This window comes from Nyctibius grandis, chromosome 6 (genome assembly GCF_013368605.1).
Source record: "Nyctibius grandis isolate bNycGra1 chromosome 6, bNycGra1.pri, whole genome shotgun sequence".
Classification (NCBI taxonomy): domain Eukaryota; kingdom Metazoa; phylum Chordata; class Aves; order Nyctibiiformes; family Nyctibiidae; genus Nyctibius; species Nyctibius grandis.
Window position 1 is genome coordinate 42,460,430 of NC_090663.1, and position 72,089 is coordinate 42,532,518.

General features: G+C 37.2%; 1 protein-coding gene across 1 annotated transcript; it reads left to right on the forward strand.

Moving 5' to 3' along the window:
- Positions 1–14,692: 14,692 nt before the first annotated feature.
- On the forward strand, positions 14,693–44,085 carry GPM6A (glycoprotein M6A). Its single transcript, XM_068403262.1, has 5 exons — positions 14,693–14,782; positions 33,155–33,308; positions 35,456–35,532; positions 36,798–36,863; positions 43,933–44,085. Exons 1-5 carry the CDS (start codon positions 14,693–14,695, stop codon positions 44,083–44,085), a joined length of 540 nt encoding a protein of 179 aa, XP_068259363.1.
- Positions 44,086–72,089: the final 28,004 nt, after the last annotated feature.

Below are 72,089 nucleotides of genomic sequence, written 5' to 3' on the forward strand. Positions count from 1 at the left end.
TTATAGAACAGAGGCTATATGGTTAAAAATTGAATCTAGTAGGACTCTTCAATCTAGGAAGAGGGTGATTAAGAGCTGTTGGGCTAGAGGTCTGTAAATTCGCAGTTACGAATAAGGTGCACAAGGTTAGATTGTCTTTCTCTTCCAGTATAAGAAGCTTGAGGTATCAGAGGAAACTAGTAAGCATCAAGTTCAGAAGGAACAAGTAATGGTTCTTCAATTGTTGTATAGCACACCTGTGAAGCTAGTTGCATATCGTGGATGCTTGTATGGGTTCAAGGATAATACTAGATGGTTTTGGAAAGCAAATCCATTGACCGTTTCTAATGACATACAGACTTATCCATCTCAGGAAGTCCCAGAGGCTAGAACAGCGTTCTGGGTTATCCTGTTGACTTGCCTGCTCTTACTGTTTTATGTTCATTCCTTGAGATAAGAAAATGGACAAGGTATATATTTTATCTGTCTTGGTACCAGTGTTTTCATGATAGCTAGAAACAGAATCTTAAATCTCTTAGCTTGTGTAGTGCTATATTATCAACATCCTTTCCAAAGCTTCTCTGTGAACATTAGCTGGATTGTTTGTGGAATTAGTAGCTGGAAGCAAGAATGTACCAAATATGTATGTCACTGTTATGCCATATCCAAGTTTCTTCTTAAGACTGAGGAATTTAGATGTTCTTGTATAATAATATATTGGATTGATGGGAAGTATGTGACTTCTGCTTTGCCTTTTTGGCTTGTCTTTTAGAATAATGGGTCTGACTTGACTTGGTGGCTAAGGTTCATTGTTATCCTGAATGAAAGATCAGTCATTTTATTAAGCTCTAACTTATTTTATTAGTCCCTAGAAAGCCATTAGTGCAGGACAGCCACAAATTGATGCTTTCTCTTCATAGCAAGTTTTCCAGCTTCCCTCTGTCAAGTACTTAAGTGAAAGTATCAGTCAGAGAGATGTAGTTCAAATGCATAAAATTCACTGGAAAGGATTAAGGAACTGTAAAGGTGATTTTTTTTTTCTTGACATTTAATTGTTGGGCTTAGCTAGTAACTTTTTGCTTTGTTTGTTTTTTTGTTTACTTAAAGACATACTAAACCCAGTTCTTTCCTTGGCAGACCTACTGGAATTGAAATTTCAGTTTATTCAGTTGTGAAAAATGTCTCTACAGTTATGTCTTAAAGGGAGGAGGAACAAATATTTCGACTAAAAGGAGATGACCATTACTTTTAACTGAATAAACTGTGTGATTTTCAAAGTAATTTGCACACATTAATTTTGTACCTGCTTAAGTAGATATTACTCGGCTTTTTAAAATAATTTTGTAGGGAGAAGAAATGCTTGAAATGTTTTCATAAGTATTCATTAACAGTTGGCAGTACAAAAGCCCTATGGTAATTGTATTGTTTTGAAAGGCCAAAAAAGCAGAAAGAAAAAATGTGTAAGTAGAAACAAACAGTGCAGTGTCTACATCCTTGAAACTATATGTATTGAAATGGAAATAAAACCTGGTTGTTTATTGTTCTGATTAGAAATAATACGAATTAAAAAAAATAAATCTAGCAGTGTGTTCTACTAAATTATACATTTTTAAGGTTAAGACATTTGGCTCTTAATGCTTCTAGTGTTGTGAAGTGTCTCAGGCTGACTTGGAGTCCGTCCTTCTGTTGTAAATGTGCTAGGCAGATGCTGCAGTGGGGTGAACTGTGTTAGATTCTGTTTAATCAGATTTATGGTTTCTGTCCATGTTTTTATTAGCACAGAGGATTTCAAATCTCATTCAGAATAAAAGTCAGTCCCTATCTGAGAGCTACTTATGGGGGTTGTAAGAGATAAGAGCTTTTTCACCTGTGCCCGCAACTGTGTTTGTTCTGAACTCAACACAACTGACAAGTCACCCTGTATCTTTTATCTTTGTCAATACAGCTACTCATTGAAATTTAAAAGAAGCAGCAGACGCCTGTAGAGAAAGTAGGGTATAATGAGTGCATAAAAAAGATCTGAAACACTCTTTAAGTGCCTAAAATAAAAGCCAAAGTACCTAAATCCAACAAAGCCATTCAGAAATGTTCATATCAAGAAGGAAATCGTAAAGGTGCAGGAGCAGGCCGTCCCCGTGTGCCGAAAGATGAGCCAGTGGGGAAGAAGACCGGCCTGGCTGAACAGAGAGCTTTGGCTGGAACTCAGGAAAAAAAGGAGAGTTTACGACCTTTGGAAGAAGGGACAGGTGACTCAGGAGGACTAGAAAAATGTTGTGAGTCTATGCAGGGAGAAAGTTAGAAGGGCCAAAGCCCAACTAGAAATTAAGATAGCTACTGCTGTAAAAGACAATAAAAAATGTTTCTATACATACATAGCAACACAAAGAGAGAATTTCCATCCTTTATTGGGTGTGGGGGGAAACATAGTGACAAAGGATGAGGAAAAGGCTAAGGTGCTTAATGCCACCTTTGCCTCAGTCTTTAGTAGTAAGACCAGTTGTCCTCTGGGTACCCAGCCCCCTGAGCTGGAAGACAGGGACAGGGAGCAGAATGAAGCCCCCGTAATCCACGGGGAAATGGTTAGTGACCTGCTACGTCACGTAGACACACACAAGTCTATGGGGCCAGATGGGATCCGCCCAAGGGTACTGAAGGAGCTGGCAGAAGTGCTCACCAAGACACCTTCCATCACTTATCAGCAGTCCTGGCTAACCAGGGAGGTCCTAGGTGACTGGAGGTTAGCAAATGTGGTGCCCACCTACAAGAGGGCCTGGAAGGAGGATCTAGGGAACTACAGGCCTGTCAGTCTGACCTTGGTGCCGGGGAAGATTATGGAGCAGATCATTTTGAGTGCCATCATGTGACACATACAGGACAACCAGGCGATCAGGCCCAGTCAGCACAGGTTTATGAAAGGCAGGTCCTGCTTGACTGACCCGATCTCCTTCTATGACCGGGTAGCCTGCTTAGTGGATGAGGGAAAGGTTGTGGATGTTGTCTACCTAGACTTTAGTAAAGCCTTTGACATAATTTCCCACAACATTCTCTTGGAGAAACTGACTGCTCATGGCTTGGACAGGTGTACGCTTCACTGGGTAAAAAGCTGGGTGGATGGCTGGGCCCAAAGAGTTGTGGTGAGTGGAGTTAAATCCAGTTGTGGCCGGTCACAAGCGGTGTTCTCCAGGGCTCAATATTGGGACCGGTTCTCTTTAATATCTGTATCAATGATCTGGATGAGGGGATCAAGTGCACCTTCAGTAAGTTTGCAGATGACACCAAGCTGGGTGGGAGTGTTGATCTGCTGGAGGCTAGGAAGCCTCTGCAGAGGTATCTGGACAGGCTGGATTGATGGGCCAAAGCCAATTGTATGAGGTTCAACAAGGCTAAGTGTTGGGTCCTGCGCTTGGGTCACAATAACCCCATGCAATGCTACAGGCTTGGGAAAGAGTTGTTGGAAAGCTGCCTGGCAGAAAAGGACCTGGGGGTGTTGATCGGCAGCCAGCTGAATATGAGCCAGCAGTGTGTCCGGGTGGCCAAGAAGGCCAACAGCATCCTGGCTTGTATCAGAAATAGTGTGGCCAGCAGGACTAAGGAAGTGATTGTCCCCCTGTACTCGGCACTGGTGAGGCCATGCCTCGAATACTGTGTTCATTTTTGGACACCTCACTACAAAAAAGACATTGAGGTGCTGGAGTGAGTCCAAAGAAGGGCAACGAAGCTGGTGAAGAGTCTAGAGCACAAGTCTTATGAGGAGCAGCTGAGGGAACTGGGGTTGTTTCGTCTGGAGAAAAGGAGGCTGAGGGGAGACCTGAAAGGAGGTTGTAGCGAGGTGGGTGTCTATGCAAAGTACTGGGTATAGTTAGGTTCACTTAGTTAATCACTGATTTTGACAAGATTCCAAAGTCAGCAGAAATACATGTATGATTATCAAATGTGTATTGTGTAAGTTGGATTTTTACATTTTTCTGGTGTTTGGAACAGATCCCAGAAGGTGTTCTTTTAGGAAATCAGCAGCACAAGGTGTGTTTGGTCTATTTCCCAACAGCATCTTTGCACAGTTCTTTCTCTTTAGTATGCAAGGACAGTTAGTGCCATCTGTCACATGTTTGTGATATATAGGCCATGAAACAAGGGAATCACACTCTTAGAGTGGGAAATGAAGTCATCTTCCTCATAGAAACATTAACATTTTCCTACTACAGTCAGAGCTAATTCAGATCATTGTAAATTCACTTCTTTTTAAAGGTGTGAAACCAAATAGTAAACTAAATGAAGTTACAATCTGTAAATCTGTTGTCATTATCTTCTCTCTTGGAAGTGTCACAGACACTGTACTGGAGCCACCTTCTTACAGCTAAAAATTTCCTTCCTTTCAAAATGTGAAAGCAAGTGTTTCAGATACTGTTGTGTCCAGGTTTGATGCTTGCTGATAACCTTTCTGGTACTCAGTGTATAGTAATTGTTTATTATAAGGATATTATTTAGTAATATGCATATGTATGTGCATCTGTTTTCTTTTGAGGAAAAACAAAAGAGCATGTGTAGAAGCTTTTATATCCCCCCTCTTAGTGTTTAAAAACAGTGTTTTGAGAGGTAAATAAATAGTTGTTATTCTTATCTTCTGCTGTTCTTCGTTACTGTTGGCTTTGCAGCTATCACAAGTTAAATATTGGTACCACTAAGAATATTATTGCTATCATTAATATTATTACACTATTAATGGAATACTGTGAAAAGTATTACAATGAGACCTGTAAGTAAAGGCTAGCTGATGTGAAATACAGTATTTATAAATACTTGCATTAGACCGTGTGATGGTTCTGTTTTAGTCATCTACTTAGTCCGCAATAGTACTAATCTGGTTTTCCCTATACAAGTTTGTTCTGTTGCAAAAGCTTGGCATTCTTTAAATTTGAACTTAAATTATGTTTTAAACACTATTTGTGTTATGGGAAGCAAAGTATGTAGGGCTCTGTATCAGGACAAGCAATTGCTAACTTATGCAGGGCTGTGTCATAGTATGTCTGGAAACAGCACCCATCGTAAAGAGCCCTGGCAGATGACCCCACTGGTTCTGTAAGATGATTCATCTGGGCACCAATTCATCTATCTTAGCCTATAAACAGGAAGAGGAGACAGGAAAGAAATGGAGATGTACATGGTTTGCATATACCAAACTAGTGGTCTGACTGCCTGTGGTTGAAGTCCAGGCTTGTACAGTCATTTGTTTGAGATGTAAACTGCCTTTTTGGAAGTGTATACTACCTTTTGGTAAGGATTGTTTTCACACTCCTGATTATGTAATAGTATCCAAGTAGTTATTTAAACAATAGTTTACCTTTCCTTTATATATCAGATTAATATATTATCTAGAGAGCATGATCTAAAGTTTTTAGCTTCATATCTGTAAAATTAGCATTAAAAGGTTCTTATAAAATGATAGTTTTATATAAAAATAATTTTAAAAGTATGCTTTCTTAAAAGCATGCTTGTTTTTAGGTAATAGATTTTATTGTTGCGTTAGGTCGATTTGATACCTCTAAAAGTATCTGAAAAAAGTTATGTATCTGAAAAAAGTTATGTATCTGAAAAATTTTATAAATATCAGCAAAAATATTTTATTACAAAATATTTTGCAAATGCAATGCTTGGAAACTATCCTTAAAATCCCTGAATATTACTACATTGATACATGTAAATTGTAGTTTCTTCTGTGACAGCAAATCATTTTCAATTGATCTTATTTCACTTAAGTATTGTAGAAATCCTAGCTTGGTATGTAATATTGTGTGTCTACTGTGTATCCTGCATAGGCTGATAATCATCTTGCATTGTGCAAAATGGACAACAGTGGGCTGAGAAATGCCTTATTTAAACCTTCTTTTGAAATCTACAGAGAATCTACTCTCGATATTTTTGGGATGTAAGCTCTGAAGATGTAGTCCAGAGTTAAGCAGAGGAGTCATACGGCTACATACACATTAGAAAGCAGTGTTAATACAATAGAATCTGATTGGTAGACCTAAATACTTGGTGCTAATAACTTGGTGTTCCTACAGTATTTATTTCAGGCACTTATTTTGGACTCAGTCTTGCCTGATACAATGAACTGAATGTCATTAGTGGCTTGAGTGCAGTAGGAGCACTCCTGAAGCATACTTCCATTTATCTTAATTGGGATGGAATCCATGTTTTGCGCTCTGAAAAACATGATGCAAACCATATCTCAATAAGTGGGGACAGCTGCAGGACCTACTTAAAAAAAAAATATCCGTTCCTGAGCCAAAATGCTAACAGTGATATACCCATAATCCCTACTGCTCTAAAGTTAAAGGTTTGTTCACTGAGCTCAGTGGTAAAAAGACTTCTAACTGGGCTACTGAGAGTTCCCACCGTTTGAGTTCTTGTACTTGGATTCTGCCTATGTGTAGAAGAATGAAGTTATCTCTGCAAAGAAGGCCTGACTTTGGCCCACGTGTCTTGTTTCTGTATTATAATTTGACAGGAACCATCAAAGGGATCATGCACATCATGCACAGGATGCATTCTTCATTTTAATGGAAGAATGCAGTTTACTTAAGGAGAACAGTTACTATTTCACTGGAATGGTTCAATCACACATAAAAAGTAACACTGGACAAATATAGCATATTAAAGATTAGATGCAGAATATAGCATTTTAGATCTGGTATTGTTCGGTAGATGCACCAAATCTGACAAAACATGCCAGCACCTGAGAATATGACCCTTGCAAGATTATGTAATCCTGAAAAGTCATGTTTACTGCCTACTCAGCTGTATTATGTAGCCTAGTCTTCTGTATTCTGTTAAAAGCAAAACCAGTAAGAATCTAAGTAAGTAAAATTTAGGATTTGGGAGGTACCTGCAAAAATGTGGTCCTCATTTCATGAAATAATTGAATAAGGAAATTAATAGCAGTGCTTGTGAATAACAGCAGAATGACCTCACATAAAGAATTTTTTCATCTTCATCTGTGTGAATACAGTCCACTGTTTCTAGGCAGACAGCTGTATTATTTATTACTGTGTTGAGCAGCTCTCTTTCTTGATTATCTGGAATTTTAGGTTGTCTATAATCACTGCGTGCCTGTGACTTGAAGCATTTGCAATAGACCTTTCTCAGCAGGCAGTTCACCTTCATAGGAAATATCTTTGTCTCTTAAGTGCCTTTATTTCCTTTTTCTCTTAGTTTACTTTATAAACATGTAAAATGGAAAGCATATATTCCTATGTAATACACATATTGCTAAATCTTGCTTCATGTGCCATATAAAACTAAGACAACTGGCCTTTTCACAGGAGATCTGAAAAGGGTAAAATTAACTATTACCATCCCAATCTGGAGTTTTAGTAGAAAGTTGTCAGTCTTATGCTATCAGTATTTACTGTGTGTGACTCCAAGTTTACATTCGTAGTAATGAAATACTCACAAATCATGCGATATGCTTTTGCTACATCTTTTTACACTTTATTGCTATAGAAAGTTTCCTGGGAATCCAGTATCCATAGCGCACAACACCGTCATGTGATTCTGCCAGAAATCTGCACATTACCGTGCACTAATTCAAATCTTTTTTTGGCCTTCAGGCAAAGAGGGCTCCAGATTTCTTCTGTAACAAGCATCTTTAAAAATGTTTCTAATAAAGTAGTCTTGCTAGAGGTGAGCAGACAGGAATAACCTAGATTATCAGAAACAACTTTGAGAAGCAGCCTTGTCCATATGTCATAGTCAGAATTCTGTGTTTTGTACTCAAACATGTCATGAATATTTAAATTCTTATGCTGGATCCTTTCCAGTTCCAAGAAGGTTACAAGATTCATAGGGCAGAAATGTGGTTTGCACTGCTATTGCTCCTCTTCCATTAACTTGTGAATTCTCTACTGCTTTTAGAGGTTCTCCATGAAATCTCTGCTTAACTGTCCCATTCCTAGGAAGGAAACAACCATCAAACTTTTAGAGGATGATGATTTAGGGTTGTATTCGGCATATCTGTAGAGAGCTGTATGCCACAAATTAATCTGTTAAAATCAATGGGATCTTATGTAACGTCAGCTGCTGTTCAGAGTAGAATAGCAAAATCTAGCCCTTGCAGGATGTGAGTGTAACTTGCATATTATAGTATGATGACCTCTTCTTTATATAATCCTAACAGTCTGGCTTTAGTTTTGAGCAAATGATTTGTATGATTGCATAAAAAATTTCTTCCAGAAATACAGAATTAGAAGATTCTCTTTTCGTTTTATTATATGTTATTACTACTTTAATAAGGAATACTTTTGGGTCTTTGTTGCTCTTATCTTTTGTCTACTGTTAATCCTTACTCCTTTTATGATTTTCGGACAAACTTTAATTGAGCATTCTGTACACCAATTTTGTTTTCTTTCCACCTGAAATTTAGAAGTTTAGACTCTCTATTAACCTAATCTCAGAAAAAATCCCTCATGGACCTATGCTGACATTTTCTTACTAATTTCATTTTTCTCTTCTCCACAGTGAGGTTATTTCAGTTTCTTTTACCTCAATTATGTTGTTACCTGGAGTTTTTTGGCCTTACTTTGCAGATAGTACACGATTATTTATAAATCCTTCTTTCTCCCTGCTGTCTGTATGCTTTCCTTCTGAAGTTTGCCTTTGCTTGTCTCCTCCTTTTGCTAACAATTCCTTCATGCTTCATGGGACTATTTCTTTGCTCAAACTGTTTAAGTGAATAATGTCATGAACTTATACCAAGAAATTGTTCCCAGATGGTTTGCGGAAGAACCTGAGCACCTCTTTTAAAAACTTCCATGGTGAATGGCTTCTGCATACTCTAAACAAACCTTCTTGCTTGCAAACATCCTCTTGTATCTTGTCTCTCTTAAAAACACACATTTGAAAAACTGTTTCTCCAAGCTTGAGATAGCTTGAGGGGCTAAGCTGTTATCTCAGTCTCTTAACAGTCTTTTAGGATTGGTCCCTCAAGGGGGCAAGAGGATCAGCATGAAGGCCAGCATTGCTGTTTTGCAGAGTAACAGAGATTATTGTGCGTTCTAGGTGTGAACATCAACTATTCATAGTTCCTTGCGATTGAAAAAAAAAATAAATAAAAAACAAACCAAAAACCAACAAAACTGACCTACCCAAATGGTAGTGATTGCATGCATTTCTCGTCTTTCTAAATTGTCTATGTCAGTTATAAAAAAAGGAAATATTTAATCAGGAATTGTACTATGATAAACTAACTAACTTTTTAGTACTTTGATCTCTTTGATATTTTATTTTGCTTACTGTGTTTTCTTAGATTGAAAATAGGTATAATTGCCTGAATCTACTTGCATTCAGAGAATATAAGTACAGTTTGCTGGCAATTATGTGATATTCAGCACCTGTAGTATCCAAATATCATCTATATTTGGAGAAGTTATGTTATAAATTCAGGAAGAGAAATGTGAGGCAGAATTATAAATGCTGGAAAAGTAGCTCCATGATAATATCTAGTTCTCAGGTGAGCTAGGCCAACCAAAACCTCTATAATATTATGCTTTTATCTCTTGTTCAGGCTGAAGTGTAAGCATACTTTATTTGAATAAAAAGGTTTTCTGGACAGAGTGAGAATCACGTATGTCACGGTTTAAAGCTGGGCTGGCTATTAACCAGGTGGCAGATGCTCTCTGTTAACCCTCTCCCCCCACCTAAGGAAAAGGGAAAAGGGAGAGAGACTTATGGGTTGGAAAGTTAAAACAGTTTTAATAAACTATAGTAATGAAAAAGAGTATAATAACAATAATAATAGAAATAATCAAATATATACAAATATATACAAAGCCAAGATTGAGAGCTTGGAAATCCTCCTCAGGCAGAGTTGCTCCCCCCCAGCACAGGCAGAGGGGAAAATGCAATAGCTCCCCCCAGCACGGGCAGAGGGGAAAATGCAGTAGCTCCCCTGCCATCACACCTGCAGGCTTTTAACTGGAGAATTGGCAAAGCTGGTACCAATCAGTGGGAGACAGGAGGGCCCCTCCCTCCTGGGCCCCACCTCCAGGAGGCAGTGGGTTAGTGGTAAACAGGAAAGTGAGAATGACGTGTGTGGGATGGAATACCTCGTTGGTCAATCTTGGGTCACCTGCCCTGTCTGCTCCCCCCTGCAGCTGTGACCCCCCTTCGGCTCTTCACTCATAAGCAGTGAGGAATTTAGCAGTGACCTTGGTTTCTCTAAGACTAATTGGCCTGGTTTGGGTCAAACCAGGACAACGTATCACAGGGCAAACTAATGTGTTTTTTTATTATTGTTAATGGTGAATAAATGTCTGCAATGTATTCCTATATTAACCAAATTAAAGGAAAATATCCCTAGCTATTATGTAGAATTGTTCCAAAGCAATATTAAGTAATTTTGATAGAAAAATATATATTGGTGTGTATCAGCTGAGTATCAACCTTCAACATTGAGGGTAGAAAGTGTACCATGACTAGATTAAATAGTGTAAATTCTTCAGGGTTCCTACAATTTGCTGTTCCTTTTAGGACACAGTAAAATACAAAAGGTCAATGTTATCAGTTCTTCTTGGCTTATCTGTTGGGGTAGTAAATCCATTTTTTATGGTGGAGCAGTACTGATTTAATCCTGTGAAGCAACTAGTTCCTCAAGCCCAAAACATTATTACTTCTAGACACAGTTAACAGAATCTAATTACGAATATTGAAATACTTTCGAAACAGGATGTAATAATTATGAGCTCAGTTGATTGAAGGAGTCTCAAGAACAAAATAATAACTAATTTGTAATAATACACTTTTCACAAATGCCTGCTACACATAGACATGATCATTCAACAATTAATCTTATTGCTTGTTGATTTATTTTACTTTCTAATCCTTGAATTTGCCAAAGCACTATGAAAATACACAGTACGAAATCTGCAAAATTGATCTGCCTCACTGAGAATGTGTTCACTCATCTCTGACTTGTCTCTTCTGGGATAGTCTACTCTGTACTCAGCTACAGCCTGTTCGTTAAGATGTTAGAATTGGTGGCTTCCATCAATAACTTCTCTCAGAGGAAGAAAGTGTTTCCTCTAGAGCTATTTTAGTATACATTTTGTTGGATAGAATCCAGATTCAGATTAATGAATTAGGAATTCCTCTTAATATGGAGTAATTAATGTCCCAGCAGCAGAAAAAGAACTAAAAATTGAAAGATCAGCTTGATTTAAGTCACAAAGTGAAAACTGATGTTTGTGTTTTTAACATTTCTGAACATAGTGTTGTGAGGAAAATGAGATCGGGAACCCATGGAGCCTCTACAAGATGAAGTCAGTATGCAAAATATGTTTTAGATTATCATATTAAAAAGAGGTTTTTATTAATTTCAAGATTTGTTCACAATTAATGTTTAGATAATCATTCAGCTTATTCTACCCAGCAACCTAGGTTAATATGTGAAGACTGCATGATCAATACGAATTTGTTAAAATCAGCTTTATCTTAAAATTAGGTTTATCTTCGCAATCTTTATTGACTGCCTTTTAGTAGAAATGTTTCATGACTTTAATTATGTCATTATATAATATCAATAGGACACTTAGTGAATAGGCATGCAAGATTTCTTTTTGTTCTTCTCATTTAATGTAGCTTTAGTCTTCACCTAACATGTATGTTTTCAATCCTGTCAGGAGTACAAAATTTATCTTTATAATTTTGTCTCTTCTTCCTTTGCTCCTTTACCCACCTCTTTCCTTCCATTCCAGCCTACACAAGTGCGAGCCCTGTTTGTCCTTTTTCTTTGTCCTTACCCACCTTGCCCATTGGCTCATGTTCATCACCCCTTCTGCCATTCCTTCTACCTCCCTGGTTGCTCTTGTGCTCTGTCTGCAGCATTTGAGACTTTGCTGAAACACAGATGGCAATTAATCTCCCTGAGTTCATCCACAAAGAATCAAATTTTGTTTTAAAGAAAGGCAATCTCCATTTTACAAGGCCTATATTTTATTATCTATTATAATTTCATTGGAAAATCAAAGTTTATGTGAAATTTATTAGATGCTGCAGAATAATTTAGAACGCACACTATCTTCAAAACTATATACATATGTTTCTGCTGTAATATGTTTTCTTTAAATACAGCACACACTAAATGTAGTTACATTGCAATACAGTTCCATCTGACTTTTAAAGAGGTAGTGGAATGATTGTCTCACAATTTTTGTTTATACTTTTACTCTTTGCATTATACAAGATCCTTTCTCCTTTGAGTAATCTGGCTATTTCATCTCAGGTAGTCTGATCAGTAGAGATTTTACTACTTCTCTCTGTAGAGAGTGTATGAGGAAGAAATTGATTTCTATATTTGGCTAGTGTATAGCTATATATATTTTTTCCTTGTAGAATGCTTAAGTGAAAGTTATTCCTTTAGTTATACATAAGGCTGAGGAAAAAGCAGAGATCTTTTAGTATGCTTTTTGATGCAAGCAGCTCAGTGGGTGGCTCAGCACAGATGGTTTAAAGGGCTGTTGCAAGGGCTGAACTAGTCTCTGGACTTCCCAAAAGCCTTAATCTCTTTAGGGCGATGATAGTTTGTAATTTCTACAACACTGAGCACACTGAGGTCTGTGAGGAGCTTCTGCTGGCAGAACTCCCACACTTCAGCCACTGGTGGAGGTCACAATTTTATAACGTGTATAATGTAGGAATTGGAAGAGATATTATGGAATAGTCACAAGGTTGCTATCTGTTTCTTGTAAGTTTATTTTCATCAATAATTACAAGATAGGCTCAAAACATCATTTTGCTGTTAAAACAATGTTACACTGTCTGAATTACTGTAAAATTAGGGAAGTTGGATTTTTACAGTGCAATCAGCAATTATATATATTAAAATGTCATCTTTGCAGCAACTAGTACTGTCTATAGCATTAAATTTGTTTCAACATTTTGAATAGTTAATGTATTTATTCCATACAGATATCGACTTACCCTAGTTTTCACTTGAGTATGAAAGAAAAGCTGATGTGGAAAAAGGCTCAGAAGGCTTTGTTATTGGAATGCTAGGGAAGAACATATCCTGTCTCGTTCCCAGAACCCTTCGGTTATCGCCTGCTGAAAAATGTTACAATATATGCCAAAAGCATTCATTTATAATACTTCTCTCACCCCCAGCCAGGTCAAGAGTTTAATGGCATTTTTATGAGTCTAATGCAAGCTTAAGATACATTCAGTGAAGTTGTAGACAGTGTCACACGTCTGAAATATCAACTGTAAATTTGAATCTGACTTTGAATATCTTTAAAACCACCCAAACTCAAAGATATTTCAGTTGGGTTTCGAGCTTTGTTATTGTATTGTACATGTAAAACATGTATTGAGAATTCTCTTTGGGTAATGATAAAAAGTGTGATCCTGAAGAAATGTTATCATTAAATATTTCTTTTTGTAACAATAAAGGTATTAATATTTATGTCTTGAGAAACGTCCAGTTTGGGTAGTTTGGTGCATGTCAAAATTAATCTGGCAGATCCTAATGGGTCTCTGGCTTATTTTTTGTCATACTTTGTTATGAGCTGTTGCTATATTGGTCTGGACCGTATGACTGGAACTTACTAACATCTTAAACCTGTGTATTACCATTTTCTAAAGAGTCGCACAACTCCTGCTGTATCATAGATAAACTGGAAGCTTAGTGTGGCTAGTTTTTTAGAGAAGTCTGAGTAGCAAACATTGAAACCTGCTGATCCAAGGCAATGGTCACTAGGAATGTTTCCAAGTTTAGACAAAACACTTAGAGCATAGAGATGCTTTCAAACATCTTTTCACAAACCCTGGTCATGAGAGAACATTCAGGAGGCAGAGTCTACTTGAGCCACTGTTGAACTTCTAGACAGTGCTGGACAGGACAGCAACATGACAACCCAGGTAAACTTCTTTGTAATAAATTGAGCCTTCTAGGATTTTGCATGTTCCACTGTAAGCCATACTTCCATTTCTTAAGTTTGGGTCTGTGAAATGATGTTTTTAAAGCCCCATTACAGAAGAATGCCAGACGATCTGACCTTATTACTTTCGTAATAACATGTTTCTGGTTTGAAGTTAGGGATCGCTCTTGATGACTTTATTATTCTGTCAGACACTTTGTCCTTTGGAGACTAAGTGGAAAAATAATAATGAGGAGAAGATAGGACAGGTTGGCATTGCAGCTTGAGAACCACTTGACATGTAGAAAGGTATATTGAAGATTGTGACAAAACCTCTTTTCTATAACTTAAGTGCTGTATACAATGTGTTACTTGGGAGATGTGTCAGGTTCCTGTTTCCTTTTTCTCTTCTTTTTTATTTGCCACTTTATTTAGAGGAAAAATAAAATGAAAAATAACCGACTTTTAAATTATTCTGACAAATTGCACTTTCTTGCCTACACAGATCCATTTTTACATTTTATTGAATTAAACGGCCCAATGTTTCTTATATCAATGCTATTTTGTTCCAAAGTTCACTCCTGTCCTCAGCTTCAGCTGTCATTATAGCACATCAGCACTTAAGCTGAATCCAATGTAGAAACTTTGAGGTTTAGTGGGTCTGATTATCTCACCCTGAAATTTCAGAGTCAGCTTTAAATATTTATGCAGATAAATAATTTTTGCTGTTCCAACACAGGATTGACATCTTCAAGTATGTGATATATGGTGTAGCAGCTGCGTTCTTTGTATATGGCATTTTGCTGATGGTGGAGGGATTCTTTACAACTGGTGCCATCAAGGATCTCTATGGGGATTTCAAAATCACCACTTGCGGCAGATGTGTCAGTGCCTGGGTAAGTACTTAAGAAAGCTTTTGTACTTATGACAATTTCAACATGTTTTGTATATTTGTAGTGCCTTGTAATGTTTATTTTTTGTTTGTGTTTCTTTAATATTTTCTGATACCTCAGTTTACTGGTTAAAAATCATATCAAAGGAGAACAGAGCGTTAGAAATGTTCTTTATAGTGGTTAAACGCTAAATAACTCTTGCTATTTAGGAGCAATTAATTCCACCAGTTGAATAGGAAAGATTATTCTCGGCAACATGCTCTTTGGGACAGAACCATCAGTGTGTAATGCTTTCTGCTGTACTGGGCAAGAAATGTTTTTTTTTACTAATATTTTCACTGTTATTTTAGAAATCTTGCCTATACTTCTTTGGGACAAGCTGAGACCTGTCATCAGGTTTGTTTTGTTTTTAAATGGCAAACAGCCCAGTATTTACTCCTGCATTATCTATGGTTTAGAGACACTATTTGCTTATGACCCTGGAAAATCTAGATTTAAAAAATTCTGATTTGTACTGGGACATAAATGGAGGTTGTTCATACTAAAATTACTGACTATTTGAACTGTGATTATTTTAAAATTGTTATTCAATATCAAGTAAGTAACTTTTTTGGTGTTTGACCTTTCTGCATCTAAGGTAAGAGGCCTGGACACTTGGTAGCTGTTGGAGTTGGATATTTGTGCAAACACCACCAGTATCAACAAATCATATTTTCTGATGAAAAATAAATTATTAAATATAGCCAGGTAGATCTGGGTGTTAAGGTACACTTAATGTTATACTATATTTACAATAACTGATATATACAACAATAGCCAGGGGAGGGTTTCCCATTATACCCTCCTACAAATATCAACATTTATTAAACTGTAATACAGACTAGGAACAAATCTAGGCAATAGAGAATATCTTCCAGTCACACTAAAGACTATCAAAACTAGTGTTTTAGATATCCTGATATTTAAGGTTAAACTGAACACAGATAATCTAGGCATTGGAAATTGAGGAATATAGCATGTATGCCATCCTTACATAGATGTAACATGATCCACAGTAATGCTGCTTTTTCATCTTTTTTTTTCTTTTGTTCCTGTCTAATGTCATTGTGTGATATTGGCACTTTGACTAAGAATTGTTTTAAAGCCTTTAGATAAATATACAAATAAAGATGGGGAACATTTTAAATAAAGTACAATCATTACTTATACTGACAATGCTTTCATCTCCTGGAAAGAAATCTCTAATTTATATTCACTGAGAACCTACTAAGCTAGTTCAAATTCTGTATAGAGTAGCAATTTTTCAGAACATTATTTTTTCTTCACAGCTCCCATAAATGCCTGTCCTCAGTATTGCAGCAGAGCAATGCTGCATCCTCTCACAGTTTTGATGCCCTTGCAGTATAAACTGTAATTCTGCAGTATGTATCTAGAAGAAATGAACAGTTAAACATCTATTGTATTGTTAATATCACTGTTATTATTAATGATTCATTAAATTAATACCTTCAGCTTTTTACTTGCCTCATCAGTAATTTGTAATTTTTGTGTTTTACTTTAAGAAACCTTGGGTTCATATACATTGTGCAGCTAAGGTTAAGGCTGTATCCTGCTTATGATCACAATTAAAATAAGCCATCAATTATTTTGTGTTAAATACATTGTTGCTATTATTCTGGAAGTTAGTGGAAGTTTTTTCTTTTCCCTGGAAAAGAAAAAAAATCTGCAGTTTGATTGCTTGTCTTATTCTGATGATATATCAGTAAGATTGCTATACAAATGTCTGGAGCAATTCTTGGTTATTATTCTGGCTTTTGCTTCTGGGCTCTAGAGGTTTGAGAGTAAGACAGTATATACAGTATTTTTATTAATTAAAACTGCATACCTTTTTTGACTCAGTTTGTTTTGATTATCTCATATTTAAAATTATTAAGGGGTAAATAACAATTTACATTTAAAAAAACATTTGGAATTAGGAAATATTTTAGTCCAGCAGCGATATGTTTATAATTTATTCAGTTCTTTAAATCATGCAATGATATGGAGAAATAAATTCTAAGAACAAAAAGATGATTGGAGAGGTAACTTGAACTTAATCAGTACCCCTGTGTGTCAAGCCCAGATTGTTCTATTGCTATGCAAGTTTAATGTAATAGATTTTGTTATGTACAGTTGCCAAAATGAGATAATGCTATTGAAGAGGACTGGCAGATACTACATGTTGCAAGAAAGCGTTTTTGTGCAAAATTTTGAGATTGTAATTTTGTAAATATTAAAATCTAAGCTGTCAAAGACTAAACAGTTGTTTTCTTTTAGCATTACCTTAATACTAACAGAAATATACACACAAGATTGTTGTTGTTTTGAAGAATTAAAACAACAAAAATAGCTCCACATCAAGAATACCTTTGTAAAAATCCAGTTGTGACTATGATTTCACATCAGATTTGCTGATGCATTTCTAAATACCAGTTTAGCATGTTAAAGTCTGAAAATGAAGATTAGGTCACCAATTATTTCTCATTAATATTTTGCATAAACGTATTTATTACATCTGTGACTAACCCTATTAGGAAAATGGAGGGGAAAAAATCAACAAAAAAATTAAAGGAGGAAAATCTTGGTTTAACTTTGTACGGACAACCTATATTTCTCACTGGAAGTCTGAAAAGTAACATCTTTTTTTTCTTTCTTATCAAAATATTCTTTGAAAAGCAGGCTTTTAAGAACACTGAAAGCCAACACCTACAGAAACTTTTCATGTGCCCTTCCTGACCTCCCTCCTTCAGTATGGCTAGCTCACTTTCTAGCTCTACATGGGCAAAAGGAATTTTTTTCACCTGAAGTAATAGAAAAAGAAGTAACTCAACCTAACCTTTCCAGTGATTGTATAGTTGATTAATCAGCCTATATGAACATTCAGAGGCTTAGCATCCAAGTCATGCCAGGGCTGCTGTGGAGTGTACCCTCTCAGATCTGAGAGAGGGCCTGTGAAAGTGGCAGTGGAGAGCCTCATCATTGGCAGCATTTTCAGAATTAATTTACTGTGAAAAGTAAGACAAAAGCAGCATAACAATGCCAGCCACATTCGAGGAGGGATGGTTGTGTTTTTAGTCTTCATTTTTCAATGCCTGAATATGCTTTTAGAGAATTAAGTAAACAGTTATATATAATTGTGCTGCAGCATGATTAGTGAAGAATGGGAGACAGGCCTGAATCCAGCTGTGACACTGTTTCTATATTTGTGATTTAATACCCTTCCTATTTATATTCAGCTAGCTTGATCATGGAAAGCCACATTTACACCTTGTTTTAGAATGTCTGCTTACAGAGACAATAAAAAAATGAAGAAAGAAACAAAAATGAGGATTTTTTACTTTAAAAGTTTTACTCCTATGAAAATTTTATGCTGTGAAATGGGAAAACAGTTCTTTTTAATTGAGAAAACATCGGATAAAGATTTCATCCTGGCACTTGTATTACTATTTCTTTGTATCTTACCTTTTAAGAGATACATGTTAAGGCTTTAGAAAGAGGTTTATCTTCTAAGCTGCACTGACACAGAATCACAGAATCAACTAGGTTGGAAGAGACCTCTGGGGTCATCGAGTCCAACCATTGCCCTGACACCACCATGGCAACTAGACCATGGCACTGAGTGCCATGTCCAGTCTTGTCTTAAACACATCCAGAGATGGTGACTCCACCACCTCCCTGGGCAGCCCATTCCAGTGTCTAATGACCCTTTCTGAGAAGAAATTCTTCCTAATGTCCAACCTGAACCTCCCCTGGCGAAGCTTGAGGCTATGTCCTCTTGTCCTATCGCTAGTTGCCCAGGAGAAGAGGCCGACTCCCACTCCGCTACAGCCTCCCTTCAGGTAGTTGTAGACTGCAATAAGGTCACGTCTGAGCCTCCTCTTCTCCAGGCTAAACGATCCCAGCTCCCTCAGCCGTTCCTCAGAGGTCAGACCCTCCAGACCCTTCACCAGCTTGGTCACCCTCCTCTGGACTCGCTCCAACACCTCAACATCTTTCTTGAAGTGTGGGGCCCAGAACTGGACACAGTATTCAAGGTGCGGCCTCACCAGTGCCGAGTGCAGAGGGACGATCACTTCCCTAGACCGGCTGGCTACACTATTCCTAATAGAGGCCAGGATGCCATTGGCCTTCTTGGCCACCTGGGCACACTGCTGGCTCACCTTTAGCCAGCTGTCGATCAGCACCCCCAGGTCTCTTTCCGCCGGGCTGCTTTCTAACCACTCTTCCCCCAGCCTGTAGAGCTGCATGGGGTTGTTGTGGCCCAAGTGTAAGACCCGGCACTTGTTCTTGTTGAACCTCATGCCGTTGGTCTTGGCCCATCTATCTAACCTGTCCAGATCCCTCTGTAGGGCCTTGCTACCCTCCAGCAGATCGACACTCCCACCCAGCTTGGTGTCATCTGCAAATTTACTGAGGGTGCACTCAATTCCTACGTCTAGATCATCTATAAAGATATTGAACAGCACCGGCCCCAAAACTGAGCCCTGGGGAACACCGCTAGTGACCGTCTGCCAGTTGGACTTTGCCCCATTCACCACCACTCTCTGGGCTCGGCCATCCAGACAGTTTTTAACCCATCAAAGAGTCCACCCATCCAAGCCCCGGGCAGCCAGTTTGCCTAGAAGGATGTTGTGGGAGACAGTGTCGAATGTCTTACTGAAGTCTAGATAGACTACATCAACAGCCCTGCCCTCATCTACTAAGCAGGTCACCTTGTCATAGGAGGAGATCAGGTTGATCAAGCAGGACCTGCCTTTCATGAATCCATCTTGGCTGGCCCCGATGCCCCGATTGTCCTGCATGTGCCGTGTAATGGCACTCAGGATGATCTGTTCCATCACCCTGCCTGGCACCAAGGTCAGGCTGACAAGCCTGTATTTCCCTGGATCATCCTTTGATCCTTCTTGTAGATGGGCATTACATTTGCTAATTTCCAGTCAGCTGGAACTTCTCCAGTTAACCAGGACTGCCAGTAGATAATCGAGAGTGGTTTGGCAAGTTCATTTGCCAGTTCCTTCATTACTCTGGGGTGAATCCCATCCAGGCCCATAGCCTTGTGGGTGTCCAGTTGGCACAGCAGGTCACTAACCATCTCCTCCTGGATTATGGGGGGTTCACACAGCCCTCCGTCCCTAACTTCAGGCTCTGAGGGCCGAGTCTTCTGAGGACAACCGGTCTTGACATTAAAGACCGAGGCAAAGAAGGCATTGAGCACCTCTGCCTTTTCCTCATCCCCTGACACTACACTACCCTCCTCATTCAGCAAGTGGTGGAGGCTCTCCTTGACCCTCCTTTTGCTGTTAATGTATTTGTAGAAACTTTTTTTGTTATCTTTGACTGTAGCAGACAAATCAAGCTCTAATTGAGCTTTGGCCCTTCTAATCTTCTCCCTACATGACCTGGCAACATGCCTATAGACCTCTCAAGTTGCCCGACCCTTCTTCCAGAGCAAGTAGGCTCTCTTTTCTTCCTTAAGTTCTAGCCCAAGTTCTCTGTTTAACCAGGCCGGTCTTTTTCCCCAACGGCTTGTCTTCCTACACACCAGGACGGCCTGTTCCTGAATATTTAGCAATTCCTTTTTAAAGCACGTCCAGCCTTCCTGGACTCCTTTGCCCTTCAGGACCGACTCCCAAGGGACTCTGTCCACCAACCTCTTAAGCAGGCTAAAGTCTGTCCGCCAGAAATCTAAGGCAGAAGTTCTGCTCTTGCCCCTCCTTACTTCCCCCACTATCGAAAACTCTAACATTTCATGGTCACTATACTCAAGACGGCCACCGACCCTCACATCTCCCACTAGTCCTTCTCTGTTCACAAACAACAGGTCAAGCAGGGCCCCTCCTCTAGTGGGCTCATTTACCGCTTGCATGAGGAAGTTGTCCTCCACACATTCGAGGAACCTCCTAGATTGCTTCCTCTCTGCCATGTTGTATTTCCAGCAGACATCCGGCAAGTTGAAGTCGCCCACGAGTACAAGGGTCGGCGACCGGGCGTCTTCTGACAGCCGCTTGTAAAATGCCTCGTCTGCCTGCTCATCCTGGTTGGGTGGTCTACAACAGACTCCCACCATAATGTCCGCCCTGCCGACCTTCCCCCCGATCTTTACCCATAGACATTCAACCTTGTCATTCTCATCATCTTCCTCAATTTCGACACAGTCCAAGCACTCTCTAACATACAACGCTACCCCACCGCCTCTCCTGCTTCACCTGTCCCTCGTGAAGAGCTTATAGCCATCCATAGCAGCACTCCAGTCATGAGAGTCATCCCACCATGTTTCTGTGATGGCAACCACATCATAACCTTCCTGCTGTACAGTGGCTTCTAGCTCTTCCTGTTTGTTGCCCATACTGCGTGCATTGGTGTAAATGCACTTCAGCTGGGCTAACGGTCTTGTCCCCGATGCAAGCCTGTTGCCCCTAGGTTCATTTGCGGTTGCCCTGATCTTATCCCCCTCCCCCATCGAACCTAGTTTAAAGACCTCTTGATCAGCCCTGCCAACTTCTGGGCCATAACCCTTTTCCCCTTCTGACTCAGGTGTTCCCCATCCGGCATAAGCAGGCCTGGTGCCATGAAAGCAACCCCATGGTCAAAGAATCCAAAATCCCACCAACGGCACCAGTCCCTTAGCCATGTATTAATCTGTTGTATTTTCATAGTCCTTTCCCTAATTTTATCTAACACCGAAGGAATTGAGGAGAATATAACCTATGCACCTACCTACCCTTGACTAATATATCTTCTGTATCTTTAGTATTTAGGAACTTTTCATTTTGATGAGTGAAAGAAGGGATTTTTCTGCCTTTGAAAATTACTTTAGCTACCTGAATACCTATGTACTATTTGACCCATGCTTCTTGAGTACTTAAACTAAAACTTGAACTTTCTAAAATATTTCCAGATTTTATTTTGCAAGGAAAACCATGGAAGCTTTATAAATGTTTTGAAAAACCATCACTAAGGGATGTGAACTTGTCGGTTCATCTTGCCCTTACCAGAGCAGTTGTTCTAGAGGCAGTGAAACTGCATCATATTGACATTTGATTCTTTGTGTAACAGGAGGAATAGAGTTCAGTGCAGGCTCAGCTGGCTCTCCCACCCAGAATAGATGCATCATTTCTGATTGCTAGAAATGAAGCTCTCATGTCTGAAAATCAGATACCATATCTGGATATTCTGAAGGCAAAATGCTGATCTGACAGACAGAGAGGCCTTCCTTCTGATTGCATACTGCTGTGTCTGAGGAATGCAGAATGCTTCACACCACTGCTTCTTCGTTTATGAGAAGTAAAGAACCTTCTCTGTAAGACACTAGATATACTTATGGGTCTAGAATCATTTAATCCAATCTTAAATAAGGAAAACATCTAACAAAACTCTTGTGCCCATACATGTTAAGTAGTGAATGCTGTAAGTAGTTTCACTGACATGGGAAATGGGGAAGGTGAGATTCATACAGTGGTCTGACCTTTCAGACTGCATAGTTAAAATCCACAATCATGAATTATTGCCACAAATGACCCAGAAGATGATGGAGAAGTTAATTTCAGAGGGAATATATTGTGACACACATGTATCCCACTTAACTAGGAATGTCCCTAAGGTTGCCAAAAGAAAGGCCTACGCTCCTTCAGTACTTAAAGGAGAGAGAAGATTAGAGAGACTTTCTCAGATGAGCTAAATTTTTCTGCAAGTGACTGTCCTATTTTCTGCAAAGAGAACAACCCTCAAGTCTTTTAAGTTAGTTCTTTTATATTAAGAACTTCAGTCAACTATCTAAATTTAGTGGGATGTATGCTGCTTGGTCCCTTTAATTGGAGTTTAGGTGAATAACATTTGCTATCTAAACACTGCTGGAGTTAGTAAATAAAATAAAACATATTAATGATTTTATAGGTTTCTGGAAGTCATCTTATCTCTGGATACTAGACCAGTATTGGAATGTTTTTAGAGGACTGGTTTCCTTGTAATCTTCTGTGCTTGTTCTTGAAATAGGAAGGACAAGCCCTAGCAATACTTCAGAACTCAGCTGAGTGGTTAAGACAATCTCTTATCTTTATGCCGTTAGTCTCCCAACTACATTGTTAATATACATACGGTTTCTTAAAAAGAAAGAAGAATGCAAGTTACTATCTTTTTTTTCCTCTATTTGTTATACTTTTAGAGATCTTTTCCAGTGAGATCAGAAACTATTTTAATATCTGTCTCTAGATGCTGACTGTATGTTTGATCTGTCTTATTTCTGTAATCTGGTCAGGTTGTTTTATTTTTCTTTGTTTTATACTTCCAGATTTTCTCAGGGATATCACACTTGTAAAATCATTCTTTCATCTGATCACTTCTCACATAACTTACCATGTGTTTTATACACAGCCCTTTTGTTGACCGCAGTGTTCATTGCTTCCTGTAATAGAGGAGTGTGTCAGATGTTGTAATATGCCTTGCCAGCAGCTTCTCAGCTTCTCTTGGTCTTGCTGCTCACTGATAGAATTTTTATTGTTGGTGGTAAACTGGACAAAATATTTTTGCTTCAGATTGTGCTGTAAGAGTGTCTTTCACATCAAGGATAGAATTTTTCCTTGGCATGTAAGATCAGACAATAAGTAGTATTTTTTTCATGAAACTCTTTTCATGAAAATGTGCTGTCATACATTTCCAAAGTGTGCTTGACTGTGGGAGCCATTACACTTTCTCCATGGGCTTTACCTTCCTATTCTGAACCATCATAAATCGTTCAAGATAATAGCTTTCTTTACCCCACATTCAGACGATTCTTCTCAGTTTTAACTTGAATGCTTCATCAGATGATCACAGTTTTTCCTGAACCTTGTTTTCACCTGGCTGTCTTGTTCTTTTTCACTGCATCTAGACATCTTACTCTTTTTATAGTTATTTAAACCTGTGAATGTCAATGACATTATCATAAATTCATGATTTTGTGGTCAAAGATGTGTTCTTTATCCACTCCCAATGTTTTCTAGCCTGCTTGTTTTTCAGTTCTCCCACTTAAAGTTACTATCTCCAAAATCCACAGAAACCATATACAGCTTTTTGTTCTTCATATCAACTGCATCTTCCTATTGAATGTCTTATAAACTCACAGTTATCATTATAAATGTTTTTTTGGCATTGTTTGCCCAGGAAGAAAAAGGGAAACTTGTGAATTTATCCCCTCACTGCTCATATCCTTTTACTTGTGCATAATGATTAGCATTCAAATTAAGCTGGTTAGACTTAGTATTTTATCAATACTTCTTTCAGAAGAAGATGTTTAACATTTAAGGTCACATTTTTAGAATCTCCTGGCTGATTAAAAGCCATGTTATTGATTTTCACTGCTTGGCAAGAGAGCAAACGAGAGAGGAAGGTCCCTACCCCTTGATTCTCTCATAGGCTTCTCAAGCCCCATTATGAACAAATCAGGAAAGAACACATATTCTTATTTCTGACAGCCGAGCATTCACTTTGAGTGACACATCTGTTTAGAGAAGTTATAAGAATATTATTTCTGCTTTCTAGTTTACATTTCATTGTCTTGTTCCCATGTATAGACCATGCAAACTTCCCGAACAAAAATTGCAGTCTTGGCAATGCAAAAAATGTAAACAATCTGTATAGTGCAGTCTTTTCCCAGCTGGGTGTTATATTTTTCTGTGGGTATAGAACTTGTCATCACTGAAAACTATTACAGTATGGATCAGGTTTTTTACAAATAGGTTATCGGCAATTTGGAAGCAAAATACCTGGAAAATTTACTACTAGGATCTGCCTACTTTGTCAGGGAGTGGGTCATGATGGAACTGATTGTTTTTCATATTTTATGTTTTTGACTTGAACAGTTACGTGGCATGAAGAACCCATGAAGCAGCAGTATTTAATGAAGATATCTACTCCATTTTAAAAAACCCTAGTTTAAAAACCAGTGTATTTATCTGTAATCACATTTAAATACAAAACCAATAGCTTAGCTGTATTCCCAAAGAGTACGTCAAAGGGTTAGAAACACCACTGAAATGAAAAACAAAAGGAGGAGGAAAACTTTGAGAAAGTGAAAATATGAGTATATACATTTTGAGAAAAAATAATTCCTATCTAGAAGGTTGTAAAATTAAGTAGGGAACTCTGCTGCTGTTAAATAGCAGGTAAGATCCAGTGCTGCCTGTAGGACTTCAGAAGCCTGTTGGACTATAAAATTATAGTCTCACCTGAAGGTTATATAAAATAACTAATGCCAACAACTTTGAGCAGCACAATGCTACAAACCCATAAACATTCTAAAGACTATTCAGGAATAATAAAAAAAAAGTGTATAATTGATTTATATGGAAGTACCGAAAAGATAAATTATAAAATCTTCAGGGAAAACCTAGTCTTGCATCAGTGCAAAGCCGTCTTCTTTGAACTGAGTATGTTCTGATAGTGGTTTTATTTACAAAACAAAGTTTCAAAAAATGAATCAATTTCTTAGAGAATCTTCTTTTTGTATTTCTGGTGCAGCTGTGGAAAACTCCTCCACCACTGCTACCAGTAAATCAATTCAGAGTAAATCAGGAAGTAAACCAGCTTTTTATAGACATCTAAATAGTTATGAAGCAATAGATATCATGTGTAGAATATTTCAACCTTGAAATACACATTTAAAGAAAACGTTAGAAAAATGTATGTGCAGATGAAAAGTAGAACATAACAGTGAGAATTGCTTTTAATTTTGTCAAAACCAGTTTTTCAGCCATCTAAAACATCTGTAGAAGAAAAATGTTTAAAAAAACCCAAACAAAACAGTTCCATAAAATGGATGCTTCAAAATTTAAAATTTCAGGGATTTAATCATTTTCTGGTAATAGATTTTAACAATCCAAGGAATGTCACATTAGCTAATATTTAGTATTTTGATGAACTGCAATTAGGCAAACATGAGAAGTCTGTCCCACTCTGAAGAGAAATTTGTACCATAATTGTTTGATTTTGTTTTTTTTTCTCTTGATGCGCTTGTCTTGAATGCAAGCCAAGAGGGATCAACCACATGACAGTAATAGCATAGCATGAAATGTATCTATGTTTCAACAAGACTCTTGGAGCTGTGCCTAGGAATATTATATGTCAGAGAGACAGATAGGATGAATGTGTGTTGTAGAGGCAATAATAAATGTCCAACAAGTGATTGTTAGCAATGAGAGTGGTATTTTAGACCAACCAGAAAAGACTTTGTAAGTGTGTATTTTCTGTGATTTGGTAATATCAGCACATCAGTCTCTTTCTTCAAGCAGCATTATATATAAAATGAGATAGGTTGAAATACTTTTGCTTCATCTTTTACTTCTGTTCAGGAATGAGGCATGAATGTAGGAGATGTTAGCACAGAAATGAGAATGTTAAAGGCGGCCATTTGGTTGTGAGCTACTTAACAATCCTTCTTGAACATATTTAGATTTCATACTGTGTGTAAGAAGAGGCTATATTAATACCAAGAGAAGCTGACTAGTGTGGCAAAGGATGACCTGTAACATATTAAGCATTGATATATCAATGAATTTAAAGACATCTGTATAATTTTTTTCAATTTCTTATTTGACCATTTAAGAAAACATTATGATTTATTTAGGTTTAAATAAATAAGGATAGTATTGCTGGTTCTAGACAACCTAACATTTTTAATTAAGCAGAAAAGTCTATTTTAGGTTCTGCAATGTTAAAATCCTTCCCAGAGAAACTCAGCGAGATTTCTACTTGCTCTCTCTAGTATTTGCATATGGGGAACTATACACTTCAGATGCTGTTGCAAAAAACATTGAGAAGAGGTTGAAGTATTTATGTAGAAATTCTTATTAAAAGTGCAAAAATCACAAAATTCTGTTGGATGAGTTCTGAACCTCCCAAACATAAAAAGAACTAAACACCTGTAGAGTAAGAATACAGATTGTGAACAGGAGCAAAATATCTAATATTTATACTAATCTATGATAAAAGTTTATTGACCAAAGGAGGCTACTGAGTCTGGACTGTAGATGTGGTAGGCAGAACCCTGCATTATATAAAATCGAATGTGAATAAACAATACATCTAAGGTAGAAACACACGTAGTACTTTTAAGTCTGACTTCTTGTAAACTGCAGAAAGAACTAAGCTCTCTGTCAGTACAACTTCATCAAGACAAAGGTCAGCATTTGAGAAAATATGTGGTGACTGCAATGAAGAATTTTTTTAAAAGAGTATGTAAATATGTTTATGCAGAATGCACACAGGGTAAGGAGACAGTAGCATTAACTCAAAGGAGTTTCTCCTAGGAAAAATGGACAAGACTGAGTCAGAAGGCCTGAAAGCCAAAGGTCATTTATGAATTTAAAGCTAGGCAAAGTGCTAAAGCTAAATAAGTTTTTATCAGTATTGAAATCAAATCTATAGATGATTGAATGTGAATGGGACGTTAGAGAGACAGGGAAATTAAGGAAGAAATTGAAAAGATCTTCTTGTTCATGCTTCTGAGTTGCTATCAAATGACACACAGGGCCTTGTTCCAATACGCAATTGGGAAACTGCCCCCAGAAACGGGACTACACAGTGCACTGTGGAGGTCAGGTGCCTTCCAGTATCCCAGTTAGAGACAGCCAGGTTAATCTTGGATTCATCTTCAGGTGACCTGCACTGACAATAATGAAACATAACAGGCTTTTGGCAGGATGGAGGTATATGATCTCTGTAGATGCAGTTTTGATCTCTGGCAAAAACTGTCAAAGATAATTTCTAAGCCTGTGAAGAGGTTTGGACGGAACCTCTTAGATCACCAAGCTGAAAGTAAACAATGAAGTTTTGTGTGTATGTCATAGGATAATAAATCTAAATGAGATATAAGCATAGCAAGGTGTATATCTTCTTACAACTCTCTGGGCTGAGAGCTTGTGTCAGGGAGTTCATATAAAATAAGTATACAACTAAATTGAGAGGATGTGTAAACGTAGGTACTGAGTGGCTTGGAACAAAGATAAAATTGCATGACAACATGCAGTTTCTGGAGTTAAGTTTTATTCAGGCACTTCTGAATTTGTTTTTATGTTTCTATATTATTTTTTTGTAATGAGCAGCAGTCTACTCATACAATAACATGACTGGAGTTTACTTTGTTTCCATTTCAATCAATCTCTCTGTAGTAACAGTACCTTTTAGATATGATTTCACTGTCTCTGTCCCTAGGGTCACTGAAGCAATCATACAATGTTTCTTCAGGGGTATTAAAATATTTATAACAAAACTAAAAAGAACAGTGTTTGAAATTCAATGAATGTGCTTTTCACAGGATGAGTACCTATAAATTTTAAAAAGAAAGCAGTAACCGAAATCTTGATCTTATTAAAAAAGCTAGGATTTGGGTAACGTTTTCAGTGGAAACAGGATTTCAACCAGCCATCACCAGCATGAGCGCTGTTCTGTATATATACCATTTCAGAACATGCTCTGAAATCTCTACTTCTTTACATCGATCTGTGCAACAGATTTTATCAAAAAATCTTTCCATAAGGTTGATTATTTGCTTACCTTGATAATTTATGATTCGGGATAGCCATTAATGGCAACGAAAAGCTTATAAAACCTGGCCAAGAGGGTTTTACCAGCCATGGTGTTGGTACAAGCAATTAACCCCTACAAAGGTTAAAGATTTGTTTTGTTCACATAATTATCTACTTTAGCTAGTCTTTCTCAATGTGAACTCAGTATCGATTGGAGAACTTTTATCTTCATGACTTTGTAGATGAATTCCACTATCACTTCCACTTTGTTTTGGGTTTATGGGTTTGGCTTCTTACAGTGAAAATTGAACTGATCAGAGAAAGTAATTTTCACTACCAATGCAATACAGCGTACTAAAGAACAAACTGTGGTACCTCTTTAAGATGCTGTACTGCTATTTCATAAACCTTTGGCTGGTCACGTAGCAGAATGTTACTTCAAAGGAGAAAGATCCCTTTGAATCTCAGGAGACTGAGTTCTGAATGTAATTCCTGGAGTGAAAGGCTCCTTAAGCATTTCTTGTAGGTCTCTAGAGCAAAGAGGGAAGATTGTAATAGCAGAGAAAATTATCTAAAGAAATAATTTAGTCCTTCACCTGTGTTAAAAAAAAAGCACAATTTCATTCCATTATAACAAGAATTTATAAGCTAACACCTCCTATTGCTAGACACTAATAACTTGTGCAAGGTTAACCTTTTGCATTTTACTGCCCCTACAGCAGAAAGTGTATTATTGCCCAGATCATATTTTTGTGTTTTGCTTCACTGATATCAGTGATAACAGCTTCCAAGGATAACTCATAGCTACCAGTGATTTAACGTGAAGTTTTGCATTTTAGTTATTTTTACATGAAACAAAGGAAATTTCTCTATTTTTCCCCCTGTCTTGTTGGTGTTATGATATGCATATGGGCATAACATTGTGGCCACTGGCTCTTTAGTTGAAAGTGACTGAAAGAGGAAATATAAAGTTCTTTCTTTTCTAAAATATGTTTTTAAAATGAAATCAGCATTTGATTCACTTTTTCTGAGATACTCAACTAAACAGATTAATGTTTTTAAAAAAGAATCACTTCCATAAACAAGCAGGCAATTCTCTAAGAAGGAAGCTCTCGTGACTCCCAGCAGCCATCATCTAACAGACTTCTTCTGCTCTTATTCTATGCCCAAGGCAGATTTTTTTGGAGGCTGATAATCTCTGGGTTTTCCCCTCTTTGTTATACCAATACTTTGTATTAACTCAGTACGGATTTTTAAACAAGCTTCTTAAGCAATGCAAGGCTACGGAGAGTTTCATCCCTACTACAGATCAGAAAATAGAAAGATTTTAAATAGGAATTGTAATGCTTATAGTAAGGCTAATCTTTTTCATCCATTTGGTGGTAATCACAGAACAGGAAGATTCCCGAATCTGTGTGGAGCTCAGTCTTAAAAACAGTAACTACAGTTCAGTAATGTGACTATTATCAAAGATTTAGCCCTCCATTAAATTACTATGCATGTATTACAGTGAGATATGTATTACATTTATTAGATATTTTTTAGTTCAGAAATTCTAGGAGAAGGCTCAAAAATAAGGCCTCAGACTTACCTGTTTTTGTCAAACTCATAGAATATAAGCTAGGAGGCTGGTTTTACCTTTAAAATACTTATAGAATATAGTAAACTGAGAATTCAAAGGCTGTTCTGAGAACACACAGAGAGACTTCTTTCTTATATCTTGCTCCTGCTTTAGAAAAATTGAGTATAACTCTTTAGCTTGAAAATAAATTAAGATCAGACATAGCATTTTAGTTGGGAATTCATAGCCCTGAAGTGAATCTACATTTCCAAGTAATTTTCCAAGTAATTATTCGTAAATGAGTGCCTGGGGTTGAACCAGATGTTGTCTCATTAGCTTTAAGGCTGTAATGTGGAGAGAAAAAAAAAAGAAAACAATAAAGGAGCAACAATGAAAAATAAATAGGAGTGTGTACAGTATGTACGGAACAGTATTTACTTGTATTGACTATTTTCTCTGCAATAGATGGAACAGAATTTCCATTATATAAAGCAACTGACACACAGAAAAGTCTACTGTAACATTCAAGGGTATATATTTATTATAGACTTTGCTATCACTTTCTGTATTTTGTCAGCTGATTTTCTAGTAAGTGTGTTTTTGGGAAAAGTTGGAAAGGAAGACAGCTATTATATGCATGAATACATTTTCACATCAGTGTCCCTTTTAAACTAGTCTGAGGTTAAGTAAAAGTTAAAATGGTTCATAACTTACAAACTGTCAGGTGGAGCTGAAGTGTTGAGTATTAAATAAAGAAAATTATAGAAAGTAAATACCCAAAGTATTAAACAGAATACTTCTATTCTTTGGTCCACTTTGGTTTACATTCCTGCATCTTTCTGATAATTATTTTTAGTGGTATAAATTCTCCAGTTTTTCAAATGACTGCTGAAAGACTCATCTACCTAGGGACAATCAGGAAAATTAATCAGAATTGAATTTTAAACTGGATTAATTAAACTACATTAAATCCCTGTGTAAATATACCTCCTCAGAATTAAAATTGCTTTTATTTAATATTCTTTGTAAGTGAGTTAAAGTAAATCACATTAAGATCTCTTTAATACTGCATTAGAATATCCATCCCACAACTTCAAAGTAATAAAACTACCTCACCTAAAATTCAAACATTTGTTGTTTTGGATTGCTTTTCCTGATGAGGTCCACATGGACAAGCCAACCCTCTAACAATTTTTACTACCATTTACAACCCTTTTCATTCTGAACTTATTTGATTTCCGTAACTAAAATCTGTATTTTTATTAGGCTTTTTCTTTTATCGCCTAATATAAGAGATCTTACATTAAAAAAGAACTAGAAAATGTCTTCCATTTTCCCCTTATTTACTCTTTAAGGTTTAATTTTAAGCAGATTGTGGACGAGCTTATTCAGCTTTCAAAAATAGCTGTAATTTCTTATTCTCAGAGTCAATGTTTTTCTGTGGTAAGCAGCTACAAAAATGGTAGTGTGCTGAAATTTTTTTGGCTCAGTAATGTGTTTAGATCCATCAGCATTTCTGAAGCCTTCAAATCTTCGGTCTATTTGGATTCAACATTTAAAGGCTGACTTATCTTCCACATTTAACCATGTAACATCTTCATATTCTTTCCACAGCATAAAATGAAAAGGTAATTTTTTACTGATGAATGTGTCTGCTAGTCATCTCAGGTTAGCAGCAGAGTAGTAGTGTAGCATGCTTACATATTTACGGAAGCTGGGTGTGCCAGCATAACTACCAGCCCTGAAGGCAAGTGGAGTTCAATGCCTCCTACAAGCAGATTGCTATACTCTTGAGGCTCATGGCTAAAAAAAAAGAAAATGTGTGGACTTTGGAGAACACGTGTTGCAAAGCATGTAATTTAATGTGTTTCTTATTAATGGAGGTAAGCACCCTAGTTTGTTCTGAATGACGAATTCCCTTGTAAGTAGACCTAAAATATGTCTAAATACAGTAACAAAATGACAAATATGTTGTCCATTGGTTCATTGCAAAATGGATTTGCCAGTGAGATTCTGTGGCAGCCATGGATAATGACTCGCTTTTATCTAAACTCAGATTTTAAAAGCAAAACCAAGCAAAGCCTATAGTATTTCATTCTAACTTTTTGCATCATGATTGACAGTGGAAAAAGCAACCATGTGACTTCTTAACTGTGGAGTAGTGATGATGGGAGAGAGGGAGAGACATGCTTCACAAAGCATGCAGCTGTCTGCACTTCAGATGCAGTGCTTTAGATCAATCACATAGTCTCAAGAGTGACAGGAACGTGGAGTAAGCTTGCACTTCTGGAAGCATAACTGCTTGTTCTTCACAAACATCATGTTAGTGCTCTGTCACTCACTTTGACCAGATCATGAACTTATTATCAGATCAAAATCACAGAATCACAGAATCACAGAATCAATCAGGTTGGAAGAGACCTCAGGGATCATCGAGTCCAACCGCTGCCCTGACACCACCATGGCAACTAGACCATGGCTCTAAGTGCCATGTCCAGTCTTTTCTTAAACACATTCAGAGATGGTGACTCCACCACCTCCCTGGGCAGCCCATTCCAATGTCTAATAACCCTTTCTGAAAAGAAATTCTTCCTAATGGCCAACCTGAACCTCCTCTGCCGAAGCTTGAGGCTATGTCCTCTTGTCCTATCGCTAGTTGCCTGGGAGAAGAGGCAAACTCCCACTTCACTACAACCTCCCTACAGGTAGTTGTAGACTGCAATAAGGTCACGTCTGAGCCTCCTCTTCTCCAGTCTAAACAACCCCAGCTCCCTCAGCCGTTCCTCGTAGGTCAGACCCTCCAGAACCTTCACCAGCTTGGTCGCCCTCCTCTGGACTTGCTCCAACACCTCAACATCTTTCTTGAAGTGCGGGGCCCAGAACTGGACACAGTATTCAAGGTGCGGCCTCACCAGTGCTGAGTAGAGAGGGACGACCACTTCCCTAGACCTGCTGGCTACACTATTCCTAATAGAGGCCAGGATGCCATTGGCCTTCTTGGCCACCTGGGCACACTGCTGGCTCATGTTTAGCCAGCTGTCGATCAGCACCCCCAGGTCTCTTTCTGCCGGGCCGCTTTCTAGCCACTCTTCCGCCAGCCTGTAGAACTGCATGGGGTTGTTGTGGCCGAAGTAAAATGGTAATTTAAATAAGGACAGAAACAGACAAAAGCAGTCAGAAATGTATTTGTTACTTCTCTGTGGTTTCTTTTTTGCAATTGAGTATCAGTTAAGTTCAGACTTACCACTGGTTTTGTTTTTCCCTCTTTTACTGCAGTTTATTATGCTGACATACATCTTTATGTTGGCCTGGCTTGGCGTTACAGCTTTCACTTCTCTGCCTGTTTACATGTACTTCAATCTGTGGACCATTTGCCGAAATGCCACTGTAGTGGATGGAGCTAATCTCTGCTTGGATCTTCGCCAGTATGGTATGTGAATGAAGAGAACTAAATATAAAGCAAAATTTCGCAAAAGAAAACATCACATTGCTTTGCTTCCGTGTATTTGAAATGAACTGTTTCAGTGTTTCTCAAACAATTGTTAAGCATCTCTTTGTATCTTTTACCCACTAGTCAAGGCAGTATATTAGAGATGCACTGCATTTCCAGCTGTGATAAAATTAAATCAACGTTGTCCATCCTCCCAGAGTACTGAAAATTTGGCCTGGGGCTTCTGTTTAGTCTCTTCTTTTGGAATTGCTGGAACTTGCCTAAAAGGCTTAATTAGTCATTCATCTGGAGAATGACTCTTTAATCTTGTAGTAGGACACTCATTTGGAGATGTGAGATCCTAGGTTACCACCTGCCTCTGCGGACCCTAGAGGTGAATCAGGACAGGACAAGATTCATTGCTTGCAAAAGTTTTGATGAAGAGCCACAATACAAATAATAACACTTTAAGAGGCTGGTGGAGGGAGAGAGCAGGGCTAAAGCCTGAACTGTGGAGGTTAGAATAAAGTGGGGATATAAACACACATGTGTTTTGGGGGATGAGAAATTTGGACAAAAGGGGGTTTGGAATCTTAAAAAGTCTGAGAATTCTTGTGTTGGTGATGACAATGCAATTCCTTTCTGCCTCAAGACTGATTTGAATCTAGTTGTTCTAGCCTTGATCGTTTCTCAGCCCACAGAGCATTGGGTAATCATGCTCTTGACAGGCAGTTCCTTGAGTCTTTGTTTTGTTGCCTTGGCCTAATATAAAACCTCAGCATATTTTTAATTGGTATTTTGAGATTTTTAAAATGCTATATTGCTTGGGAAAGAAACAGTTTGGCTCATATTAAACATTTCACTTAACCTGAAAAAAAATATTTCACATTATGGTTTTCACAAAGGGGAAAAAACAAATCTTTTTTTAATTTATTGATTTTTTTTTTTCCCCCAGCAATTATCTGTGCAGATCTCATCAAGAGTATTCTTTCTTCTTTCTATGACCTTTTATTTTGCTAATATTCATGCCTATTTTTTATTATTAATTCTATTTAAAATGTGCATAGAACACTAACATATAAAATGTATATTCTGTGAATGTACCTGTTTCCTGTAAATTCAGTGTAAAAACTGCTGGTTGCTAATAGGAAAAATAGTACCTTTTTTCGTGATAACCAAGTTACAGCAGTTTTCTTCAAGCTAGTCTTTGATTTAGTGTCTGGACATTAGCTATAGGAAACAGTACAGCAGATTCTAGTTACTCTTGCTGATAGAGAAACTATTATTACAATAAAGTATACGTTTTGGTAATGTTTTTTTACAACTTGTGAAAGAAGCTTAGTACCAGATCAACATATCTGAAAACAAAATACAGCACATTTCTCCACAAGAGGGTAGAGAATATTTGTGAAAAACATGGTAAGTGTATATACTGGTTGCAAATAATTTTCTGATGTTTTGATTGTTGTGCTGATCAAATCTGCAATGAAGATATTTTCAAAAATGGCTGAAAAATTATTATCTGCATGTTTCTTACTAGGGTTTTTACTAAATAGGTGACGTGTTAGTTTTGTGATGGCTGAAATTATCATAGAATCATAGAATGGTTTGGGTTGGAAGGGACCTTAAAGATCATCTAGTTCCAGCCGCCGCTGCGACAGGCTGGGACACTTTCCACTTGACCAGGTTGCCCAAAGCCTCATCCAACCTGGCCTTGAACAATTCCAGGGAGGGGGCAGCCACAACTTCTCTGGGCAACCTGTTCCAGTGTCTCACCACCCTCACAGTAAAGAATTTCTTCCTAATATCTAAATCTACCCTCTTGCAGTTTAAAAGTTACCCCTCGTCCTGTCACTACATGCCCTTGTAAAAAGTCCCTCTTCCGCTTTCCTATAGGTCCCCTTCAGGTACTGGAAGGCTGCTAAAAGGTCTCCCCGGAGCCTTCTCTCCTCCAGGCTGAACAACCCCAACTCTCTCAGCCTGTCCTCGTACGGGAGGCCCTGATTATCAACAACAAACTGATTTTGTTGTTAAAAAATTTCTGCAAAGCAACTAAGAATTTGTATTTCGTAGCTTTTCTGGCTCATATGAAGTAAACTGCTATGTACTAGGAATACTAAACGCTGTGAATGTTTGTTCTGCTCCAGGTATTGTAACTATTGGAGAGGAAAAGAAGGTTTGCACCACATCAGAAAGTTTCATCAAGATGTGTGACTCTAATGAGGTGAATAAATGTGACAATATTTTTGGCAAATCCATAATATATGTTATAGTAGGAAGTAACTGATAGCTATAGAGATGAAATAAAATCCCAGTGGAAAATATAGTCAGCAAGTACTTTTCCTAGTCTTTTACCATGTACCAAATTTAGTCAGTGCAATTTCTCCAGCCGTTTGTTTTCTAAATACACTTGTATTTTATTTTTTTTAAGAATTCCATTGTCATGTATATTTTTAATGAGGTGTTTTTGAAAGCTAATGCACCTGCTGCACAGTGAATAGGTCTGTATGATGAATCATTGAAGATCTTATGATTACTGTTGTGACAGGAGAGTAAAGATTTCAAATGGATTTGACCAAATCTTGTAGTGTGTTAGGATAATAACTCCTAGTGCATTTTTCTTTGCAGTTTTTCCCTTAGGCAAAGGCCACCTACTTCAGTGCAGCTGAGGTTTTGGTTTTGTTTTTAAACGATCAGGGATAAAGATAGGACGAACAAAATTACATTTCTCTAAAACAAAAAGGGAGGCTAAAATCTTGATCCCTCTGAAGTCAGAGGGTGCTTTGCTAAATGTTTCACTGGGTCTTGCTATGTTTGAATGAATCTTCTTAGAGTGAAGGTACACAATCTGCCTTTATACCAAAACCATCTAAGAAAATGCAAGCCTTACTGTGCAGTCAACAGTCAGTGGCTGCTCTGTAAACCAGATCACTGAAATTAAAAACAAATGTAAGCATTTAGTTTGGGGTGGGATGAGGAAGGTGCTTAACTTGAGTTATTTAAGTAACCTGGTTTATATTATATCACCATGAACAAATTTTATTGGCAAATTTGGGAGGGAAGTAAATCAATATACAAAGATGGAAAGCTACAGCTAATGAAGGGAAATGGGGTTTTCTTAGGCTGTCTCTTCCACTAGAGAAACCTTCACAAACATTTGTAGATATAGTAAGGTAGTATTGTAACTGCAAAAAAAAAAAAGTTCTGGACTGTTTATTTTTAAATAATTTCAGGTTTTTAAATATTTTATCGTTTAAAGACAATGTTTAAAAATAGAATTATGCTTTATCCCTGATATGAGTATTGTAACAAAACAGGCACAATGTCATATAGTGATGTCAATCTTTTGGAAAAAGTAACAGTATTCATTAATTTTGTAGAAAGGTGCCACCAGGAATGTAGTTATTTGCTCTACGTTATTCAGACTTTTTGTTCAGTTTCTTTTTAGTGTACCACCATGAAAGCCCCTTTCTTTGTCCCCCTTTGCAGCTAAACATGACATTTCACCTGTTCATTGTGGCACTTGCTGGAGCTGGAGCAGCAGTCATTGCTATGGTAAGCTACACAACACTGTATTCCATTGTCTTCTGAATTGCTAATAATTCTGGTTGTTACTTAGTATCAGTTGCTCAATTTCCAAACTATCACTTAACGCTATTACTAAAACATAATTCTGTAATTCCATAGTGTCTTTTATCTTTTTAAAAAATATATTGATGGATTCCCTTTGAAGTAGAATATCATTATTAATTTTTTGAATAAAAAAACACCTTTGAGTATGTGTTAAGAATTTTTACTATTCTCTTACTGTGTTTAGACAAGTGTCTGAATTCACATGTCTGTCTCATGACCATAGTAATATCCTTTTATGGTCTATGCCTTTCTGGTTATTCACAGGCTTGCCATGATGCTATTTTAGGAGCAGACTCTTTTTGTCAGTTCTGTGTATATATGTAAATGTGTCAATTTTTCCCTCAGGACTAATTTTTGCTTTTTTTTAATAATGAAGATTACTTTGCATTTGATGACATTTTGCCAATGAGAATGTTCCACTGAGGAAAAAGTGTATGAGCTAGTGCCCTGCTCTTCTGCCTTTTGTCTGCTGTGTCTGCTTAAACATAAAGGTATTTTTAGAATGGGGATTCTGCACCAGTGTGTGTTTGTATGATACTCACTGGAATAGGAAATGAAAAATGACTGTTACTTGGTACTGATGCATTCCATAAGAAAAAAGTTAGTGATGGTGATTGCTATTACTACTGCTACTAGTAATTTTTCATTGAATCCCAGGGCCATAAATTTTTAATTCTCTTTAGAATTACATTTATAAAAAAGGACAATCAGAGAATATGCAATGAAGCTAGTATTCCTGTTGCATTAGTGATTTTTTTTGTTCTTCTCTGCCCTTTTTTCAGTATTACATGACAAAACAGCAGAGACAGCTAAATGAAAAATATATATTTTCAATGTAATTTTTGTTTCAAAACGACAAATAATAAGTATGAGAATAGAATATAATTTATATTAATTTAACTGATTTTCCAAACAGAGACTTTTCTGCTTCCAGCTGAAAAAATGGTGAGCAAATAGCAATTATTATAATATATACATTTCTGTTAGGAAAGTAGATCCAAGAGACCAATAGTTCTCCAGTGCATTCTGTATTCAAGTGTATTCAGTAGTAGTTATCAAATGCTAATTTGTTCAGATAACAATTCTGCATTTCAAAGAAGAGTTTTGAATCAGAATAGCCACAAGAAGATTTTCAGTGGAAACAAACACATCTTCAGTGGAAGCAAATTAAGTAGGTACATTGAGCCACATAGTTTAAATGCATGATACTTTCAATGAAGTTTAAAAAAAACCCTTCAAAGCTCAGAGTGCCATATCAAAAATGCCATAGATGTGTTACAGCAAGCACTAATCCACTACGAATTCACTTTGTTGCCTCATATTTATTCACATATTTATGAAGGGTTACCCATACCCAAGTATGCTTTTTATTGGATTCTGTAACTGCAGGCATGATAACACTGTTTCAACAGAAATGTAGGTTAAGGATCTAAGTACTTGTTAACTATGTAGTGTCCAAATGCTGGTAAAGGTATGCTTTATGAAATGTTTACAACTGTGTTGTCTATATTTCAGTTTTGTAACTAAATTGTTTGTTTTTATCCTACCGCTGTGATGTTGGGTTCCTGGTGAAGACTAGCACATTCCACTCTTTGATGGTGGTAATTTTTAAAACCGGCATACCAGACCACATTTATAAGTTGAGCAATGTGCCTTACACTTGACACTGTAGCCGAAAGACAAGGGACAGGACATGAGGGAAAGTTCAGAATTTTGTGCTTGGACAAGCAGATATTAACAGGTTCTTTTTCTTTAAGAGAAGTTTGCTTTCCCAAGGAAGAAGTAATTTGGGGGGATGGGGGTGTGAATTTTGTGTCCTAAATGTCTCATATAGAAAGAAGAAAGCATCTTTTTTTCCCCAGATCCTGCATTCAAATTAGTAGAAGGTGGTAAAGTATCAGCAACGGGCTAGGGTGAGGAACAAAAGTGTGTAGAAAACATTGAAGTCACTGGAGAACCAATGCCCTTCCCTATACGTCCTGTTGCAAGAATAATCACAAATATGATTTAATGAAGTTACTCTTCATATATATCCACAACAGCAGCAGATCTTCATGTTTGTGAAATTTAACAAGACTTCTTCACATAAAAATGAGATTAAAATACCAGTCCTTTACAAAAGAGAAAGCTTATGAACTCATTGCACTTTTAAAACATCTCTTGCAAACAGTTACTTTAAACTAGAATAGTCCATATGACTAAAGTAGTAAGTATTTTGTATTAATTACCAGTCAGTAATAGTAGTGCATCATCAATGAGAATGCTGAATAACTGAATAGGTAAAATCTGCTCTTTTAAATGACATTTTAAGTCATGACATTGATATACTCCGTTATATCCCCACTTCTGGATTTGTGGACATTTGCAAGAGCCAGATTATTTAATATGTGCAGATTTCTTTAACTCTTTTAGTGTCAATATATGTCATGAAATTCACCAAAGAAATCAGCTTGTTCATAAGTATTAAGACCATCTGTCATCAGGATACTTTTCATTAATCTGTATTTTAAAAGTATATTTTAGAAAAATATAGTCATTTATTGCAAAAAACACAAAAAAAATTGTTAATACTTGCAAAACCATTTGGTCACAAGTCATAATTTTCCCATATCTACTACTTTAATCTTTCTCTTGGTCTCAGATTTGTATATGAATGTTAGAATTTTTTCACAATTCACTAGCTGCCTCTTTAGTCTCCAAAGAATGATGCTGTTTTGAGGTTCAAAAAGAGAATTGGCCTATGAGTCAGGAGTGATGTATAGAAAAACCCATGTATTTTTTAGAGTATATGTCAGGGAAAGCTTTATTTTGCAGGGAAGGAAAATGCCAAATAGTTTGTTCTGAAAATTTATCATTCTTAGACTTCAGCCCAAGATGAAAAAAAACCTGATATAATTATTTATGTTTTTTGTGAGTCTTGAGCACAGAAAAAATAGCCAGGATTTTGAATCATACTTAATTTGGACTATGTATGATTCTGAACATTACTGTTCTTTCTTATGCTGAATGGATAATAAATGGATACAGAAATGATTGTTGAAATAATACATGTTAGTTTTACTGTTTTCAGTGTTGTGTTAGATAGAAACAGAAGACATGAAGTTGTTTAAGTGTAAACTCTGACATCCCAAAGGGTTGATTGTAAGGCTAGTAAGCATCCTGCCTGTGGTGTTCTCCCAAAATCACTCCAGGAAAACTGAATTATGAGATACACAGTTTCCTTTCTCAAAAGTTACTGTGTGAGCAGTACTCTTCTGCCTGAAGTTTCACATAAATTATGTTCTGTAAGATGGAGATGCAATCAATTCTTCTGAAACAAGGACAAGGGAAATGTATAAGTGGTCTAGTTCCTCTCCCCCAGTATAATTGTGCTCTTCTGCAGGATATTAAACACATGTAAGGGGAGGAAAAAAGTTATTTACACTTCTGCCCTGCTGAGATAATGACATGTCCCAAGAGGAAAGGAAAAACAAAACAAAACCAAACCCCTTCTTAGCCTAGATGAAATTCTACAGTTTTGAAAGATTGAAGCATATTTTCACCTTATGAAGAAACCGAAGCAGGACTGTTTCATAGAGTATGGAAAGACCGTGCACTGTCTTGCATATGTCTGCAATTGAAAACATCCTGAGGCAGAGTGTGGAAGCTGCCCCGCTTCAATTTGAACAAGCCTTGACAGAGCCCCACTGGCTTCAGGCTATTCAGATCATGGAAATGTGAAATGCAATTAGACAGCCACTTAGAGATGACCTCCTTAGTGTGACAATGGTATCTAGGAACTTGGTGTTAAACAAAAAAACAAAGGTGGTGGGACTGTTAAATGTATATGCCATTATATAACATGGACATGTATTTGAGATTGTATTCATTACATAAGCTAAAGTAGTTGTTTCCAGGAAAGTCATCCTACTTATAGTGAATGTGAACTCCAAGAGTTTTCAACAGTTATTCCAGAAGTTTGGTTCTGCAATTTTTTAAGGAAGGGATGTGTAAACAATGGGAGTTTAATGAAGGTCAGGCTGTGGCCAACATACCTTCAGAATAGTTTGTCTTTTTTTTTAGTAGAAGAAAAATGCCAAGTGACACTGCAAGACATTAGGTTTAAATTTAGCTCTTACTGGGCCATTGCCAAATATTTTGTGAGGATAAGAAATGTGCCTATATTATCCCATTTTCATCACGTATTATTCAGTTGCAGGGTTTTCTGGCAGGTGTGTTTTAAAAGATCGTGAAGATGTGAGTACACTGCTCAGATACCCCTCACTTCTAGGATTCTCATGTCACAATCTGTTTGAGGTTCAGATTGTATTGTTTAATTGAAATCTTACCCTCAAAGGACAAGCACTGCTGTTTTCATTGGATCAAATTGTAATTTTCTGAGACGACAGAATTATTAGGAATACCAGCCTGTTTCTTTTGATTTTTCTCAAGAGTTTTACTGAGGAGGAAATTTATGGCATTTCATTCAACAGAATGTGGATTCAGCATTAGTGTCTCTTATTTGATCTAGAAATGCCTGATCCAGAGACTACTCGTGGTGAAAACTTCTGGAACAGCTGAGTTAGATACAAGGCATTTCTTTTTTCTGTATGCTAAATTATGACCAGAGAGTCCCAGAGTAACACAGTACACGCTGCCACCTCCAGCACTTCCACTATCATCAGAGGTTGTGCTGCCAGTGTTGTACTATAGATGTTAGGAAACTCCTAAAGATCTGTAGAAATTTCATAATCGTAGAATTTTCAGAATGCTTTCCTGTCTTAATTATCCAGATTAAGAAATGTACATTAGCCTGCACTAATCAGCAACAGTTGCCAACAAACATTTGTGGAAAAAGCCAACACTGGCATTTCCAAAAAAAGAAAGAACATACTAAATTGGTTTTGTTCATTTAGTATGAATCTAAGATACTTACATATCTACAACAGTCCAATATGAACAGGGGAATTTGCGTAATCTCAAGGTGTTTTTAAGATTACTCTATTCCATTTTCCACTAATTGAATCCTAGTTTAGTTTATCAATTTCTTAGGGAGGGGTGGAATCTTTTTGATATCAGAAAACTATCTGTGACCTCTGAGGCAGTTGATTAACATAAATATAAGAGATGCTCTCATCAGAAAGTGTCTGAAAGCCTGCTATGGGAGGAATAAATGTCCAGAGAGTCCTAGAATAAACCGGTTGAATACTGTTACTGAACATTTTTATTTTCTGGCTGAATACAGAGCCAACAGAGCACGTCCTCAGGTGAGAGGGGGACAAGTTTTGAGAAGGTCGGAGGTTCTTTGCAAGCAGATCCAGCAGAGTGAAGGTGTGACGTTTGAGGTCCACCTTCGAAAGGTAAACTTTCCTGAAAGGCCCAGACTTGGGAAGCTGAAGTGGACAGGAGAGCAGTTTGTTGCTTTAACAGGCAGCCAAAGTAGACTTTACACTGTAGATGGCCACAAACGTGAAGACTAAGGAAAATAACTCCAAAAGCGACTGAATGTAGATAGCGTGTGACTGCCCCTGAAGGTGGAGTTTTGAATAAAGTATTTTTGGCAACAGTTCCTTGGAGGCCTCAGCTTCATTCCTTGTATTGGTGTTGTGTTAAAATTTATCACTCATTTGATCATTCACTGCCACTATTCAAAAGATTGGACATGTACAGATTGTTAAACTCAGTCACTGGCAGCCATACCATGTGATTTTTATAAAGTTCTAAGCTCCATCTCAAATGCAATTAGGGTGTTTTACATCCTTTATTTATAATGGAAAACATTTGCAGTACGTAATTTTTCTACTGGTAAGATACCTTTCACTGACTTTCAGATTAAATTTATTCAAAGCCATGTGAAAAACATTTATTCACGTGACAATATTGCCAATATCCTTCAAATGGTGTTTAATCCTCAGGTGTATTCATAGACATTCTGTCCTCCCCATTTGCTAACCTAAATAGACCAAGTTCTTTGGGAGTATGTCATTATAGCTCATCCAGTGACCCGTGTTGGCTGCAAGTGAGTCAGGTCCAACCTCCAATACTCACCAGCAAGTTGTATCATAATCACAGGCTGTGGGGTTTTTTCCCCTTCTTTTCAGATAATTTTTTATTTTGTTTTTGGATGGAATACTTGGAAAGCTCTTAATGTTGTTTTCATAAAAAAAATGTATTTTTACATATTCAAAAGCTTACATGGAACACGAACATTGTTTCTGCTCCATTCAAGATGTATACAGAAGTTGTCTTTTAAAAATCATAGAAATCTCTTTTTTAGTTTTCTATGCTTTTTAAAGAATTACATAAATAAATTGTGGTATAAGTAATATAACAGTGAAATACAATTAGTAAATTAAATGGTGACAGGTGTGTGCCCTTTTAAGACCTCAAGTTTATTTGTAACTATATTTTGTCACATTTTGCCTAGCTGAACATATTTTTCAATTTTTGACAAATTTTTCCCAAATAAGCTGGTTTTGACAAAATAGCTAGAGTTGTAAATGAAAGAAAGAAATCATGGCTAACTGGAAAGCTAATGCTAACTTTAACAAGACAGAAAAAGCAAATCTGTCTGTAATTTTATTAGATATGTAATCGTAAGACTACAGATGTGTCTCCAGCATATTTTTATCTTAAGCAACTACTTTAACAAATAGTGATTCAATGGGGAAAAGTCTGCAAGAAATAACCAGAAGGCATTTTTTCCATGTAGAATTGCAGACTAGCTGAAATAGTAAAGCCAGAATGATGTGTTGATTTCTCAGTTCTTTTAATTTTTTATAGCTATTTCTACCAACTGCTAGTCATGGTAACGGTAACAGCTGTGAGCTGAGTAATGTGAGGATTAATGAAGCTCAAGCTTGAACTTCACATTGTATTGCTGTACTGCTTCTTGACAATGCTTAGTTCCTTCTGATGAAAACCCAGTCTCTGTCTCATAGCTTTCAAGTTTAAACTTGCTCTATTCTGACTAGCTTTGCTGGTTCCTAACTCCATGTTGACTCTCTTACAGGTCCACTATCTCATGGTCTTGTCTGCCAACTGGGCCTATGTGAAAGATGCTTGCAGAATGCAAAAGTATGAGGATATTAAATCAAAGGAAGAACAAGAGCTTCATGATATTCATTCTACTCGATCTAAAGAGCGGCTCAATGCTTACACATAAAGAAACCTTGTCTTACTTTCTAACACGTGAATGCTTTGTTCTTTAACTGAAGGCCATCCAACCATTTTAAAAAAAATTGAAAGTGCTTCTCACAAAAGATAGTTTGGGTGACTTATATATCACCCATGTACAATTCTTGGTTGTCTAGCACTTGGTTTCTTAATTAGTTCTTACTTTGCGTGACCATTCTCTACCACAAAGCTCCTAAATAGCCTTTCCTGAATCCTTTTAAGCTAATTAGTTCTGCTAGATCAAGGATACTAAACTATTGTCAAATACAAATATGTGTTTGATTTTTTTAATCACTTTGTATGTGTTATGCATAACACCTTTTGCATTGTTTCTTATATGTTTTTGGAAAATAAAGTAGCTTTTTATACTTTTTAGTTTTGAGTTCAATAACTACTTTAACTACAGGTATACTTCAAAGGGACCATTGTACACGATGTACAATATATAAAGAAAACACTCTGATGACTTTCCTTTATATTTGGAAAACTTGCCAGATGGACCCTGAGCAACTTGAGTGAAGGTCCTATGAACATTTTAAACAATCAAAGGTGCAATTTCTAAATTTGTAATAGTGGGTAAAAAAAAAAAAAAAAAAGAAAAAAAGGAGAAAAAAAAAGAAAAAAAAAGAAAAAAGTGCTTCTTATCTTTGTTAACATTGTATTATTATTGATGTTTTTAAAGAATATTCTCTTGTTCCAAGTTCCATGGGTGATAATTCCTGTTTGTATTGTGAGCATGCAGACCGTGGTGCTAACAATGCATGGCCACTTGCCTTTTGAAGGAATTCAATACCACGGCTACCTGTTAAAGAGTTATGGTATATAGACAATTGTTAATTAAGTGATATAGTTATCCATAGTTTTTTACAGAACAATCTCTCTTTAATTCAATGATGGTTATGCTAAATTGGAGCTGTTCATGTGGTGATGTAAGAAATTACTGCTTAGCTACATTTATGAAAGTAATATATCAAAAATACAGTGATCATAGGAGTCAGATGTCTTTTTACCTGCTTTAAAAATTTAAATGGATTGCACCTGTCTGAACTGTAAAAGATATATTAATGGAGACTTCCATAAATGTTATAGCTTGGCTTCTAGCTTTTCTACACATACTGGTTTACCTGTATTATGTTAAAGTAAGGTGAAAGACCACTACAGAGCTTATTGTTTGAAAGTGTAGTAATATATTTGAACCTTTATTTTGATAGGAAAATGTTATTAGAAAGATAGGTCATCTTAATTTGAAAGAATTACCTGTATCAAAAACAAAACAAAAAACCCTATTTAAGAAAAGTCAGTATTATTGGACCAAATTTGGTGGATTTTTTTTGCCTATTTCTAATGCTACAAGAATGCTGTAAAATGTCTTTTAAAGTGATGTATCCTGACAAGACATTTTTGTCAGTGTTAAAAATCTTAGGTAGTTTTGTGCACTTATTGGACCATTGTGAATTCTCTCTCAGTGTAAGTGCATTTCTAATAAAACTTCTTGAGTAAAACTCTTCTTTGTACTATTACTAGTCATGCATCATCAGTAATTTTTAACAATTCTTGTAGTAAGTAGAGGGTAATACTATAGTTACTTGTGGCATGATAATGCATTAAGTAGTATTAGTTGACTGATTTTTTTTTTCTTTTTCTTTTCTTTTGCTTGTTTTGGGGGTTTTTTGGTTATGTTTTTGATTTGGGGTTTTGGGGGGTTTTTTTACACTTAGGCTGTCCTATGGGGTCAACTGTTTTCTGACAATGTGCAGTACCAGTATTATAGCTCTGCAAAAAGCATTAGGAACCTTTTTTGGATTCTATATCGTAGTGTTTCAGTTTTGTGTCTTAAAAAGTTTGTGCTGATTTTTAAAACTATGTCTTTTAAACTCATGTAATGATGTTAATGCTTTTGGCTCATCTCTGGTATTAGAGTTTGTATTTTCACAACGAATGCTTTGTAGCAGGCATTACAATTAATCTGTTTTGTACATAAATGTGCCAACAGCTTGATGGTGGCGTTTTTGAAATGTAGAACAAAGTGCTTGCAAAAATATAATAAACACACTTGTGTACTTTGTGTACTTATTAATTGTTTGTGTTGCGTAGTTTTTTTCTTGGCCTATACTGGGCAAATCATTATAACCAGAAATGGAAGAACCTTGTTCCTTCTGTTGTCCTTGCTATCGGAGGACTGTTCTCAGTATTATGCATTTTTTGTACAACCTAGGCATAGATGTTCAAGGAGAGAGTTCCTTTAGCAGAAATTATGAGAACAAAGAGTAAAATTTTAAAAATAATAATCTGGAGATGTTATATTAATTATAGAACATCTCTGTCAAATCTGTGGCAAAAAATTCTTATTGAGATGAATAGTTAAAAAAAAAAATCCAGACTCTGAAGAGTGATATTCTTATCCTCTTTCATGACACAATTTCCTCTGGCCTGTAGTTTTACAAATCACACATAGATAAAAGTACAGTGTGCAGCCTTCCCATAGTTAGAAATTGTGCCTCAGTTTTGGGTAGTTGGTTCCACGGAATTAAAACTCCCAATCATTGTCCATGAGCAGATTACTTCAGATACATCTCTTAATCAGCATTTAGTATCAGAAATGATATATCCTAAGAATAAGAGAGTAAAATAACTTCTAAGAGCAGAATTTCATAGTCTAGGAGGAGCAAGGTAGCATGAGCCATACTTGTTATATTTTTAACATATCAGTCAAGAGAACAACTGGGCAAGATTCACATTACTGCAGTGTCATTTGGAAAAAGATCAACAGAAGCTAGTCTGACGTCAGTTTGAACATTGCCAAGGATACTGATACCTGGATGTTACAGTAGCTAATACTTTAAAACCTTGATAACAATACTACATTACTTATGTGCTTGTAAAGTAATTTAAATGGTTAAGAGAAATACATAGCTGTGCCAATTAACAAGATATCACTAAGGAAAATTAATTAGAATACAGTTCCACAATGTGTTTGTTTCTCAGTTACCTAGTTATTATACAGCTCTGTGTGCTCTTGGTGAGAACGCATGCCATAATGGCAAACAATTTTTCATTAGCAGCACAAGCAAGGGAGCAGAGGATCTTCCCACAGCACATCTGTCATAACTGATTCACTTCAAAGTCTGCATGTATTTGGTTTATTCCAGACTCTTCTCTGTTTGTCGACAGCCTAAGCTGATTTATCCTGAGGTAGGTTGCACGGATCTTGATTTCTATAACCATTCTGTGCTTAGTCTAAACCTGTGACTATTGTGCTTTTCAGAAACAAGAAAACCAATTGTAGATCAATCTGTTTGGTGAAGTTTTTTGCTGCACAAAAGGGTGAGGTTCAATGAAAATTCCAATTTAAGAAGTTTCCAACCCTAGACGCTCAGTTTTGCATTTTCTTCAGTTTACTACCCCCCATCAGTAGTGCTAATAGCATGTTGGGGGATTGGACTAGATGATCTTTCGAGGTCCCTTCCAATCCCTAACATTCTGTGATTCTGTGTGATTCTGTTACAAAACAGACACAAAAATCGCTTGAATTAGAAATCCTTCGTACCTGTTTTCTCCTACCCACATCACCTCATTTTTTTTGCACAAGGTTATTTTATCCCTCAGCAGGTTCATATCTGCACTCCTATTTTCAGCACAACCACACAAACCAATCAATCAGCATGATTTAGGCAATAGTGAAGTGCGCTGCAGACATGGGGATGAGTGTCCACAGCAGGGGTGGAGAGAAAGAGAATTTTTAAGCCAGCCTCATTCCTGAGGCCAATGTATCATATTGTTGGGTGGTATAGTTAAAAGCAGGAGGCACTGAAATGATTTGCTAATTTCATGTTTCTAAATAGTTAATAATATATGTTTTTTTTGGTCACAGGATCTAAAGTAAAACAAGAGGATTTCTACTATAATTGGAAGTATATCTATAAATTCATTGGTTTTAATAATATATGCAATTATTAATCTTGACTTAGTGCAGTTATTTAAATTGTAATATGTATGCATTGATCACAAGTATTTGTTGAACATGACAGTGATAGCCCTTCGTTTCCAGTTGGTATAGTAGATTTTAGGACAGGACATTTCTGTACTGTACAGAATACATAATAAACAATGTCACAAGTTTATAGAGTTCTTTCCATCATTAAGTTCCAATGTATTTTTCAATTATTCAGTTCTGGGTTACCATAAATATTAGCATAGCTGGTTTTCTGAAGAACACAGCTCAATTCAAGCAAGTCATGAAAGAGCAAACTATAATGCATTTCATCCCAGGAGGGGAAAGGTGGTGTTTATACAAGCTTTCTCTTAGATATAAGCTACATTTTATTTCCATTGGGTTGCACAGAAACCCTGCAACTAATAGATATTGTTAGGCAGCAAACCAATTTGCATCTCCAGGGGATATCACCTTTCAGCACTGCTTCCATTTTGGGTATATAGCAATTGAAAAGTACAAGCTCAAAGCATTTAATATATTTAACATCTCTTTCTGTCCTACACAAGTTCTTCTGACTTGTATTTCTTACAAGGGAGGAACTCCAGCAGATTCTGAATTTTGAGACTTTCAACTATAGTTTCTTTTTCTTTCAGATATCTGCAGAGGACCCCAACACTTCAGAGTATTACTCTTGTATTTAACAGTTATTAGCAATGATGGCAACAGGTAAGTGATTCTGCTGGTACAGTGAGAGAGCTGGTTACTAGTAGAGAAGTGGATTATCTTCAGCTTACAGTATTCTAAGCATCAGCCAGGAGACCTGCAGCTATTCTGCAGGGAGAAATTTGTCCTGAGAAAATGGTTCTGCCCACGTTGTACAAGCTGCTGTGGACTCTTTCCCTATGTCAAGTGGAGTCTGGCCAGATAAATGTGAGTCCCAGGGAAGATCATTTTAGTCTCTCTTTGAATTAGTAGTTCTGATCTGCCTGCTTTTCTTTTGCATTGCTGAACTTCCCATGGCTGAAGGGGATGATTTGGGGGTAGGTGTATCTCCTCAAGAAGTGGTGAGGTGATGTTAAACAGAAGCTCTTTCCACAGCAGCTGCCACAGCTATAGCAGTAACACAGCAACAACTGAAATTTTACCACTAGATCCAAAACATGCTAAAAAAAAAAAAAGACTTGAAAAAGTTAGCAAGAGGCTTTCATGAATATCCTATGGTTCTGCACGTTGAGTTACTCAAGTCAGAAATCACAGAATCACAGAATCACAGACTGGTTGGGGTTGGAAGGGACCTCTGGAGATCATCTAGTCCAACCCCCTGCCAAAGCAGGTTCACCTAGACCGTGTTGCACAGGGTTGCATCCAGGTGGGTTTTGAATATCTCCAGAGAAGGAGACTCCACGACCTCCCTGGGCAGCCTGTTCCAGTGCTTTGTCACCCTCAAAGTAAAGAAGTTCCTCCTCATATTCAGATGGAACTTCCCATGTTTCAGATTGTGCCTATTGCCCCTTGTCCTGCAAAGGCCAGAAAAGTGATGATAAGTGCTGGGTTTTCCAGAGTGCCTGTCAAATGTTTTTTCTTCTCAGCTGTCCAGGAAAAATTATACTTATGTGTGAATCACTTTCCTACAGTTAATAGAGAATTTTTTGATCTGAGGCTGTAGGTCCTGTATTTTTTTAGAGAGCTTTACTCACCTGCGTTTTTTCTTAAGGATTAATATTAATTTAAGAACAAATCTCATTGGGGAACAAATTTATCCTCGACAAGTTCATGTCCCAGTTAAAGCATGCAAATCGACTCCTAGAATTTTAGAATTCAGCCAGTTTAGTTTGCACATACAACCACACCCTCACAAGTTCGGTCTGTTGGAGTAATAAACTAAATCACACAGTTAGACACAGAGGCAATCATCAGGTTCATTAGCTGGCTGGTTTGAGCTGATTTAGCAGACTGAAACCTTTCTCAAGAAGGCAGCATTGAACATCTCATACTGATGCCATCTTTTTATGTTATGAAACATGAAATAACATGTTAGGTAGTAATACCTCATTAAGGTATTTAATTAATATCTGTGTTCTCCTTTCAAGATTTGCTTTTTCTCCTTGACATGCTGTTCCTTGTGCCATAATTTTAAGTGGAACTGAAGTAACATAAAACTTGCTTCTACTGAGAAGGGGAGATCTCACCAATGTGGCTGAGTGGTGTATCACATGGCTGGAAACAGGGATGAAGACAGAGAGAAAGAGCAAGAGAGGGACAAAGAAATGTAAGATTTTCCCTTCCTAGTAGCCCTAGCTGCAAGCTAATAAGCTGAGCTCAGGACCTGTACCTCAGTTAAAGAATTATGTATAGGTAGCCTCTAAGACTCATGGGCTCAAGGAGTAGCGAGAGTTTCTGACAAGGTACAAAGGGTAAATACTGCCTGGAAGATCTTGATTTTGGGCAGTCCCAAGGCATGTTTCTCCTTAAAGGAGCAGATGGCTGAGAGAAACCTGTAGCTGCAAGTCACCTTTAATTGTCACAGTAGGACCAAGCCGCTGGTGGTCTGGCCATGTGTTCTTAGTTTCCCTTCCCAGCATGAGTGACATGATGGCAGAGCAGATGTGTCACATATGCAGCAGCATGGAACAATCAGGTAGAGTTTATGTCATTTAAAGCAGCTCAGGGGATGATGCAGAAGAGGGCCACTGCTGCAGACCTAATCCTGGCCCCACTGAGGCGAGGTTATATTTCACTAACAGAGAGAACAAAGTCAGGATTTGAGGTTGAGCAGTCTGGAAAATCTGATGTTTGTATCATTTGCATAAAACCAAGTGAGACGTGTAAGGATTTTCTGCAATATAATTGTTAAAGTTAAACGATTGCATTTTGTCACCGTTTAAAGCTGTGCTGGCTATTAAACCTGTGGCAGATGCTCTCTGTTAACCCCCCCCCCTCCCCCCAAAGGGAAAGGGAAAGGGAAAAGGGAGAGAGACTTCCGGGTTGGAAAGTTAAAACAGCTTTAATAAACTATAATAATGAAAAAGAGTATAATAATAATAATAGAAATAATCAAATATATACAAATATATATACAAAACCAAGACTGAGCTCCCCTGAAGTCAGCCACGTCACCACCGGCACTGCAGGGCAGGCTCCGGGAAGGCCCAGCCTGGGCCTAGCAACGGTCGAGAGCTGGAATCAGGGATGCCGGATCGGGATCGGAGGCAGCAGGAAAACAGACAGAGTCCTCTTTGGACACCAGCCATAGCAGAAAGAGAGCGAGACCCTCGTGATCCCCCCTGCTTTATACTGAGAATGACGTGTATGGGATGGAATACCCTCGTTGGTCAATTTTGGGTCACCTGCCCTATCCGCTCCCCCCTGCAGCTGTGACCCCCCTTCGGAATTTAGCAGTGACCTTGGTTTCTCTAAGAATAAGTACAGCAAGAGTCTTTCTGCACAACATCCCTACCGGTGCCTCAGCGATAACTACAAACTTCGAGCGTTACCAGTCCTGGAAGCAGACACTGTCTGCAAAACATGCAGTTAGTTTCAGAAAGTGCAGTTACTTAGAGGAGACTTAGCTGAAAGTAAAAATCACTGAAAGGAAAATTGGCCTGGTTTAGGCCAAACCAGGACAATTTTTCATATATTTTGAATATACACACACATGCATACAATAACCAGTCTGATAAAATAGATCTTTTTTTTTAATATACAGTTAGTCAATGCTCCGTTTTCTGAAATGGTACTATTCTGGTTTTAGAAGAAAAGTCAGCAAGATCCTGCAGACTTTTATAGTATTCTGGTGTCCTGTGGGCCTGTAAGCCCATTATCTTTATTCAACAGGGTTTCTTTAGAATATATAGTAAAAAATACAATTAGTGGGTACCTGGATAAATCAAATACACTTGAGAAGACACAGCATGATTTTTATAAATGGAAGTCTATTAACAAACCTACTGGAGTCTTTTGAGGGTGATAGCAGCTGTGTGATTATCAGCAGTCTGTTTCATTTCCAATTTATTTAGACATCCAAAAGGCTTTTGACATAGTTTCTTGTCAAAGTATTTTAAGACTAATCAGCCATAGGAAAGTCCTCATATGGGTAAGTAATTGGTTAACAGATAATAAATAAGACAGTTCTTACACTGGAGGAAGGTAATTTTTGGACTCTGGGTTCTAGACTAGGCAATGTTTGAGGATGGTTGGTCCTGGTTCTGTCCGTTCACTTCCATCACTCTCAGGCAGACTATCTGGTCATTTCTGTGTTTTACGAGGATGGTTGTTTTGGACTCGTCTGTCTTTTGGGGAACACAGCTCTCTTTTCCTTGTTCCTAGTTTGAATTCATCTTATCTTAGTCATTCTTCACCCAGGTGAAAATGTTTCTGCTGTAGGTGGTGAGCAGCAACCAGTTTCCTCACTGAAGAGCTGCCGCTTCTATTGCTACAACACTTCTCTTTAGCTAGTTGGCATCTTCGATGCTGAACACACCCATATGCAACCCCTCCTCTTTAGAAATTTGTAACAGCTGTATGGTCAGAGAATAAACCTCCATGCTACATTAATATTAATACCACCCTTAAAGGAAAATAGGAAATTCAATGATTAGTTGAACTTGTTTTCTTACAAGAAATGGCATTTATTTTACTCTATCATATTAATCAGATACTTGTGCAGATGATAAAATAATCTGTGAAAATAATAGCAACCTTGACTCTTCTTTATGAGCCTATTCAGCTTGTTTTGATTTCTGCTAATAGCAGACTTCTGGGCCTTCATGGTGGTTTTTTTTTTCCCCTCAGAAGTTCCAAACACCCTGACAGAAACGTTAAGCATATTAGTACTTAGGATTTCTCTCAGAACTTAACATATGCAAGTACATGTGTGAGCAGATTTTTCCCCCCTGTCTTTAACAATATAAATACTGTTCTTGCCCACCCTGTACAGTCTCTGGAGTGTAACCTCAGGTGCTGCAACTTCATGTTCACTTTCCCCTAACCCTTTTCCTGGTACCCCCTTCACCAACCCATCACTGCCCCTGGGCAAATCATTGCTGGGCCAGGTTTCCACCTTCATCTCTGCAAGTTAGGTCTGCTCCAGCAGCAGGTGGCTGAGAATGACGTTGGGATTAATTTTACCTGACTCTGAGCAAACATGAAGCTGTACCCAGTTAAGCCCCTGCCACAGTTATTCAGCATGCTTCTCCTGGCATGTTCTCAGCCTGATTACCCAAATTTGAGGAATAAACGGTAATGTGGGTAACCTTGTGAAGACTATGGAGATGTTAACTAAGGAGAAAAATCTGAGCTCCTTAAAGAAATTTCTATCATCCTTCAATATTCTTAGTGTAAAAATAAGGGAAAACCAGGAAGTGGGGTAATCTTTATATGTACAATACCATGTTACCGTAAATTCTATGCAAATTTGTGCTATGCAATACTTTTCAACTGATATTCAAGATTTATTGTTGTTGTTCTTTAAAATCAAACAAAATCATAAATAACAATATTAGACAAAAGAATATTTTCCTAAATCTGCGGGGAAGTGTTCATCTAGGTCAAAGTAGCTGATAATGAAAAAACTCAAATCCATTAAGTTCATGAAAAATGTTGAAAGTAATAATGTGAGTTGATACCATAATTTATATGATATACTTAGGTGAACTATAGGAGGTGTTAATAGTTTTTCCTTAGGAAAAAAGTTTATTAAAAAAAGAGAATAAAAAATCTCCTTATTTAAAATACAAAACCGGCTAACAGTACTCAGGAATGACATACATTTTAATGTTTTGGTAATTTGTGTATGACATGGTATTTTTGCATTTTGACAATAAATACACAGATCCATAAATACACAGAGCCACGTGGATTGAAAGAGCCATCAAACTATGCCACTCATCTCCTCTTACCAAAGGCTTCCCTGTGTGCCATGGGGAGCACAAAGAGTTTGTTATCTGCATTAATCTCTTTAACTGGATTAAACTCTTGAGAGCAAAATCCACTCCGTTCCTGAACTAGTATACGGGCCAGAGCTGTTGAACAGGTATTTATGAATAGACATGCAGACAATTTGACTATGTTCCAGAAGATTACAGTTAAACTCTATGTCACAGGTTTTCCCAGGAAGCTGAGAAGACTGTGTGATTTGACTTAAGGTCATGGTCCTTCTAGTAATTCTATTGTTTTGTTTTCTTTTATCTGACTGAAAAAAAACTTAAAGAAAAAAATATGGAGAGCTTTCTGAGTGAAAACAAATCTGTGTTTGACCCAGCATTGTCTTGGCTACTGCTTGTGAGTTTTTGGTTTGATGCTAGACAGGGACAACAAACGCATAATCTAGTGTTACACTTCAATTTGATAAATGTTGCGGAGAATATTCTTTTTTTTCTCCATTATGAAGCATAGATCATGGTCAACCAGTATAACAGACACTATTGCCTTGAAAATCTGGTGTCAAAAGTCTCATTTGCCTGCAGAAAGCTGCCCTGACTTATTCTATATTTTTATTTTGGCAGCTGGAGTCCTGACTTCATACACTTACAGCTGACCTAATTTAATTTCTTTTGTGTTGTAAGTAGAGAGACTTTGTCAATAGCATTACATTTGTTTGATGTTGAAGGTTTTGGTCATTTTAAAAACATTTTTATTTATTTTTGTAATACATTTTTTCTGTATGAATATTTGAAAATGCAATAATCTCTGCTTTATTTCTTTCTAGGAATTTGTTCAGACTAAGAAATCTAATTAAACTAACTAAATGTACTTTTCTTTTTAAAGCATTATCATTTTCAAAAGGTCTCTGAAGTTCAAAGTGAACCTTTCTTCTATTTAAATGATTTGATTTACAAAAAAACTGGATGTAATCAAGTAAAAATGTTGTGGTGACACTGAAATTAGATATCAGACATATTTTTCTGTCCTGAATTACATGTCAGCATGTGCTGAAAATAGGCTAGTGCTGTGCTGCTGGTTAAGGAATCTTCCTATGAAATTCAGGCAATCTGTTTCTTGATGACTGGATCCGTCAGACCTGTTTGATGTAAGCTAAATAAACATCAGTGAAAACCCTAACAGAAGTGAAACTATTACAGAATTCTTTTTTTTTTTCTGCCCATATAATAGAGCTCAGTGTTCTAATCATAGCTGTGTAAGACACTATTGTGGGTAAATTGAAAGCATGTTGACCTTCATACTTATTCCTTGCAACATTTAAGTATCTTTACATATTAAAAAAATAAATACAGCACAGGAGATTATCCGTGTAAGGTATTATTTTCTAGCTTTTAACGACAATGAGGAAAATGGTTGAAGGGGAAGACTGGTAAATCTCATACTGAAATTTGTGCGGTACTGTCATCTGGTGGTAAAACTACATAAACCAGAAAGTTATGGCTAATTACTTAGTCACTTTGAGAGAGTATGATTTTAAATAATCACTTTCAGTAGATTATACCAACCTGTTTCTTTTCCAGTTCTGCATTTTTAGATATTATTCTATAACATAGCTTAAAAACATCCAAATACTCTGTCTTTGTATAAATATATAGGTAGATCCATCCCTTAAATCTTAGTTGTATTTGGTAAATTGACAGCAAGTGAATAATTAAAGGATTTCAGTGGTGAACTGGACTTCTTGGCATTACTTATTATTCTAAAAGGATTTTTTAATTTTTAGCAGTTTTTGCCATGTACTTTAGAAATGGCATTTGTATATAATTATTGTTGCAAGATAATACTCTGAATCAACCCTCCCAAAATACTTATTTGTATAGTATGGGGGCTTTTTTTATATTACATGTATAATTTATAAAAATGCTATTTATGATGCTCACTTACCTTACCTCATAGGAAAAGAGGTCTGCTAGTCTTTCAGAAATACTTTATCACTTTCTAGAATACACATACAGAATTATTATAGAGAATAAACATCTAGAATTACACTAATGAGTGGTAGTATTGGCAGCATCCTACTATATCTAAACCTTATTTGGCATTAAAGCAACAAGCACTGTTCCAGATTCACTTGGAGCAGAGTTGTGCTTGGTTCAAAAGCCATGGGATCATGAGACAACCACGAGACAACTCAACTTGGTGAGGACTGCAGTAAGTGGTGTTACCTCTGTAGAAATGGAAGTTGCATGTTAAGCTGCCTTGATATCTTGCTAGCCAAGCAGCTGTTCAAAAAGAAGTTGTGTTATGGCTATAGCCTAAAACATAACAGGGGATAGACTGGATGACACTTATGGTCATTTTAGATGCCTTAGGGTATCTCTCCTGGTCTCTCATTAGGGTATCTACTCCAGAAGGGGTGTCAAACATGACATGTCTTGCATCTGTTAGCCCTGTGAAGGCTATCAGACACCCTGAAACAAGCAAAATGACACTAAGTTACTAGACTTAGGTAAGTGAGTCCTACATCTCTTGATCTCCAGTGTTTTGGCTGGGGCTTCTCAGCACAGGAAATTCAGTAGAGCCAACCCTGCTGCTGCTGTCTCTGGCTCAGCCCTCCAGTCTGGGCTCCTCGGCAAGAACACAACACAGGCAAATCCATGTGTGGCTCTTCCGGCTCTCACAGGATCCCAGCTGGAGGAACGACGTGTACATACATCTCATATGTAGCCCTGTTCTTGATATAGCATTTCCCCTTGACAGATAATTAAAATATAGATCTGATTTAATAAGGAAAATAGGAAGGATTACACCTTAGGGCAGATGAGAACCTTAACCCTTCACATTCTGGTGCCTTCATAAAGCAGACTTTTTTGGTGATTGAAATGGAAAATAATAATTATGTTCAACGTTAAATATATTTTTTTACATGCATTAATTCAATTCAGCTGTGAATTTTTCAAATGAAGGGAACCTTACCAGGAATTAAGTAATTATCAAAACAAGATTTTAGCAAGAGGAATGAAACCTTTGGAAAAAAAAATTGAGCTAAATGCCTTGCCAGACCTGTAATTTTCTTAGTTCTTCCTTAGTTCAGTTTAACAATGAATAGTCCCTTCCCAGGAAGAAGCTTGCAGGCTAGCACAAAATAGAGTTCTATAATAAAATTGTCAAAACGTATTATGCTATTTTTAAGTATAGCAAATGTGCTTTGACACTGCTTCGTTTTAGGAGATACTTAAGTTTACTTATATCTTGTCTAGATTACAATAGTGGGCATAATTACCTGTTGGTTTCTTGTTTGATTGAACCAATTCTTAAGCTGAATTGGAGACATTCCTCAGAAAGACTTGTTTTCTCCCGCAAAATAATAAGCATAAAGAACTTCCTTGTAGGTCATAAATATGTATTTGTCACTTCTGGAGTTCACTGCATTAAGGCTTTCAGATATCTAGACTAATTTTATTTGAATTTAGGATATTGTACTTCTGTCTTTAATGAAGTATTCTATATAACTGTTTAGCTAAGCCCTTGCTTCTCTATGAGTTATAGGGGATTTGTTGTTTCAAAGAGCAACTTTCTTCACTTTAGTAGTTTGGTTGGTTGGTTGTTTTTTTTAAGATTTGTAAAATTTTAGAGAGATGTATTGCACGTGATTTATCAACATCCTGAAAGGTCAGTAAATGTTACCACAATTTTTATTCAGTTTAGTGTACATGAGAAAAATGTCAATTACCTCTTGCCAAAGATGCTCTGACTGGTATTGAAAATGACTTTCTTTTACTGTAAAGTCTTGATTTATTTAACATCAAAGAAAATGCAGAATTTAACATTTTGATCACTTTTAACATTATATTTTCCAGTAAGAGTTAATATGGTAATACAAACTCTTGCTGTACCAAATGTAAAGGTCTAACAGATTAATTACTTGATGCCATTATTGTATGAAAATATAGATGGCTAATGCAGCAATATGGTAGAGAATGACCTTATTATAACTGGTATACTAATGTAAAAAGTCATTTGAGTATAAAATATTGATTTTAATTAAAGCATTAATTACTTACCTGTCAACAAAATCAAGAAGGACAACATTCTCTTAAACATTATTAGGAAGAAGAGGTGATGTCTTCCTTAAAGACTATTCACATTTAAATGATTATTTTGGGAATCATGGGATCTTTACTGCTTAGGGATAATATACATAACAGTAATTGTAAATATAATTGAAAAATCATAAAGGCATATTTGTTAAAGGTTTTTTAAACACAAAAAAATTACTATTTAGAATATTAGACATTTGGGCTACTTTGGAATACAGTTTTATTTCAGAGAAGCAGCTTTGGAAAGTTCCCATCACAGACTCAAAAATGGTAGAATCATTTTCAGTAGTAATGATTCAAGACAAGTTATAGCTCTCTTTTTTTTTTTTATACAATAGCGGGCTGAATGCATGATTTGACTGCTGTGTTCCCGAAAAAGATACAAGATTCTTCTCTGATCTATGTGGGGTCACTGATGAGTACTGCCATTGAGTGGGACAATAGAAGGGGATTCATCTCCACAATAAGAGAACTAGAAGCATCCACATGTGTAAGGTGTGTGTGTGATGTACAGAGGTCCAGGACTAATAAAGGGGTGCTATAAGTACTTTAGGGTTGTTTTGTGATAAGCCCAATCTAAGACAAGAAGTACAACCTTATGAACTCAAGCTATTTTCATTAGAATACAAATCTAATAACCAAGAAGACTTGGGGTACAGACCTCCTCTCTCCTTGCAGTTGGAGTTTGATATACAGCAAGACATTATCCCATGGCTGAGTTCTATCTGCTTGGATATCAGAGCTGGGTCTGCTGTACTGTTTGCTTCCTTCTCCACACAATTCCTAAATACTGGAGGAAATGTCTTACTGAAATGCCTGGAGCTGTTTTCCTTCTTGGAAGTCCTATTTTGCCTTCCTGAAGACTCAGGTGAACTTTCATCTAGCAGATATTACAGGGCTATATTTTTAAGGTTTTCAAATGAAGCCTAAAGGCTAGAGGTAAAATGAAAGGTACGCTATGAAATACGCAGAACTCAAGACAAACGTCATCACAAGATTTCAAGCACAGAGCACAGCGAAGAGTACTAAACGACAAAGAAACAAAGGCTACAAGTGAAAAGGGAGAGGAAAAAGAACTGAAGCTCTGTACTTTATTAGAGGAAAGAGGTTGCTGAGGTGTGAGCATATGAAGCAGAGCAGGAGGATGGCAATACAGGACTTGGGTCTGTACAATTCAAGCAGAAAAAATGGCTAGAGAGAGGTAACCAGTGAATGCGGGATGAGAAGGGATCCTCACTGGGTTCCTGAACCCTAGACTTCCTTTCTGAAGTTACTGAGACATAGGCTTCTTCACAAACCTTTTCTCTTAGACATAATTCAAAACTGGCTGCATGGAAAGTCAGGCTCTAAGTCCAGAATAAGGCACCAGAATAACTGACTAGACAAGTTCAAAGACAGAATATCTGTAGTCAAATTTTTAGTTCAAGGGCAAACATTGGCAGGTTTTAAAAGCACATTAGCTGCCAAAGCCTGACTGTGCTGTTGTTCCCCTCTCCTATCCCCCAAATGTGTGAAATATCTTCCTGCGCTCCTCTCGTCGTTGCTTCTGCAGCCTCTGCAGTCTGGAAAGAGTCCTGGGACTTCGCTTCTGGTGCTAAACGCAGGTAAAGGGACTCTCAGCACGTAGTTTTAAAATATACTTGTCTGATCATTTTATTTGGTGCACTACATTTTCCACATATTAGTACTTATGCTTATGATGACAGCGTCTCTCCTTAACTGCCACGTAACCACCTGTGCTACACATAGGCTGTTACACATTTTGGTAATTTGTGTACCGCTGTCTCAGAGCTGGTGTTGAGAGAGGAGAGCAAACTATTCCAATGAACTGGTGCAGGCAATGAAATGGATGGACGTGCAAAGCAATTGATGGAAAAATGGGCAAATGGGTATCACTAGTAAGGCAAAGAGGATGTGATAATAAAAAGGAGATGAGACAAAATGAGAGATGACAGGGTAACAACAGCTAAGGGCCTTAGAGGGATGGGAGTGTGTCAGAGCTTGATGAGATGTAGCAGGGAGCCCTGAGAGTGAATACGGAGCAGGGATGGGACATGCCCAGAACAAGGGACAGGGTGGGAAACCCACTGAAGGGGGAAGATAATCACCAATCTGATATGAGACTAGAGGGCAGATTTGAATGAGCAGGAAACAATTGGAAAAAACATACGCAAACAGATGTTGAGACAAGGTATGTACAACTATTTAACAGTATTTGGAGATCCTGGACATGAGTCCAGAGAGAAAGTAGTTGTGGACAATTTACAGACTGTGGGACCTTGAAATGAAAAATAAAAAGCTGTCAAGAGACATTCATATTAAATCTCTCTTGACAGTAAAACATCTGGGAACAGCTGTAATAAGGCTGAAATATAAAGCTAAAAGAAAGATCAAAGATCTTCCTCTGTAAGTCTGTGAGTCACTGCAAAGTGACTGAGTCATTGAGACCGAGGAAGATCACATAAGAACACAGTAGAATGAAATAAGAGTATTTCCTTTTGAATTTATTTGTAGCATCAGAATTATAGCAAGCAGCAAAAAGATTTTAAACATCTGACAGGATTTCTCTGTTGTGTTTTAGAAAAGTTGTGTAGAGTATTAAGAATTTAGACAGCATATAATTACAGGAAATAAAACAAGCATTCCCAAAGGTAATTTCTTTCCATAAAAACGTAAATGTACTTTCTACTGCTGTTTACCCAGTCTTCTGGAGTTTGCTTTTCTACTCTATGACTTTGGAAATGGAATATGTCTTACTATATTGAGACTGAGTCTTCACATTTGCAAAACCTGTCAATGTGCCACTGAACACCACAAAGGGATTTACAGCCTGTGTGATTAGGCTGGTACCACGTGCTGGTAACTTCTTTTTTTTTTTAGACTATGAAGAAAGCAGTAGTAATGAAAAAGATAAACCTAACAAAGCCAAGGAAATTAAGTATAGTGCAAATGTTTGCTTTTAGGTTCAGAAGGTGTTAAACTTTCATATTTGTGGCAAGACACATCCTTCATAGAAAATGAATTTGTCTGCACTGCTGCGCAGCCAGGAGGAAACCAATGAGCTGGTCCCCCAGGAAGAAAACAGCTTCTCCAGCTTTCAGCCAGAACTAATGAAGAGCTCCTGCCAAAGCCTCCTCCATCTTAGGAGTCTCTCTGATATGAGGTGAAGGACAAGGCAACACCAACATTTTTCTGCTAATATCTGCTCATTTTGTTATGTAATCATCCCAGTTGTCCTTATCAGCCTCTCTGCTTTGTCATTTTGTTACTATTTTGGGTGATAAGAATTGTCTGCTATGCTACTTTTCTGTGGAGTGTTTCATTCAAAGGGGGGTTGTTCTCTGGCTCCAGATAGATGATGTGTATACAGCCTTTCATGTTGACTAGTGTTATGTCCTAGTTTCCTTTTGTCTGCTGCATCTTCTTTTCTATACAGTTTTCCAGTTCCCAGGAATGCCTTTTTTATCCTACGTTTGTCTAGCAATAAGCACAAAAATGTGCCGGCCTGAGGATGCTATGCGATACAAATATTAGATACATAAAAAATGAAAGTTATAAAAGATTGCCTAGTGCCTTACAAGTGTTTCTGGTCCATTCTGGTAAGGGTCTGTTCACATTAGCTGAAGGATACTAAAATATCCTAAAATAAGGGAAATGATAGCCAGAAACCAGTGAAATTCAGAAATGTTGCTGTTTCAGTGTGTGTAAATGGAATGACTAGTTTAAATTCCAAAAATTTTCAAAAAAAGAAAAAAACTCTAAAAATGCATTGGCTTCTGCATTGTGTGAACACGTCCTTCCGTATTTTTATTGCATTCTATTTCAGAATTCTGAAATGGAAATACTTTATTCAGTCATTAAGTTATTTTGCTTTTCCTCACATGAGTGATAATTCAAGCCTCCAGTACCTCCTTGCAGGACTGCCATGGTGCAATGCAGACTTGGCCATCAGAGCTGGTTGGCCCATAATGTGGATGTTCACCCAGCTTTCAGAGCATTAGAAAGCTTAGCTGAGGAGACTATGAAGGATCATGTTACCTATTCCCCAAAGTGCTATGGAAATGGAACAGCATAATGTTTTAGGATTTTTAAAATCAATTTGAAATGAAACATGTCAGGTAGCTTTGCATTAGGTAGCACTAAACCAAACTAAACCAAACCATTTTATTTCGGTTTCAGCCAAAAAACATTTGGAGAACATTTTCCCAAATAACAGTTTTTTTTGGAGGAAACTATTTTCATGAAAGGAGTCACTCCAGTAGAAAATAACTGGTTACCTACTGTAGTAATGCTTTGTAACCAATATTTTTTTCCTGAAGGCTATAAACAGATCTCTTGCTGCCGTCTGGTGTTGTCATGTAGAGTGGCTGGAATAGTTACTCACAGCATTGAATCAGTTTTGTAATATTGTACTTTCTAAGCAGTCTTTAAACAAAGAGAAAATATTTAGTATATGATCTTTTTTAAGTTTTTAAGCACGTTTTTAAGCACATTTTTAAGTTTTTAAGCAAGTACAGGAGATTTTGTTTGTGAGACTGAAAGAGGATTCCAAACCCTAACCTTCTGACTAATTTAATAAAGATGTAAAAATGGCAATGTTATGTTAATTGTATATGAATATTTGCACAAGAATATTCTACTTGTGCAAATATTCATACGAGAAAAAAGATTTACGGGGTTAGGTGCTGTGCCAGAATGTGAGCTGGAGGTCCATTTTGGTCTCTGCTCTACATGTGCTCACATATCTGCCACTCCCAAAATCTCTTACTTACACACCCACATAAAAGCATGCACACAGCTGCGCCTTTAAAAAAAAAAAAAAAAAAAAAAAAGAGACAGCTGTCAAACTGTTGTTTTAACCAGACTGAAGACAACATAGTTCCTCAGCCAAGAAGAGATGGCAACAGGAATCTCTCCCTCCTCCTAGCAGGATACCAAAAGGCTGCAAATCTCTCACAGGGTGAATGAAAAGTTAGTAACTGAAGAATAAAAACAAGAGGTTTCTGCATAACTATGTAAGATAGAGAAGAGTGGCAACAGCATTTCCCTGTCTGCCAAGTGGCAATCACTTGTTGACTGGAATGTGGCTCCCTCCAGATCACTGGTCCTGGTGGTTTGAGAAAGGCCTCTCAGAGCTCCTTTCAGATTTTCTGCAGTTTTAGGCAGATAAGACGTAAGTTTTTAGAGGTTTATCACAGAAAAAGAAGAAAGAAAAACTAGATGTTCACTGTTATATATTAAAAAAACCCAAACAAAACCCAAAAGAAATAAAGATCACTGATGTTCTGATGCATCAGAGGATTATTACAAGCCTAAGCCCCAAGCTTCTAGTGTCCTCTGCCACCAGCCCTGCACCCAACACTGATGCTTTGTTGAGATCATAGCGGTGCATCGATGAAGTACTTACCTTCTGTATCTGAAAATGTGATTGCAATATCCCACAGAAAGCCAGTTTATATGTTTTGCCCTTAAGATTACATTCTGTTTGAGGTGAAAGGTGAACTTAAGCAGTGAACATCTGGTTGCTCAGTTTGGTTAATTGCTAACTTGTTTTGTCAATGGATACATTTTCAGACAATGCCAAGGCACAGGTCTTGGGATGGTGTGCGCTAGGCAAAATGGATAAGATTGTGCCAGGTTTGGCCTGTCACCTTACAAAGTCGCTTACCAGTAACCCAGCGACTTTGTTGCCATCAGTTTTCCATGCTTGCTTATGAAGTTTATAACACTCATCCTCAGTTTCCCATGTAAAAACATTCTGATAGATTACAATATGTCCTTCATTTTATATCTTTCACTCTGAAATTTAAATGATTAAAGTAAGTAACAGTTGTGTTATAGAGCTGTAAAGATACCATATACAGGCTGGAGGAGAGACACGGTCAAGAGCTATGTAGTATGGATGTGGCCAGTCTGTACTACTTAGGCTCTCATTGAGGTAATGGTCCCTTGCCTTGTTCTATTTATTTATTTGTTTACATAATCTTCCTTTTGTTTGCATTTATCGTGTCAGTAATTTGGGTTCTCAATAGTGCTTTTGAAATGTTTGACATTCTTCCATTAAGATATAGCTTGGAGCAGGAGATTTAAAATCTTCTGAGAGGCTTTATACAAGAAGTAAAACACTGTCTCTCACTAAAGTCAGAAAAAACTCACCACTATTTTTTCTTATTTGTCCCTAAGTTAAAATGAAAAATAGCATGTAAAGAACAGCAGAAAGAAATATACTGGTTATAAAAATATGAAGACTACTATTTCAGTCTAGTGTTGGTTTTTTTTTTTTTAACCTGGCCAGCAAAATCGCTTTTCTTTTGTAGACTTGGAAATAAGCAATACTGTATTTATTACATATGTTGGATTTGAAACCACACTAAACCAAAATTAGGAAAAAAACATTTAAAATATGGTATTTCATTAGCTGAAAACGAATGTGAAACCCTCTTCTCTCATTCTACTGCTGGTTGTTTCTCTTCTGTCCCACATACACAAATAAGTTTTGCCAATAGCGTAAGGGAAAACAGAAGAATTCAAGAAAAAAATTGATCTCTTCTGAACTTATCAAATGCAGACAGAGTGAACAGAGTTTCTGCAGAACTGTGATACTGTTGTCATGCTAACTGAGAATAAATGCTTTAATATGATATCAGAAATACCTTGTGCAAGGTCTTAGCTAAAACACTGCGTGTAGTTCAAAGGAGATGACTCTAGCAAAAATGCATGGAAATATTTCAAAGATGACTAGGTAAATGGAAAAGCATAGAGAGTGACATATTCAGGAAAGAAAAGCAAAAACTGAGGGGATATGGTTCTTCTCTAAAACAGAAGACTTGTATGACAGTGAACGCTAGGGAAGGAGAAAAAGTTATTTAATCTATTAGCTAGCACTGGTGAAAGAATAAATAGGTAAAAGTTAACCATCATGGTTTTAGGCTGGAAATTAAAAAAAAAAAAAGATTCCAAACCTTTAAAGCAAAGGTTTTCTGTAACAACCTTTTAATGGGAAAATAGAAGGAAAAAATTAATATATTTGTAAACAGAACTTAATAGTGATATTGAAATAATTTTATGGCATTCTTTTATAATAGAAAAGAACCAAATGCAATGATCCTAGGGATCATTCTAGGTCTGCATTTCTGCCTTCATTTCCAGACCATTAGATGCCAGAAGAAAATATGTTTTCAGTGCCAGAAGAGAACTGGGAGAAGACAGCTTCACAGGGGAGTTGTCAGTTAAACAAGTTTTCCACTACAGGACTCTTACCTCCAGATCAAGGTAAGAATTTTTTTTTCTATAATTCCTCCATGTTCTCAGTTTGTTTTTGTGACTGAACTATTCAGTGTTTCACTGAATTGTTTTGAGGATGGATAGGATTAATGCTCAGAAGTATAGCAGTATCCTACAATATCCTACAATATCACTTCAGCTTACTTAATCTCTTAATATCTGTGTTTCAGATTCAAGTTTGGATTCAATAATCTTTGGAACAAAACCTGAAACTGAATTTTTACCTGCTCTAATTCTGTGATCTCCTCTCTTCCCCTATCATCCTCTCTCCTGGTGATTCTGATAAACAGATTCACCTCAGGCTCACCTAGATGAAAACCTAATTTTGGCACTATAAGCTCCATGACAAGATGAATTTAAGAGGATCTCTATGGATACATTACACACTACAGCTACATTACTGGAATGGTTCAGATCATACCAACAAATTTATTTTTGAACTAAGTAATAGTGTATGCAGAAAATTTCCGCAAGGTGGGGATGAAGTGACGTTTCATATCAAGAAGTTTGCTTTGTACAGGACTTAGTTTATAGTTTGTACGCCTTTACAAAGTTTATGGAACAGAAATTTCATCTTAAAAGTCAGGGATTCAAACAAAACATTCATGAAAACACAATGGCTCTTCACAGAGTGATGTACAATACAACATAGGCTTGTTTTAATAACTTGAACAGTAAAATCCTAAGAGATATTAAGCACTGATCCTGAGGGAGTTCAATTCAATATTTTTCACTTTGATTTAAAATTAATCTTATGCTTCATTTGCCTCATGTTTTATTACCCTGGATTTAAACTTCAACATTCTTGTTTTATAATTATGAAAAATATGTTGGTTTGTAGAAGTAAAAGTTCATCTTGTAATGCTGAATCCAAACAAGAATGGTTGTTGAAGCATAATATAAGAGAAAATTAAATGCAAAACATTATAATACACATAAATCAGATATAAGGAAATTATGAACTAAGTATAATAGGAATAAAAGGTTTTACACCTTCATAGTATTAATGAGTTCTTTTACTAGAATGTTTTGCCTCGTTTGACTAAAAAGAGACATGAATGATTTCAGAGCTCTCCCACTTGCTTGTTTGAAAGAGATTTTAAAAGCTTTTGGTTATTAAGGAGAAAGTTAAACGTTGGCTTGATCAAGAGCTACAGGAAACAGAAAACGCATGGAGGTAGAATGAGAGTGCTAATCGACCAAGTTAATTTTTGTGTTGTGTTACACACCATCTAGAAATCGAAGAAATACTGCATATAACAACTTAAGAAGAAGATGCATGTGCCACACATGAATCAAGAAGAGACTTGCATACATTTGGCTGTTTGCAAACTAAGCAGAAAAATTTCCAGTTTAGATGAATTCTGCATAATTGTGACAGGTTATGTCAGGGTCCAATACTCTCTGAACAGATTGTTTTAGATATCCCACACAGGAAGGGTTTAATGTTTTAATAACAAATTTACTTCTTCGAAGATGTTTTACTCTACACAGGATTTTGATTTAGCAGCATGATAGAGCAATGTATTGAAATCACAACATAAACACAATATAGCAACTGCAATATATGGTTGGATCACAATATGAATGTGATTCCCATTACCAGTGCCTATATGCTCCCTGTCACAACGTTGGACCTCCCCAGTTGCTGGAAGGAATACATAAGTTGAAGCTTACTCAAGTCCTCTACCTTCTTCTAAGGCCATTTTATTGGTTGCTCAGATTTTATACTCTGTGTTGGGCTGAGGCATCATACACTTCCCCCTGTGGGCCTGTCTAGCTCAGGAAGACATTCACACCTCTTTTGATGTGATCAGACTGGTTCATCAGCAAAACTCCACTTGACACAGTTACCATTCACTATTTTGCACTAGGATAATTGAGTAGGTAGGAAGCGTACTGACTGGTATGCATGCCGGTGACCAATTAAGTGACAATGAGTTACAGCCACATAGCAGCGTGGATCTGGGCTGTGGATCCTAAATCAATGACTTTTCGTCTATTCCTCCTGCATCTGTTAATTATGTATTATGTCTTTATCATGACATTTCTTTTGGTTTTATTCTTTTATCTGGTTGCTAGGGACACACTCAAATTCCTGTCATAAGCAGCACCATATGTTTAATTCAGGCCTAATAGATTTATATATTACATTTATTTTCATATTCCTTCCTCTATAACACTGCAAGTGTTCATTGCATACTTTTCATTGGTTTTTAAGCCTGTAAACATCCTTTTCAGCAGTCTATTCTGAAGCTGCTTACAAATTGCGTGTTCAAGACTGAATCAACAACGTGGCTCTAGTAACTAGTACTCGCATTTTTCAGGCCTGTGTATCGTTACTTTATCTTACATGTTTGATTCTAAAAGTGTTGCTCTTGATCTTCTGAATCATGGTCTATCCTGGACAATTCTATTACTAAAAAGATTCATCAGTATAAAATTTCTGCAATTCTTACTCATGATGGAAGTTCATTGTAGATGGCAGAATACTTTTATCATCCATAAGACATAAATACATTAATTGAAGCTATTTAATTGCATACATTACTTAATAACACTTTTATTAGCTGTTAGCAATTCCATTGAAACTGTTGGATCATTAACTTTGATACAACAGACAAGTGCAATTTTGTTGTAATCAAGAAAGTAATAAAAGCATATTTTGTGCACCGCAGGACAATTTGCAATAGCAATAAAGTCTAATGAATTCTATTATTCACTCCTTCCTTTTAAAGTTTTAGTTTAGATTATGATATCAAACATCCGGGGAGTGAAGCAGGTAAGAGAGGGGACGTTCTGTCTTAATACGGCATTTAGAGTTTGCACTCAGGATTAGAATGAAGGTATAGAAAATAAGCAGATTCCCATGGGTGACATAGATGTGATTCTGTGATGACAATACTTTGATTCTCAGAGGAAACCTGTTCTTCAGTAGGGTTGTGAGTCAGCAAGATTAACCTCAGCTAGATTTTACTTTGACTGTTGTTACAGCATGAGATCCAATGCTAGGTTTCTAGGTTTATATGAAGAGGAGTCCAAAAAAGAAATTGTGGATTTATCCAAGATTGGCAGACAGCTTTGTTTTCCCTCTGTGTGCATTAACATTAGGCTTGGCACAGGTTGCCTTGTCACGAGAAAGGTTGGTGAGGCTTTGAAATCCCATCAGGTTTGCATCCACCCGTGCCTTATCACAGTCCTTCTGTAACTTCAGGGGTTGAATAAGTTTTTGGCAAAAGGTTAGAGTGACACAAAGTGGTGGGACCTGATTAGGGCCTGCATTAGAGTGAACAGAATATAGGGAAGCCTCCTGTGGAGGGTGCAATAATTTTTGAAATATGAGAAATTTGTGTGTTTTGCAAGAAAACTCCTCAAGTGTTGGAGAAGAAACCGAGGTGGCTTGAAGTCATGCTGTTTGTAATCTCGAGATTACACCTTTTTTTGTTTAACTAAAATAAAAAAACAAAACCAAAAATCCATCCTCAACAGACAAATGTCAGAAATGAGCTCTACCTTCTCAGATATGTGTAGTAGCAGTATGTAGCACCATGCCTAGGCCTATGATGCTCATATTCTTGGCTGCACTCTTGACTAGATTCAATAGGAAGAATGCTTTCCACTGTAGAAAGCTATATAAATGACCTGGTGGCTAGGACAATCCCGTGCTTCCTTTTTCAATTATTCTCTTTTTTACCCCTCTTTTTTCTTTTCTTCTTCTTTATTTTTCTCTTTCTCTTTAAGTGTGGGAAGCGAGCCTGAGCCTTTCACTCACTCATTAGTGAGGAAAAGGTTGGATGAGGTGTACCCAAATGCAGTTTACCTTGGGGTTTGTATACATGCTGCTAGTCCCCCTCTTTCACAGCTACAGTAATCCAGTTCCATACTCTTCCCTCCCTCCTCACTCCTATTATTCATGACTGCAGTGGGACCCCAAACCATACCTTCATCTAAATCTTGCTTCTAACTTTTACCACCTTACCAACACGATACTCCCTTGGTCCTGTTCTGGTATCCTGAGGGGGAATGCAAGGCCAGGGCTGTCTGTGTTGTTTGACGAGATGCTGTGAGTAGCTTGGATGGGAAAGCCAAGAGCTTCTAATGAGTTGATTGACATTAGCTGCCAGTCAGCTGACAAAGACATTCTATTCTTTGGGAAACCAAACCAACATACATGCAGAATTACTGTCAAACAAGACCTCCCTGTGCTTGTGCCAGTTCATGCGTGCCAAGTTCATGTGCACAAGGCTGCACAAGGCTGTTCTGCAAAAGGTGGCCTTTTTCTGCCTAATCAGGCAATTCCAAATGAATTCCTTTTTGTTTGTCAGTGCATGTTGGATCAGTGTCCTTAGAGAATGAAGGTGCAACACAGTTCATTTCCTGAATTTCAAAGTGCCTGAGGCAATTGGATTCTTACCTCTGCCAGGAGAGTGGCACCTTCTGGCATATGCCTTCGTAAAGATTGCCAGCAGATGCCTAAGGCATCTCTGAATGTAAAGTTAGACAAATTTTGCTCTATCTTCATTATGGTTTGGATGCCAGTTTAAGTAAATGAACGAACAATACTGTAGCTGTAACTTGGTGAAAAACACATATGACTTTTCATTTATTAACTTGTAAGCTATCAAATTTTAGCAGAAATAGAGTAAATGGAGAAATTTAAGCTAACTGCAAGGGTAGGGAGATCTTTTAATCTGAGGAAACACTGTCAAACACTGGAACAAATTGCCTGGAGAGGCTGTAGAATCTCCATCCTTGGAGATACCTAATTTACCGCTGACCAGGTCCTGAGAAACCTGTTTCAACTTGACTGTCTTTGAGCAGGAGCTTGGACTAGAAGACCTCCAGACGTCCCTTCCAACACATTTGATTTTGTTTCTATGATTTGCTGCTATTTGCTAGCATTGTTGCATATGTTACTGATCAGCTCGAGTAATCAGCTAATAGAAATGAGATTATTCATAACAAATATGGGCAGTTATTCTTTGCCAAATGTTTTCAAACCTGTACTTTACGGTTTAAGGCATACCAGTAGGCAGTTTAATACTGCTGGCACTAGCAAGTCATTCTTAACACTGGCAATTTCTAGTCCATCAGCTGCACACTAGTAATAGTTGAAAAACTGCAGCTTCCTACCAAGAATGAGGTTCAGTTCCATGTTAGAGCTAGAGCTTGAATCTCACTTACAATCATTTTTGAGGGAAGCACAGTTATTCAGAGTTCACCATTCTTCCCCCTCATTCCCACACATTTGTATGTAACAGGTATGTTTGGCCACCTTCACTGGCAATCGTTGAAGGAATTGTGTTCTCATCATGCCTCCACTACTCTTTCTGTTCACTGCTGTACTGCAGGCTTCCAGCAGCCTTCTTTTGTCAAAACCCTTTGGCTGCCTCAGCCTTCACCTCATGTTGCTGTTGATTCTTGGTACAACCAATAATCATACCTTCAGTCTGATGTTGACTCCTTCTTCAATGAGAGTTTTCAGCCACTGGAAAATCTGAGCTCATCAGCTCATATCCATCCTGCCAGCTCCTTCCCTGAACCTCCCATTGAATTGCTGGAAGGAGTATAGTGCCATTTCATAGAATCATAGAACCATTTTGGTTGGAAAGGACCTTTAAGATCACCAAGTCCTACCCCTCAGCCAACAGATGACACCCCCAGTGCTCCCCCCTGAGCCAAACAGCTCTGTTTTACATACCCCATACTTCAGCCAAGACCTTGTATAACTCTATTTGTGTTCAGTGAAGAGAAATAAACAAACATTTCATCAGATTTACCACACATAATATTCAGGAAAATCAAGCATGACTGTACAAATCTAGATTTAATAAAGGATGGGCAATGCTCTTGTTTTCAATAAATTCCCTGCCGTTCCCCTCTGAACATACACTTCAAATGTATGTATGGAGATATATACATATATGTGCATATATACATATGTATACTTATAGTTCACTGTGACCTAGATCAAAGGGAAAGGATTTAAATATTACATTACCTTTATGAAATTGTCATGGTACTTTCATGCAATGGTCTTCTAAAAGTAAGGAAAAATTAATCTTTGAAATCAAATAATACACCAAGTTATGCTGCTGAAACCTCAGTGAACCATAGAGAAAATTGTATTATTTCCTATTTTATGAAGGCATATAGCTCTGCAAAATGTGAAAGAAAGTTGCTGTTCAACCCAAAAGCAGACAATTGCCTTGCAAATGTGTAAATATCTATCTAAGATCTGAGGAAATATTAAAATAAATATTTGCAATGAATCCTCAACTTTTATCAGGTATTTTTAGTCCAGAAGGTACGAACTAGCAAAGGAGGGGAGGGGACATGGCCACTGTGCTTTACTCAGAGTATTAGAAAGCAAATTTCTAAGGAAAAAAAACAAAACTGTCACTGAAAGAGTTCACCTGAAATCAATAAGCCACTGAAGAAATAGTCAAGGAGTCAAAAGTGTATGAGAAGTCAGATAAGATAACAGTCATACGAACACTAACAGTTGCTTCATAGCTCTGGGTATATATACATAACTCCAGAGATTTATTGCAAGCCATATTTACAGAAAGAGAAGTGAATGAGAATTAATACCTGATCAAAATATTTGAGGACTGATGGAAAAAAAATGCAACCAACCAACATAATAACCATCCATCCCAAAGAACAGAAAGAAGGAAACAGAACAAGAAGTTTCTTAAGATTGTGCAAGGCGTTATTTTGGACCTGACTTTGTAAATTATTCTCTTAGGTTCAGTTTCCATCTTCCCAATTTGGCAGATTTAAACTCACCTA

What these genes read in the sequence shown, in the direction of transcription:
- GPM6A (XM_068403262.1), top strand. Translation starts at nt 14,693, where the DNA reads ATGGTGGAGGGATTCTTTACAACTGGTGCCATCAAGGATCTCTATGGG. An exon ending in GCAGATGTGTCAGTGCCTGG is followed by an intron (nt 14,783 to 33,154) that starts GTAAGTACTTAA and finishes CTTTTACTGCAG; the next exon opens with TTTATTATGCTGACATACAT. An exon ending in CTTGGATCTTCGCCAGTATG is followed by an intron (nt 33,309 to 35,455) that starts GTATGTGAATGA and finishes GTTCTGCTCCAG; the next exon opens with GTATTGTAACTATTGGAGAG.